General features: G+C 46.2%; 1 protein-coding gene across 1 annotated transcript; it reads left to right on the top strand.

Moving 5' to 3' along the window:
• The first annotated feature begins 23,645 nt into the window (after positions 1 to 23,645).
• Positions 23,646 to 51,846, top strand: LOC147123392 (granzyme K-like). The gene is made up of 5 exons (XM_085972267.1): positions 23,646 to 23,747; positions 39,338 to 39,500; positions 41,813 to 41,957; positions 48,376 to 48,651; positions 51,520 to 51,846. The coding sequence occupies exons 1-5, from the start codon at positions 23,687 to 23,689 to the stop codon at positions 51,700 to 51,702; spliced, it is 828 nt and encodes a 275-aa protein (XP_085828393.1). The 5' UTR covers positions 23,646 to 23,686; the 3' UTR covers positions 51,703 to 51,846.
• The last annotated feature ends 20,243 nt before the right edge of the window (positions 51,847 to 72,089 follow it).

Below are 72,089 nucleotides of genomic sequence, written 5' to 3'. Positions count from 1 at the left end.
AAGTTTGCCTTTACATTTAAAGGGCAACAGTACACCTGGAACTGTTTGCCTCAGGGCTTCCACAACAGCCCCAGCATTTTCCACCAGTGCATGGTGAACAGTTTAAAGGGTTTCAGCCAGCCCAGACAGTTGGTGCAGTATGTGGATGACCTGCTCCTCTTCACCGATTCGAGAGGAGCATGGCCCATTACTGGCCGAACTGCTAGAGCTGCTCAGGCAAAAGGGTTTTAAAGTAAACCCAAAGAAAGCGCAGATCGGCCAGCAGGAGGTGAAATTCCTGGGCCTGACCGTACGAGCTGGGGAAAGGGCCATAGATAAGGCTAGGAGAGAAGCGGTACAGGAGTTACCAGTCCCCAACACAGTCACGGGTGTGAGGTCATTTCTAGGGCTAACCGGGTACTGCAGAGACTTCATTGAAGACTATGCAGCCACAGCAGCCCCTCTGCTCCGACTCCTACACAAGGGAGTGGAGTGGGCTTGGGATGAGGGTGGCCAGGCAGCATTTGTCAGGCTCAAGGAGGATCTGCAGACCGCACCAGCTCTAGGGGCCATAGATGGGGGGAAAGAATTCTTCCTGGAGGTAGCAGCCAGCGGGGATAGCCTGAGTGCTGTGCTGCTCCAAGAGCGGCATGGCCGGCTGAGGCCAGTGGTCTACTCCTCCAGGATACTCACAGAGGTGGAGAGGAGCTACTCCAACTGTGAGCGGCACCTCTTGGCCACACATTGGGCTGTGAAAAGATTGCTGATCTTCACAGGCACGTTTCCCACCACCCTCCTCACCCATCACACACCCACCCAGATGCTCCTGGATGGGAGGATCAAGGATGGGACGGTGAGCAGTGCCAGCATTGCTCGCTGGACCCTGCTCCTCTCACAGATGGACCTTAAAGTGAAGGGTCTCTGCAAGCCAAAGCTCGCAGCCAACCTGGTATATCCTGGAACAGCCCACCGGTGTTCCATAGAAGGGGTTTGGGAAGTGAACATAGGTTTACGGGCCGGGATACATCCCACGGGCCGCGAGATCTATGTGGACGGCTCCAGCACGGTATCTGCTGGTGAGCAACTCATGGGGTGCGGAGTTTATGACCCAGCAGCAAACATTGCCCTGGCAATTAAGCTCCCCAGCACCATGAGCGCCCAGCAGGCTGAACTGTCCGTGGTAGTGTACGTCGTTACACACCCCGAAATCTTCCCCACCCCGTACACGATTTGCTCGGACAGCATGTTTACGTGCAATTCGTGTACGGAGTACCTGGCCATCTGGTCCCGCCGCGGATACACATCCGCCGACAGGCGACCCCTCACAGTGAAACTCCTGCTGGAGAAAATCCTAGCAGCAGTGGGGGAGGAAGGGGAGGTTTTCATCCACAAGGTGAAAGCCTATTCCTCCACAGAACCCCGTAGTCAGGGTAACCAGCAGGCTGACATGCTGGCTAAGGAGGGTGCCCGCACAGGCATTTTCTGGGACCCATATGGATCCAGACCCATAGCAGCAGTCAGGGGTAGGGATGGGGCACAAGGGAGTGCAGGGGTAGCTTTAGCCCCGGACCTCAAGACAGTCCAAACCCAAGACCCCGTCCTTAAGGCAGTCCTCAGTGCAGTGACTGAGAGAAAAAGGGTAGTGGGCCCTTACGGCACAGCAGCCCTCTCCGTGAAAGAAGGCATGCTGTTTAGGGGAGAACAGTGGGTTGTGCCGCAGCAGCACCGGAGGGAATTCCTTCAACTGGCCCATGAGCGTCCAGGAGCGGGGCATCCCGGGCCTGAGACCACCTGGCAATGGGTGGAACAGGCGGGATGGTGGTCAGGACTCAGGAAAGATGTATGCGAGTTCTGCGCCGGCTGTCTGGTGTGCGCTGCTAATAACCCTGACCCCCACAAAAGGAAGGTACCTATGGGACACATCAGGAGGGTAGAAGGACCATGGCAGTCGATACAGGTCGACTACATCGGGCCCCTACCCACCGCCCAGGGAGGCTATAAGTACTGCCTAGTCCTGGTAGATGTGATCACCAAATGGGTAGAAGCCTTCCCCTGCAGAACTGCCACAGCTCTGGGTACAGCCAGGATCCTGGTCCGGGAAGTGTTCTCGCGATGGGGGCTACCACAGTATGTGGAGTCCGACCAAGGGAGTCACTTTACCGGGCAGGTAATGCAGAATACCCTTATGCTGCTCAGCATCGAGAGGAAGTGGCACGTTGCCCACAACCCACAGTCATCAGGGATTGTGGAGAGAATGAATAGGACCTTAAAGGAGAGGTTAAGGAAGGAGACGGTGGACTCGCCTCGAAAATGGGCAGAGGTCCTACCGTTGGTCCTAATGGGGATCCGGGCCAGCCAGTCAAAAAGCACGGGGTACTCCCCATACGAGCTGATGACTGGCAGGGTTATGCGGACCCCCACCCATGTACTAGCCCCGGTGCTCACAGAAGGTCAGCTCAGGGAGGTAAACCGGGACAGGTTCGCCCGAAACCTCTTTGAGCACCTTAAGCAGGTCCACGGGCAGGCGGCTGGGAACATGGGAAGGCAGCATCGGAGTAACCGATTGCTGTTAGAACCCCGAAAACACCACGAGTGGGAGGTAGGAGATCAGGTCATGGTGAGGAACTATGCCCGAGTAGGGAGTCTGGAACCATTATACATGGGGCCCTACAGCATTGTAGACAAGGCCAGCCTCATGGTATACGCCATTAAGATGCCTCGGCGCACCAAATGGTTCCATATTAATCAGTGTAAACTGTTTAAACCCGAGAAGAGAGAGCAGTCAGTTGGGGTAAGGTCTGAGGATAGAGATCCTCAGCCTGCAGCGGGAACAAGTTCACAGACTGCACAGGCAGGCGCTGTGGCTTGTTTAAGGGGAAGGGCCATCCCGCCCACCAATTGGGACACTCCCCCACTCTTCTGGGATCCAGATGAGGATGGACCCGAGGGCAAAGACCCTGCCCCTGACCCAGGTTTAGAGGAGGAGGGACCCGAGGGCGAAGACCCCGCCCCTGACCCAGGTTTAGAAGAGGAGGGACCCGAGGGTGAAGAACCCGCCCCGGACCCAGATTTGGGAAATGGGGGTGGAGACTCTCAGCCTGCAGCACCAGGCTGCGAAGAGTTACCTGCCCCTAGCCCAGGTTCAGGAGAGGTAAAGCCTGAGGAAGAAGATCCCCAGCCAGCGGTAGTGGTAAGCCCACAGACCGCACCAGAGGGGGCAGTGGCTCGGGTTAAAGGCCCACCAGCCAGAAACCCCCCACCCGCCAAAGTTCCTAGAAGGTCCCCATGGATGCCCCAGCCAAGGAAACCATGGTCACCGGCTCCCCAGTTAAAAAGGGCAGCCTCTCAAGTGAGGGATCGGTCTGAGGGCAGAGGTCCCCAGCCAGCAGCCACAGGCTGTGAGGGACCGAAAGTACAGGACAGTGCGGCCACACTGAAGGGAGCAGTGTGCTGCAGCCCGAACAGGAATTAGGCTGGCCGCCCGGAGACGGGCGGCGGATGTTTATAGTTTAGGTAATTTAAGTTTGGGCGTTTAGTGTAATTTTAAACAAGGTAATGGGTAGTTTTAAATAAGTAGTAATCTGTTAAGAGTGTGTGTATTTGAGTCGAGGTCGCGAGACCCGACTATGCTTCACCCAAGCCAGAGAATCTCCTCGGGTCCTGGCTATATGTTCTTGTATCTCTTGAAGAAAGGATTTCAGGATGAAGGGGGATGTAATCCTACTCGCCCTGATAGGACTGAGCATTGGAAAGTGAGGTGACGTGGAGGAATCCCACATCTATGGGTGCTCAGGAGAAAGAGCACCTATAGTTACTGACGGAAGTGGCAAACGGGACGTGGAGGAGCTCATCGTCTACTTCCACGAGGGAAGGTGGCCGGGGTGGCTGGGGTCCAATTCGTCTCAGTACTCCAGCCAGACCGGGTTCACTTACGGGGAGGCCTCCCTCCTGTGCCCCAGGGTACAGGTCATTGCCACAAGGGTCAGCGTCACCGTAGGGAAACGTGTATGTTTAACATGCAAGGAACGGATTCCTTTGGATAGGTGGTGGTGGCTCAGAAAACTGAGCAAAAATATGGGAAACCCCACAGTCAGGTGGGAACGATTGGGGAACAATACCCATCGGACGATTACAGGGACTCACGGGGGATTGAGTGTGTGCTGGGATAAGTGGTGGGAACCGGATCAGGGGATTTATGTCTGTATGTGGGGGTCAGAGAAGGTCTGCCCCACAGGCATATCCATTATTTTCCACCGGCAGTGGCAAGACGCCAGGGAGGGGGTGAAGTGGGATTCCAGCCTGAAGGCGTGCGCGGTCCCATACGCCCCGATCCTAGTGAATGCCACTGAACTTGTAACCCGCCCCCAAAAGCCCCTGCCCATGACCCAAGCAGCAAGGACACACAGGGAGGGGTGCCCCGCCACCACCAAGGGGCCAGGGAATGGGCTGGTACTAGTGCCGATGGATCAGGTGCTATACCGGGGGTACACTACGCGGTAGCCTCCGTGATTTTAAACCTCACCAAGGTACACTTACCGGAGTGGTGCCCCAAAGAGATGGAACAGCTATACCAGGCCCTGTTAAAAGAGATGTTTAGGAAATTTTACGAGTTCGATTTTGCTAATGTAGACAAAACCGAACTGTACACCACACACCATGAGTTTTTGGGTAATACGGGGAGACAAAGAAGGGGAGCATGGAATGATGTTTTTACTGCGTTTAACACAGGGTCCTCTGTCATCAACAGTCTGGATGACATAGAATTGCAGACCCAGATAAACGGTTTAAAAACACAGTTAAAGAAAATCCTAATGGATGAGAGCAAGGTAGTAGGCTCAGAGTTACATGAGGACCAGGCCATGATGGTCCATTTAAAAGAAATTATAGCCGAGCTGGAGAAGCACGCAAAGACCGTAAACGCCCTCATAAGAGAGGACAGAAATGCTTCGGATCAGGCTGCGCAGAACGAAGTGTGCGTGCTGTATGGGGTGTGGTTGCTGGGCGAGGGCCACAGTAATCTGAAGGCCCCTCCTGGATCAGCAACAAGCAACTTGCAGCCCTCCATCCGTTTGAGAATGCATTAAGCCCGTGCCAACTCCAGCTAGCTTCTGAGGCCTACCCAGTCCCAGTGGATTGTGGACGGTCAAACCATACGATCATCAGTATAGTAGTAAGGATGCCAGTCATGAGTAGGACAGCCCGACCCGCACTGGTATACAGGGTAGAGAACATTGGAGTAATTCAAGGGGGTGCAAACATCCGTTTCACAGCGGTCCCACCTTACGTCATAAAGTGGGAGCACGCTATGACAGGTACTGACCTCTCAGGGTGCCGGAGCCGGGGAGCACACATAATCCTGTGTCCCCAGCACTTGAATGCCTATTCAAAACCACAGTGTGGGTTTAGAGCTGCTGGCACAAAACCTATAAATTGTACCATGGAGGCAATGGCATAAGGCCATGTTCCCCCACAGGTAGCATATATAGGAGGTGGGACATATTGTGTCACCACAGGGGTGCCCCACTACCAGCATGGACAGCATAGTTGGTGTCCGGTAAGTGACAGCAGTTTCTGCTTTAAACCCGAGGCAGAAGTTCAAGTGGCCCAGGAACGAATTGTCCCCATTCCTGAACCCTCCACTGTTCACCTCACTGTAAAGGAGAATTTCACCAATCTACAAAAGTATGTAGCGCATTTCGGCTACGAAATCCCCCCTCTCCCAGAACATCTTACCAAAATACTCAAAGCAGTAATAGTCTCCCAGAAACATTTCTACACTCTGGAGCAGAAAACAGTAGAGATAGGGGCCAAGATATTGGATATTGTAGTTCCACCCTGGTGGGACATTTTTGAGAATATAGAGGTCCCTTCGTGGATTAGACTGGCTTCCCACATTCTCGTGGTTTGCCAGCTGGGGATAGTATTGTACCTAGTATGCACTCAGTGCAAGGGAAAAGGCCAAATACTAGGATTCCGAAACCAGAGGACGTGGAAGGAACATTATGTTAAGGTGGAGGGAGATACACCTGCTTGAATTTTTTTTGTATTTCTGATTAAAGATTGTTGTTTTTGTGTTTTGTTGCTTTTAATAAAGATGTTTGATGTGTTGTACCAAGTGGTGCAGGGGTGTTGGACCCCCTCCATGTTTGGATGTGTGTAAATGACTGTAAATATTCCATGTATGCTTATGTACATTGCATTTTTACAGAATGGGAAATGCATGTGTCGTGGGATCGTAGATAGGTAATTGCAGGGGAAGATTGACTGTGGTGAGTCGGAAATTTTGCTCACCTTGTCAGGATGATACTTAAAGCGAGTTTAGTATCAACAGGGGGGAGTGTAGGGTTCTCAAAATTCCCACATTCCCCAAAATTATGGATAAAGGGACCCTGTATGGACAAGTTATTAAAAAGGGTACCCAAAATGGCTTCTGCAACCTCGTGACCATAAGTACAGGATTTTAAAAGCAAGGCCCTGCAAAAGGGAAGGCACTTTTCAAAACCTGAAACGAAACCTAAAATGCATGAATCTGTGAAAGACTTTGTGAAGCCAGACAGCTAGGTAAACACAGAATATGCATTCATTCACCCTGGAACAGATCAAGTAAGGATGGGCCTAATCTGAAGGCCATCAACTCTTCGCATAAATAATCGGTAACAGCTCACAGGTAGCTGCCAAGCCAGGAAAGACGATTAAGTTTCATAAATGACAAACAGCCAGGATATCGAAGCCATTATACAAGGAGACAACCTCCCCAAAAGTCGTTAAAGTAAATGGCTGTAATCATTTTAGATGATCCCTCCAAAAGTTAGACAAAGGACTGACCTGATTTGGTGCGCAGATAAGGGGTGAAGAACCGGGTATAATTGTAGGCCCATCGGTAGTGAGTGGTCTCTTGTCTCTTGCTGCTTGCCTCTTGCTCCGGCCTCCTGCCTCTCGCTCTCGCTTCATGCCTCATGGCGGGCCCTCTTCTCCCTCCCCGCGCCGCCAAACACCAAGGACGCCCATTACTACACCAGGGGTCAAACGCGGGAGGAGAACGAGACCCGAATCGAAAACGCACAGGACACATGGGGCCACAAACAGATGAGACAAGACGAGAAAAATGGTAAAACCGGTAAAGGCAGAGAAGGGCAGTGGAAAGACGCGTTGGGGGACAAACAGCCTAGTTATAAGCTGGCGTTTGACGAATAAGTTGGCGTTCGAAGCATGGACAGTAAAATCAAGACAAACGGCCTAGTTATAAGCTGGCGTTTGATACTTGGACAGTAAAGCCCGATTAAGAATAAACTGGTGTTCGAAGCTTGGGTAGGAAAATCTCATTAATGGTAAAAACCGCCAACCGAACCCCAACCACATTAATACCGTCGGCGACCACCCGAAGAAGAAGACCCATCGCGACTCGACGAAGACTTTAACCGAGGAAAAGGAGGGTGCTTCACACCAACAACTCCATCGCCGCACCCTGTGACCACGTGGCAACAACACACCCCAAAGGACAGCAAGAGTGGACCCCAAACCTCACAACCAGTTAAAAAGTCAACAGGTTTCGAATTGGTGAGCATAAATCCCTGGCCCCTCATAGCTTAATCTAGTTAGGTATTGGGGGTGGGATAAGGATAAGGGGATTTTAATGTGTTTGGTTCCCTCGATGTGCCGTGTGTTCCCCATTCCCAAATAAGTGTCTTAGTTTTATATGCCTGTAATCATCTTAGTAATTCTCAGTATTGTGATCTTGTTTTGCCTTTAATGAAAATTACGGTTTTCTTGCACTGAACCACTTGTCTACTTGTTTTTCTGTATCGCCGCCTGTACCTAAGTCTGGTGTCTAGAACCCAGGGGGTGTGGGAGCGATTCGAACCGCTCAGAGACAGTCAGGGGCAGAGCTGACTAGGCACAGGCCAAAACCCCCTACAGGTCACAAGCAGGGATGTCGTCAGGAGTCCTTGGCTGCAGTGGCGTTAGCCTTTCAAAGATCTCAGTAGATCATGAAACGTTACTGCAAAGCCACACTCAACCTCATCCTGCTGTGTCACTCATCACATCCCCATCACTCTGCCTTCCCTTCCCTACTCCTGCACATCCTTACTCACATCAACTTACCTTGCACCTCCACCCATCCCTCTCTATCTACATTATCACTTCCCCATCTCAGTAATCACTGCTCACACTCATCCTCATCCTAGTGCAAGCATACCAACTAACAACACACAAGGGTGGTCACATGGGTGTTTTATGCAATGTTCATGCAAAGTTTCTGTTAATGTGGTGTCAAACATTGAAACCTTTATTTTCAACACTTTGCCGTCTTGGACAGATCTGTGTGCACCTTTGGAAGTGGCTTAGTGAGTTGCAGTGAATGGTGAGACATAACGGTGCCCCCCACAATGGTGATGAGTGTGAAAGGAATGGCTTGGGCATTGTAGGGATGCTTTATGATGTTGGTGTAGGGTGGTACCAACCTGGTGCATCATTTGGCAGCCAGGGTGTACAGTGTCAAGTGAAGTAAATCTGGCCATGGTGAGGCCATCACTGGCATCCCGGGCAGCAATGTGGTGGGTGCGGATGCTTTCTGTCCTGTGCAGCATCAGTTGATTGCGGGAAGGTTGGTGTTGTTGGTGCTGCTGGTGTGCCTGGTGCTGCTGGTGTTGGGGCTGGTCATGGTGGGATTCTGAGGAAAAAGGTGAGATAGTTTCAAGGGCACCGATGCTGATGTAATAGATGACAGGTGAAGTTGAGATGATAGAAGCGATCTGTCAATGATGAGAGAGATTGTTCCAATGAGGTGACACTGGAAAGAGAGTTTATTCAAAACACTTGCAACCTGCATAAAGCTCAATCTGTCTTCCAAATGCAGTAAGCAACAGCTTCTGAGCTTGGAAAATGAACACTGTGAGATGGGAGCTTTTATAGCACATTTGCAGCTGTCAAGTAATGAGATGATTCCATGGTCATCCAACTCTTGACCTGCTTACCTGAAGTAATCCCCGAGCAGCGTGGATCCCATGGGCAACCTAGTAAAAGGTAAAGGTGAGCTCAAAATACTTTAATGGGCTGTTAACAAGGTCATAATGACCTGAATTGGCTCCCCCACCGCTGTGTGTTGGGCCTGTTCAGTGCTGACAGACCTGACATCTGGTTGGCAGCGGGTTGAGAGCTGGGTCCCGACCTGCTTTCAAAAAAAATTCTCTCACCCAACCCGCCACCAAACAAGCCCGCTGACCCTCTGAAAATCTCCCCCTGTGATAGTTGAAGGGTCTAGAATGAGGGACCATTAATAAAAGATTGAATTCAAGAGATTTAGGACAAAGAGTAAGCAAAACTCTTTACAGAGAGTTGTGAGACTATGGAAATTACTTCCAGGGTTACTGTTTGAAGCAAAAACTATGGGGATGAAATTCAACTCCAGTGGAGGTACAAAATGGACAGTAGCAGATTGGCCGCCTGTTATACACCTCAACCAATTTTCCTTTCCATTGACGTGTATGAGTAGGCAGGGGTTCCATTCCCAGGACATCCAGCTCAATTGCGATGCAAACCTCACCTGTCGCTGCAAAGGGCATCAGAGGGAAAATTCTGCAGGATATCTTCATCAATTGATGAACTGCAGTGGCAGCACCTCAGCCATACCTTCCTCTATGCACCTATCAGATGACACCAAAGCAGATCTGCATGGCCCAGCAGGGCCTGGCCAGGAATCCTCACATATGAAGAAGACCGCACCTACTGATTGGTCTATTTCCTGACTCGCTGCAATGTGTCATCAATAATAAATCATGAGACAAGTGCCTGGTGTATTTCAAATAAACAAATCTATTTATTGCAAACTAAGGAGGTGGAAGGTGGTATGTGTAAGGATAAGGTGGTCAGTTAAGTAGTGTGTGGCAATTGTGATGGGGGAGGTAAAAAAAGAAAGACTTGCATTTATATAGCGCCTTTCACGACCACCGGACGTCTCAAAGTGCTTTACAGCCAGTGAAGTACTTTTGGAGTGTAGTCACTGTTGTAATGTAGGTAAAGTGACATATGTGGGGTTTGAGGATGTTGGAGTGGAGGAAGGGGCTTTTGGGTTGTGCAAGGTAGTTGGTGTGTCTTAGGAGATTTGTTGGCACCCTTACTCAGAGTGTAGTGTGAAGAGTTAGTAGTATGAGTGCTGCTTTAAGGGTGGAGTCTGGTAGTACCCAGGATGGGCAGGGAGAACAGGGAGAGTGCGATGGCATGCTACCTTTGCCTGCCCTTGTAAAGTGTTTTCACTTCTATCTGCAATTTGAGGGAGTTAGGAGCCGGAGCCAGTGCCACTGCCACGTCAGCTCCCTGCAGGCACATCCAGTTCATAGAGACTGAGGGCTCATTTGCAGGAATGGGCTTGGACTGGGAAAAGAGAAAAATCTACCAGATAGATCAGACTATTACAGAACTTAGAAATGCAGGACTTTTGTTGTATGAACTCCATTGATATTACTGACTGACACCTGAAAATGATTGAAAACAAATAACTTAAAAACATTTATGTATATCAACTGCATAAACTACTGAATAAAATAGAATTGAAGTGTTTGCTGGTGGAATTCATCTATACTGTGACAAAACTTATGGAGATAGCAGAATGACTCAAATGTCATAGCTTGCTGTAAACGGCAAACCCTAGGCTAATGACTCATATGAACTCATTTGGTGGTGTGTCCCTATTAATGGAAAGCTGTATGTGGTTTTTCAAGTGGAAGAAAAGAGTGGTTATTGACTTAGTACTTAACAATTGTACGTTCACCAGCTTTGATGCAATGAATTAGTCTCATTGACTATGATTAATGATTATGGTTTCAGTCAATGCCTTGCAGGCTCACTCCTTCCAAAGAGATGCCCTTTAGCCACATATGACTACATAAGAACATAAGAACATTAGAAGTAGGAGCAGAAGTAGGCCATATGGCCCCTCGGGCCTGCTCCGCCATTCAATAGGATCATGGCTGATCCGAATCTAGACTCACTTCCACTTCCCTGCCCTCTCCCCGTAACCCCTAATTCCCTTATCTGCTAGGAAACTGTCTATCTCCATTTTAAATGTATTTAATGTTGCAGCTTCCACAGCTCTCTGGGGTAGCAAATTCCATAGATTTACTATCCTCTGAGTGAAGAAGTTTCTCCTCATCTCAGTTTTGAAAGGGCAGCCCCTTATTCTAAGATTATGCCCCCTAGTTCTAATCTCACCCATCAGTGGAAACATCCTCACCGCATCCACCTGATCAAGCCCCTTCACAATCTTATATGTTTCGATAAGATCGCCTCTCATTCTCCTGAACTCCAACCTATTCAACCTTTCCTTATACGTCAACCCCCTAATCTCCGGAATCAACCGAGTGAACCTTCTCTGAACCGCCTCGAGAGCAAGTATATCTTTTCTTAAATATGGAAACCAAAACTGCACGCAGTATTTCAGGTGTGGCCTCACCAATACCCTGTATAACTGCAGCAAGACTTCCCTGTTTTTATACTCCATCCCCCTTGCAATAAAAGCCAAGATTCCATTGGCCTTCCTGATCACCTGCTGCACCTGCATACTAACTTTTTGTGTTTCATGCACCAGGACCCCCAGATCCCTTTGTACTGTAGCACTTTGCAGTTTCTCTCCATTTAGATAATAACTTGATCTTTGATTTTTTCTGCCAAAGTGCATAACCTCACACTTTCCAACATTATATTGCATCTGCCAAATCTCTGCCCACTCACTTAGCCTGTCTATGTCCTTTTGCAGGTTTTTTATGTCCTCCTCACTCACTGCTTTCCCTCCCATCTTTGTATCGTCGGCAAACTTGGATATGTTGCACTCGGTCCCTTCCTCCAAATCGTTAATATAGATTGTAAAGAGTTGGGGTCCCAGCACTGACCCCTGCGGAACACCACTGGTTACTGATTGCCAGCCCGAGAATGAACCATTTATCCCAACTCTTTGTTTTCTGTTAGATAGCCAATCTTCCACCCATGCCAGTATATTACCCCCAATCCCGTGATTTTTTATCTTGATCAGTAATCTTTTGTGTGGATCCTTGTCAAATGCCTTAGAGAAACATTCACTTTGAAAATGTTTCATTCATTGAAAAAATGAGCATATCTGCTTTTCTGTTGTGGAAAACTTATGCTAAAACTTAACTAATAATGCAATGCAACTATTTAAAATTCTCAAATTCTCAAATCTAGAATGAAATTATCTGCGTACAGTTCTGGTTGCCATATTATAAAAAGGATATAGAGGCACTGGACAGGGTGCAGAGAAGATTTACAAGGATGAAACCAGAAATGCGAGGGTATACCTATCAGGACAGGATGAACAGGCTGGGTCTCTTTTCTCTTGGAAAGAGAAGGCTGAGGGGTGAGCTAATAGAGGTCTTTAAAATTCTGAAAAGTTTTGATAGATTAGATGCAGAGAGAGTGTTTTCATGTGTGGGGAAGAGCAAACTAAAGGTCAATATAAGATAGTCACCAAGAAATCAAATAGGAAATTCAGAAGAAACTTCTTTACCGAGAGTGGTGAGAATGTGGAATTCGTTACCACAGGGAGTGGTTGAAGCGAATAGTATAGATACATTTAAGGGGCGGTTAGATAAGCAAGGAAAAGGGAAGATAGATTATGAAAGTAAATTAGCAAAAAATATAAAAACAGATAGCAAAAGTTTCTATAGTTATATAAAAAGAAAAAGGGTGGCTAAAGTAAATGTTGGTCCCTTAGAGGATGAGACCGGGAAATTAATCGTGGGAAACATGGGGATGGCAAAAATGCTGAACAAATATTTTGTATCAGTCTTTACGGTAGAGGACACTAAGAATGTCCCAACACTGGACAAACAGGGGGCTCAAGGGGGGGAGGAGCTAAATATGATTAAAATCACTAAGGAAGTGGTACTTGGTAAAATAATGGGACTCAAGGCGGATAAATCCCCTGGACCTGATGGCTTACATCCTAGGGTCTTTAGGGAAGTGGTGTTAGGGATTGTGGATGCATTGGTAATAATTTTCCAAAATTCCCTGGACTTAGAAAAGGTCCCGGCAGATTGGAAAACTGCTAATGTAACACCCTTATTTAAAAAGAGTAGTAGGCAGAAGGCTGGAAACTATAGACCTGTTAGCCTAACATCTGTGGTTGGTAAAATGTTAGAGTCCATTATTAAGGAGACAGTAACTGGACATTTGGATAAACATAATTTAATAGGACAAACTCAGCATGGTTTCATGAAGGGGAAGTCATGTTTGACAAATTTGCTTGAGTTCTTTGAGGAAGTAACATACAGGGTGGATAAAGGGGAACCAGTGGATGTAGTGTATTTAGACTTCCAAAAGGCATTTGACAAGGTGCCACACAAAAGATTATTGCTCAAGATAAAAAATCACGGGATTGGGGGTAATATTCTGGCGTGGGTGGAGGATTGGCTCTCTAACAGAAAGCAGAGAGTTGCGATAAATGGTTCGTTCTCAGACTGGCAATCAGTAACTAGTGGTGTTCCGCAGGGGTCAGTGCTGGGTCCCCAACTCTTTATAATCTATATTAACGATTTGGAGGAGGGGACCGAGTGTAACATATCAAAGTTTGCAGATGATACAAAGATGGGAGGGAAAGTAGTGAGTGAGGAGGACATAAAAAACCTGCAAGGGGACATAGACAGGCTAAGTAAGTGGGCAGAGATTTGGCAGATGGAATACAATACTGGAAAGTGTGAGGTTATGCACTTTGGCAGGAAAAATCATAGAGCAAATTATTATCTTAATGGCAAGAAACTGGAAAGTACTGTAGTACAAAGGGATCTGGGGGTCCTGGTGCATGAAACTCAAAAAGTTAGTATGCAGGTGCAGCAAGTGATCAAGAAGGCCAATGGAATGTTGGCTTTTATTGCTAGGGGGATAGAATATAAAAACAGGGAGGTATTGCTGCAGTTGTACAAGGTATTGGTGAGACCGCACCTGGAATACTGCATACAGTTTTGGTGTCCATACATAAGAAAAGACATACTTGCTCTCGAGTCAGTACAAAGAAGGTTCACTCGGTTAATCCCGGGGATGAGGGGGTGGTCATATGAGGAGAGGTTGAGTAGATTGGGACTCTACTCATTGGAGTTCAGAAGAATGAGAGGCGATCTTATTGAAACATATAAAATTGTGAAGGGGCTTGATCGGGTGGATGCGGTGAGGATGTTCCCAATGATGGGTGAAACTAGAACTAGGGGGCATAGTCTTAGAATAAGGGGCTGCTCTTTCAAAACTGAGATGAGGAGGAACTACTTCACTCAGAGGGTGGTAGGTCCATGGAATATGCTGCCCCAAAAAGCTGTAGAAGCTACATCATTACATAAATTTAAAACAGAAATAGATAGTTTCCTAGAGGTAAAGGGAATTAAGGGTTATGGGGAGCGGGCAGGAAATTGGACATGAGTCTAGGTTCGGAATGGTCATGGCCTAAAAGGCCTACCCCTTATCTTTAGACTGTGACCCCTGGTTCTGGACTCCCCGACCATCGGGAACATCCTCCCTGCATCTAGTCTGTCCAATCCTGCCAGAATTTTATAAGTTTCAATGAGATCCCCTCTCATTCTTCTAAACTCCAGCGAGTACAAGCCCAATCGACCCAATCTCTCCTCATACGTTATTCCTGCCATCCCAGGTATCAGCCTGGTGAATCTTCGCTGAACTCCTTCCATGGCAAGAATATCCTTCCTCAGATAAGGCGACCAAAACTGCACACAATGCTCAAGATGTGGAGACATCCTTGTTCCTGTACTCAAACCCTCTCGCTATGAAGGCCAACATACCATTTGCCTTCTTAACCGCCTGCTGCACCTGCATACTTAGCTTCAGCGACTGGTGCACAAGAACACCCAGGTCTCGTTGCACTTCCCCTTCTCCCAATCTATTGCCATTCAGATAATAATCTGCCTTCCTGTTTTTGACACCAAAGTGGATAACCTCACATTTATCCATGTTATATTGCATCTGCCATGCTTCTGCCCAATCACCCAACCTGTCCAAATCATCCTGTAGTTTCTTGGCATCCTCCTCACAGCACACACGTCCACCCAGCTTTGTGTCATCTGCAAATTTGGAGATATTGCATCGAGTTCCCTTGTCTAGATCATTAATATATGTTGTGAATAGCTGTGGTCCAAGGACCGATCCCTGCGGCACCCCACTAGTCACTGCCTGCCACTCGGAAAAAGACCCATTTATTCCAACTCTTTGCTTTCTATCTGCCAACCAGTTCTCTATCCAAGCCAATACCTTGCCCCCAATCCCATGTGCCTTAACTTTACACGCTAATCTCTTATGTGGGACCTTATCGAAAGCCTTCTGAAAGTCCAAATACACCACATCCACTGGTTCTCCCTTATCTATTTTACTAGTAACATCCTCAAAAAATTCCAGTAGATTAGTCAAGCATGATTTACCTTTTGTAAATCCATGTTGACTTTGTCTGATCCTGTCACTGTTTTCCAAGTGATCTGCTATTACATCTTATATAATGGACGCTAGCATTTTCCCCACTACCGATGTCAGGCTTACCGGTCTGTAATTCCTCGTTTTCTCTCTACCACCTTTTTTGAATAGTGGGGTAACATTAGCTACCCTCCAATCCATGGGTACTGTTCCAGATTCCATCGAATGTTGGAAGATGATCAGCAATGCATCTACTATTTCTCGGGCCACTTCCTTAAGTACCCTCGGATGTAGATTATCAGGCCCTGGGGATTTATTGGCCTTCAATCCCATCAATTTCCCTAACACCATTTCCCTACAAATACTGATTTCTTTCAGTTCCTCCCTTTCATCAGACCCTATGTTCTTGACATTTCTGGGAGGTTATTTGTGTCCTCCTTTGTGAAGACAGAACCAAAATTTGTATTTAATTGGTCTGCCATTTCTTTGTTCCCCATTATAAATTCCCCTGATTCTGACTGCAAGGGACCTATGCTTGACTTCCCCAATCTTTTTCTCTTCACATATTTATAAAAGCTTTTACAGTCACCTCCTCCTACCTCCACCTGGACCATGACCCCACAACCAAACATCAAGCCACCATTTCCAAGACTGTCACTGACCTCATCTCCTCTGGATATCTTCCCCCCACGGCCGCCAACCTCATAGTTCCCCAACCCCGCACAGCCCGCTTCTACCTCTTTCCCAAGATCCACAAACAGGACTGCCCCGGTACACCCATCGTTTCAGCCTGTTCTTGCCCCACAGAACTTATCTCTTCCTATCTCGACTCTATTTTTTCTCCCCTTGTCCAGTCTCTTCCCACTTACATCCGCGACTCTTCCAATGCCCTCCGCCACTTTAACAGTTTCCAGTTTCCTGGCCCCAACCGCCTCCTTTTCACCATGGACGTACAATCCCTCTACACCTCCATCCCCCACCAGGATGGCCTGAGGGCGCTCCGCTTCTTCCTTGAACAGAGGCCCAACCAGTCCCCATCCACCACCACCCTCCTCCACCTGGCTGAGCTTGTTCTCACATTGAACAACTTCTCCTTTGACTCCACTCATTTCCTCCAAATCAAAGGTGTTGCTATTGGTACCTGCATGGGTCCTAGCTATGCCTGCCTTTTCGTGGGATATGTGGAACACTCTTTGTTCCAGTCCTACTCGGGTCCCCTCCCTCACCTCTTTTTCCAGTACATTGATGACTGTATCAGTGCCGTTTCCTGCTCTCGCCCAGAACTAGACAATTTCATTCACTTTACTTCCAATTTCCACCCTTCCCTCACCTTCACATGGTCCATCTCCAACTCTTCCCTTCCCTTCCTCGACTTCTCCACCTCCATCTCTGGGGATAGGTTATTGACAAACATTCACTACAAGCCCACTGACTGCCACAGCTACCTGGACTACACTTTCTCCCACCTCGCCTCCTGTAAGGACTCTATTCGATTCTCCCAGTTTCTCCGTCTCCGCCACATCTGCTTTGACGATGCCACCTTCCATTACCAGTGCTTCCGACATGTCTTCCTTTTCCAACAACCGAGGATTCCCCTCTACAGTGGTTGACACGGCCCTCGACTGTGTCCGTTCTATCTCCTGCACTTCTGCCCTCACCCCTGCCCCTCCCCCCCGGAACGACGATAGGGTTCCCCTTGTCCTCACCTCCTTTCACCCCACCAGCCTCCACATTCAACGGATCATCCTCCGCCATTTCCGCCACCTCCAGCGTGATCCCACCACCAAACGCATCTTCCCCTCACCTCCCTTTTCAGCATTCCGTAGGGACCATTCCCTCCGCGACACCTTAGTCCACTCCTCTATCACCCCCAGCACCCCTTCCCCTTCGCCCGGCATCTTCCCGTGCAAGCGCAGGAGATGCAACACATGCCCTTATACCTCCCCCCTTCCCACTGTCCAGGGCCCCAAACACCCCTTCCAGGTGAAACAGCGATTTACTTGTACTTCTTGCAATTTAGTATACTGTATTCACTGCTCACGATATGGTCTCCTCTACATTGGGAAGACCAAACGCAGATTGGGTGACTGCTTTGCGGAACACCTCCATTCAGTCAATAAGGGGGACCCCGAGCTTCTGGTCGCCTGTCACTTTAATTCTCCGCTCCATTCCCACTCAGACCTCACCGTCCTTGGCCTCTTGCGTTGTTCCATGGAAGCTCAGCGTAAGCTCAAGGAACAGCACCTCATCTTTTGATTAGGCACTCTACAGCCCTCTGGACTCAACATAGAGTTCAACAATTTCAGATCATAACCTCGGCCCTTATCATATTTATATTTTTTATCCACACTTTTTTTTTCTTCCCTCCCACATGGCAGCTGTCCTTTATTCTGCAAGCGCAATTCACACTTCATCTAGAGCCATCCTTTGTTTCTTAACCTGTCCCATTACCACCTCCTCTCGCCTTGAATATCTCTTAATGCCTCTTAACCTCTTCCGCCTTCTATCCTATCACAGACCTTCCCTTTTGTTCTTTCATCCCCTCCCCCATTTCCCAGCCCCTAAACTCACTTTTAAACCTGCTCCATTTCCTGCTTTTTTCCAGTTCTGACGAAAGGTCTTCGACCTGAAACATTAACTTTGTTTCTCTCTCCACGGATGCTGCCTGGCCTGCTGAGTTTTTCCAGCGTTTTCTGCAGTATTTAGGATGTTGGCCTGACAAGAGCATGACACAGCTTCAGCATGACAGTCTGAGACTTTACTGGCAATACTGCTCAGCATTCATATTATGATCACTCCACCCCAAGGGGCCTCACACACAAGATTGCTAATTAATCCTTTCTCATTACATAATACCCAGTCTAAGATGGCCTGGTCTCTAGTTGGTTCCTCGCCATATTGGTCCAGGAAACCATCCCGTATACACTCCAAGAATTCCTCCTCCACAGTATTGTTACTAATTTGGTTAGCCCAATCTATATGTAGATTAAAGTCACCCATGATAACTGCTGTGCCCTTATTGCACGCATCTCTAATTTCCCGTTTAATGCCATCCCCAACCTCCGCATTACTGTTTGGGGGTCTGTATACAACTTCCACTAACGTTTTCTGCCCCATGGTATTTCTCAGCTCTACCCATACAGATTCCACATCATCAGAGCTAATATCCTTCCTTACTATTGTGTTAATCTCCTCTTTAACCAGCAATGCTACCCCACCTCCTTTTCCTTTTTGCCTGTCTTTCCTGAATATTGAATACCCCTGAATGTTGAGTTCACAGCCTTGGTCACCCTGGAGCCATGTTTCCGTAATCCCAATCATATCATATCCATTTACATTTATTTGCGCAGCTAATTCATCCACCTTATTACGAATGCTCCTCGCATTAAGACACAAAGCCTTCAGGCTTGTTTTTTTAACACTCTTAGTCCTTTTAGAAATATTATTTACTGTGGCCATGTTTGATTTAAACCCTTGACTTCTCTGCCTGCCACTTTTGCTTTTCTCCTTCCTGTCTTTTGCTTCTATCCTTGTTTCCCATTCCTCTGTCTCCCTGCACAGGTTCCCAACCCCCTGCCATTTTAGTTTAAACCCTCCCCAACAGCACTAGCAAACACTCCCCCTAAGACATCGGTCCTGGTCCTGCCCAGGTGATAACCATCCAGTTTGTACTGGTCCCACCTCCCCCAGAACTGGTTCCAATGTTCCAGGAATTTGAATCCCTTCCCCTTGCACCATTCCTCTAGCCATGTATTCATCTGAAATATCCTTCTATTTCTATTCCGACTAGCACGTGGCACTGGTAGCAATCCTGAGATTACGACCTTTGAGGTCCTATTTTTTAATTTACCTCCTAACTCCCTATATTCAGCTTTTAGGACCTCATCCCAGTTTTTACCTATATAGTTGGTACCTATATGCACCACGACAACTGGCTGCTCACCCTCCCCCTCCAGAATGCTCTGCAGCCGCTCCGAGGCATCCTTGACCCTTGCACCAGGGAGGCAACATACCATCCTGGAGTCTTGTTTGCGGCAGCAGAAATGCCTATCTATTCCCCTTACAATAGAATCCCCTATTACTATAGCTCTCCCACTCTTTTTCCTCCTGTCCTGTGCAGCAGAACCACCCATGGTGCCAGGAAGTTGCCTGCTGCTGTCTTCCCCCGATAAGCCATCCCCCCCAACAATATCCAAAGCGGTATATCTGTTTGAGAGGGGGATGGCCACAGAGGACCCCTGCACTACCTGCCTGCGTCTACTACACTGCCTGCCGGTCACCCATTCCCTTCCTGCCTGTGCAGCCTTTACCTGCAGTGTGACCAACTCCCTAAACGTGCTATCCACATCGTCCTCAGCATCACGAATGCTCCAGTATGTATCCATTCGCAGCTCCAGCGCCGCAATGCAGTCTGTCAGTAGCTGCAGCTGGATACACTTCCCGCACACATGGTCGTCAGAGACACAGGAAGTGTCCCTGATTTCCCACATAGTGCAGGAGGAGCATACCATGGCACCGAGCTGTCCTGCCATGCCTTACCCTTCAATTCATTTAAATTAACTTAAATCAAATCAATACCACCAATTACACTACAATTAAATGATATACACAAGAGCCCTTGGTTACTAGCACTAGAAACTATAACCACAAAAAAATTAAGACCTTCTAAACTTTATAAACTATGAACCTTAACTGTCAAACTATAGAGTAGTATAAACACTCCCTGGCCGTACTCACCCAATCAGCTGCTCCCTCCTGCCCGCGTCACGTTTTGAATCGTGACATGGCTCTGGAATGCTTCCGCCAGTCTGAGATTGGTAAGAAAGCCCACAAGAGTGAGTTTAAATACTCACTGGGTCTCCGGTCTCACTGCTCCCGCCACCAGCCTGTGAAAGAAAGCCACAAAAGTGAGTTTAAATACTCACTGGGTCTCCGGTCTCACTGCTCCCGACACCAGCCTGTGAAAGAAAGCCCACGAAAGTGAGTTTAAATGCTCACTGGGTCTCCGGTCTCACTGCTCCCGACACCAGCCTGTGAAAGGAAGCCCGCGAAAGTGAGTTTAAATGCTCACTGGGTCTCCGGTCTCACTGCTCCTGACACCAGCCTGTGAAAGGAAGCCCGCGAAAGTGAGTTTAAGTGCTCACTGGGTCTCCGGTCTCACTGCTCCCGACACCAGCCTCGCCAGATATTCAAGGCAGCTGTCCTTTATTCTGCCAGCGCAATTCACACTTCATCTAGGGCCATTCTTTGTTTCTTAACCTGTCCCATTACTATCTCCTCTTGCCTTGAATATCTCTTAATGCCTCTTTACTTCTCCTGCCTTCCCTTTTGTTCTTTCATCCCCTCCCCCATTTCCCAGCCCCTAAACTTGCTTTTAAATCTGCTCCATTTCCTGTTTTTTTCCAGTTCTGACAAAAGGTCTTCGACCTGAAACGTTAACTTTGTTTCTCTCTCCACGGATGCTGCCTGGCCTGCTGAGTTTTTCCAGCGTTTTCTGTTGTTATTTCAGATTTCCAGCATCCGCAGTATTTTGCTATTGTATCCTAAATACTGCATTCAGTTCTGATGACCAAACAACAAGGGAAAGTCTAAGCCCTGGAAGGGGTGCAGAGAAGACCTAAGCCTAATCCCGAGTGTCACAGGACTGAATCAGGAGAAACCTTTAGTAAACCACGGACCCTTCAACCTTAAAGGGAGGCAAGTAAGAAGGGGACCTGAAAGGCATATAAGATACTAAGTGGAATAGATGAACTCCATCCAGAAAACTATTTTAAATTAAACTACCACAGTAGCACATTGTGATATGGATAAAATCTAGTACAATTCAGGACGGATGTCAAGAAGAACTTCTGCACATATAGTGACGAATACCTGGGTAGGGTGGTGAGATCATTCAACAGGATGCTGTGATAGTGAGGATGTAGCTATCAGTGGAAGGATGGGCTGGATGGGTCAAATGGCTTCACTCACCTGTACTTTCTGTTTTTTGTGATCAGATTTAAACAATATTTTGCGCTCTTTTACAATAATAAAAAAGCTTCAGTACCTCGATATTATGGCCTTGCCTACTCCGAAAACCAAGCACCGCTAAGTGCTGATCAAAAAATGTCCATACATTGCAGGCTTATCACTCCTCAACTTTTCTGTATCTGTTTTGTAAGCCTATGTCAGATATTATAAACACTGTAACAATTGTTTGAAATTATCTTCTGAAAATGATTTATCCAAAAATATACCAAGTGCATGGATGTTGGACTTGAGCCTGTTTGATTATTCAGTTAGATACTGGCTGATCTGTACCTCAACTCCGTTTGATCTATAGCCCTTGATACCCTTACCGAACAAAAATATATCGATCTCAGTCTTGAAAATTTCAATTAACCCAGCCTCTTGGGGGGCGAGGGTTCAAGGACTCCACTACTTTCTGTGAAAAAATGCTTCATGAACTCCTAAATAGTTAACTCTAATTTTCAGATTATGCCTCCTTGTTCTGAATTCCCCCAACAGAGGAAATGGTTTTTCTGTATCTACCCTGTTGAGTCTCTTTATCATTTTATCCACCCTGATTAGATCAACACTCAACCTTCTAAACTCACCTCATTGAAGTTGTCACCTCTTCACATGTGAGCCTAAGAAAGCAAGAACTTGCATTTATATAGCCCCTTTCACAACTTCAGGACATTCCAAAATGCTTCATAATATTGACCATGACACCAGGAGAACTCTGCTGCTCTTCTTTGAAAAGTGCCATTGGACCTTTTATGTCCACCTGAGAGGGCAGACATAGCCTCAGTTTAATGTCTCATACAAAGGACAACACCGCCAACAGTGTGGCACTCACGTAGCATTGCACTGGAGTGTCAGCTTAGAATAAGGCAGCCACTGAGCCCAGGTTGACATATAAGGAAGTTATGATGAACCTTTATAAAACACTGGTTCGGCCACAACTGGAGTATTGTGTCCAATTCTGGGCATCGCACTTTAGGAAGGATGCGAAGACCTTAGAGAGGGTGCAGAAAATATTTAAGAATGGCTCCAGGGATGAGGGACTTCAGTTACGTGGATAGACTGGAGAAGCTGGGGTTGTTCTCCTTAGAGCAGAGAAGGTTGAGAGGAGATTTGATAGAGGTGTCCAAAATCATGAGGGGTCTGGACAGAGTACATACAGAGAAACTGTTCCCATTGGCGGAAGGGTCGAGAACCAGCGGAAACAGATTTAAGGTGATTGGCAGAAGAGACAAAGACAACATGAGGAAAAACTTTTTTATGCAGCGAGTGGTTAGGATCTGGAATGCACTGCCTGAAAGGGTGATAGAGGCAGATTCAATCGTGGCTTTCAAAAGGGAATTGGATAAGTACTTGAAGGAAAACATTTGCAGGGCTACGGGGAAAGAGCAGAGGATTGGGACTAGCTGAAGTGCTCTTGCAGAGAGCCGGCATGGGCTCGACGGGCCAAATGACCTCCTTCTGTGCTGTAATCATTCTATGATTCTATGATTCTACATGAGCCTAGGTGAATATTCAATAGTGTGAGGCATCAGAGCTGAGCCTGATTCTGTCCTCATCTGACATCCACACATGTACAATTTCCAGGAGGAGTTGCTGGATAGGAATCAGAAACAGGAACCATAGAGAGATTCTATCTCCTTATCATTATTCATTGGCCCTGAGTCCAACTGTAGCACCCCTCCTTCTATTCAGCTAACGCACCATAGACCACAGCACAACTTGGCACCTTCTTAGTCATGGATTTTGTCATTTTTTCTCTGATCAGTTTCTTAACACCTCTTCTTCCTCCTACCTCAATGTACGCACATAAACAAAAGTTTGATGCAATAATGTAGAAGAATATCACTTAAAATAATCCTATATATGCCTGTTTAGTGATATCCTTTCTGTTAGGGCTGTCTCTATTTGAAAGTAAACCACATTAAAATGGCACATTCCGTTAATATTTTCTCAGATTTAGTCAGTTCTCATTTATGACATTATTTAGTTTGCACATGATATGGGTTTCTAATAAATATGGCAAATGTGTCATCAGAATATTTCATTGAAAAGTTCAAGCTATATATCAAATGACAGATTCCAAGATTTTTTTTTAAACCTCAGTGAAACCCCAGTTTCCTCTCACTGACGCCTTAATATTTGTTACGGTACTCTGGTCAGCTTTGGGCGTGGTCATTTGGCTTCCCTTAAATAGGATGACATCAAAGTGAACAAACCACATCCCTTTGAGCTCATTATAAATTAATTGAGAACTTTGATTGCAATCACAAGAGAAGCTACAATGAAATCATTGCAACACACACTGTTCATTTCTTTGATTGCTGTTTCCCTAACTCCAGCCTGTAAGTAACAAAATAAGGAACTTTTATACTTAGTATGTTTATATTAGGATTTATTGTAATAATATTTAAATGCTAATAAGTATAGCTTAAGTATTTTTTACAATAATTCACCTAAATTTTCAATGTCTGATGCATTAATATGTTAATATTATCCCTTTCTTTAATTATTACAAAAGACATCTACTTCCCTGCATTTTGATGTATTTTTAGTTCTTAACTTTTTAGGGAGTACAAAAATATTTTTGACTAAAGTAACAAAGCTAAGAGTATTTTGTAGAGAGAAGAAATATGTTTTGCTACCAAACTTTCTGGTAAATCTGCTTGGTAGTATAACATAGGATAATATAGGATATACAGCACAGAAACAGGCCATTCGGCCCAACCAGTCCATGCCGACGTTTATGCTCCACACGAGTCTCTTCCCGTCTTTCCTCATCTAACTCTATCAGCATAACCCTCTATTCCCTTCTCCCTCATATGCTTAGCTAGCCTCTCCTTAAATGCATCTATACTAGTTGCCTCAACTACTTCCTGTGGTAGCGAGTTCCGCATTCCCACCACTCTCGGGGTAAAGACGTTCCTTCTGAATTCCCTATTTGATTTCTTGGTGACTATCTTATATTGATGGCCTCTAGTTTTGCTCTTCCCCACAAGTGGAAACACTCTCTTTGTATCTACTCTATCAAAACCTTTCATAATTTTAAAGACCTCTATTAGGTCACCACCCCCGCCACCCCCCACCCCCTCCCCACCACCCCCCACTTCAGACTTTTTTTTCCAGGAGAAAAGAGACCCAGCCTGTTCATCCTTTCCTGATACGTATACCCTCGCATTTCTGGTATCATCCTTGTAAATCTTCTCTGCACCCTCTCCAGTGCCTCTATATCTTTTTTATAATATGGCAACCAGAATAGCACACAGTACTCCAAGTGTGGTCTAACCAAGGTTCAATACAAGTTTAGCATAACTTCACTACTTTTCAATTCTATCCCTTTAGAAATAACCCCTAGTGCTTGGTTTGCTTTTTTTATGGCTTTGTTAACCTGTATCGCTACTTTTCGTGATTTTGTGTATTTGTACTCCGAGATCCCTTTGCTCCTTTACCCCACCCAGAGTCGCACCCTCCAAGTAATAAGTGACCTCCCTATTCTTCCTACCAAAATGTAATACCTCACATTCATCTGTGTTGAATTTCATTTGCCAATTATATGCCCATTCTACAAGTTTATTAATGTGCTCCTTAAGGGGTCAAAAACCAGGGGGCACAGTTTTAAAGTAATTGGTGGAAGGTTTAGAGGGGATTTGAGGAGAAATTTCTTCACCCAGAGGGTTGTGGGGGTCTGGAACTCACTGTCTGAAAGGGTGGTAGAGGCAGGAACCCAAACAACATTTAAAATGTACTTGGATGTGCACTTGGGATGCTCTAACCTGCAGGGCTAAGGACCAAGAGCTGGGAAGTGGGATTAGTCTGGATAGCTCTTTGTTGGCCAGCGTGGACACGATGGGCCAAAATGGCCTCCTTCCGTGCTGTAACGTTCTATGATTCTATGATTCTCCTGTCATTTGTTGCAGTCCTCCTCAGCATTGACTATCCCCCCAATTTGGTGTCATCCACAAATTTAGAAATTGTGTTTTTGATTCCAAAGTCCAAATCGTTAATGTAAATTGTGAACAACAGTGGTCCCAGCACTGATCCTTGTAGAACACCAGTACCCAACTTCTGCCACTGTAAATTTTAGTCTTTTACCCCCACGCTCTGCTTTCTGTCTTGAAGCCAGCTAGCTATCCATTCTGCTACTTGTCCCCTGACTCCACATTCTCTAACCTTATTCATCAGTCTATTATGTGGTACCTTATCGTAGGCCTCTTGAAAATCTAGATAAATTATATCTATGACATTATCGTTGTATACTCTCTCTGTTAACTCTTCAAAAAATTCAATGAGGTTAGTCATACAAGACTTGCCCTTTTGAAATCCATGCTGACTATTCATTATTATATTTTTGGTTTCTAGATGTTCTATTTTCTCCTTTAGTAGGGATTCCATTATTTTTCCTACCACCGATGTTAAGTTGACTGGTCTATAATTCCCTGGACATGTTCTATCTACCTTCTTAAATATAGGTATTATGTTAGCTTTCCATCAGTCCTCTGGCACTACACCTTTTTCTAACGAATTATTAATGTCTCTGCTATCTCTTCCTTAGATTCTTTTAAAATGCATGGTGTTATCCATCCAGACCAGGGTTTTTTCCTAGTTTGATTAGTTTATTTAATATATCTCCTCTTTTTATTTTAAATGCAGTTATTTCATTACTAATCTCATCATCCAATGTCATGTCCACCTGTTCTATCTCCCTGGCAAATACTGAAGCAAAGTCATTTTTTAATATTTCTGCCATCTCTCTATTGCTGCCTGTGGTATTATTCTGTCCATCCCTTGGCGGCCCTATTCCCATCCCGACCTTCCTTTTCTATTTATGTGCCTATAAAATATTTTACTGTTTTGTTTTATGTTCCTTGATAATTTAATTTCATTGTTCCTCTTTGCCTTCCTAATTTTTTTTTGACTTCTCTCCTAATCTCTTTGTATTCTCCCTTATCATGCTCTCCCCAGCTGTCCATGTACTTAATGTATGCCTCTTTCCTTACCCTCAATTTTTCCCTTATGGCTTTATTCATCCATGGTGTCCCATTAGTGTTTAGTTTGTTCTGCTTTTTTTTAGCGGAATATATTTTTCCTGAACTCTGTTGAACACCGTTTCAAATGTTTCCCGTTGCTGCCAATATTGCTGTCCATTTTATTTTCCTAAGTTCTATTCTCAGCCCCTCAAAATCAGCTTTTCTCCAATCTTTTACCCTGGTCTTCATCATACTTATGTCTTTCTCAATTATTATCTTAAAGCGTATTATATTATGGTCGCAATTGCCTCGATGTTCCCCTACTTTTACTTCTGTTATCTGCTCTGGTTCATTCCCCATTACTAGATCCAGTAGCGAATCCTCCCTTGTTGGGTTTTTTACATATTGGGTTAAAAAGAAGTCCTGTACACATTGTACAAACTCCATTCGCTTATCCCCTTTACCTACCTATTCTGTCCAATTAATATCAGGGTAGTTGAAATCCCCCATGATTATTATTCTATGTTTTTTACTCATTTCCCTAATTTGTTTGCATATTTCTTCCTCCACCTCCCTTCCGCTAATAGGTGGTCTGTAGACTACCCCATTAGTGTGATTAATTCTTTATTATCTTTTATCTCTATCCACATGGATTCTATTTTTGTCTTGCTGATAGCTGCGTCAATTTTTTTCTACCGTTATTATGTTATCCCTAATATGTACAGCTGCTCCACCTTCCCTTTTTCCTCTCTATCTTTTCTAAATATGTTATACCCTGCAATGTTTAATTCCCAATCCTGATTTTTCTGTAGCCATGTCTCAGTAATCCCTATTATGTCTGGTTCCTTGCAACGCGTGATTGCCTCCAGCTCCCCTGTTTTATTACGGACACTGTCGCATTGCTGTACAGACAGTTTAACTCATTTTTAATAGCAGTTCCTTTCACTTTATTTTTAACCATCTTTTTACAGTCCTGTTCTATACCTCTATTCATTCCCTGGCCATCAATGTCCTCCCTTACATTATTCTTTCCTATGCTCGCCTTTCCTGTTCTGTTTATATTTAGTCTGGTTTCATTTCTTGTAAACCCCTCCCTCCATCTTACTAATTTAAAGCCTTTTGTAGTGTCCGTGTGTAGATAAAGACACTGAAGACAGGAGTTGGTTCATAGGTATTTACTAAGCAAGTCTGGTGGGGGTTTCTAAAGGATATACACAACACACAGGCTTATATAGCCCAAGTTGCAATTACCGGCATTCGCACACCTGGGGCTCTTAAAGGCACATACACCATAATTGCTCTTAAAGGCACATACACCACACCTTTGCCACCTCCCTATTTACCCGTTCTGCTAGGACATGGGTCCCATCACGGTTCAGGTGGAGCCCGTCCCATCGGTACAGCTCCTTCCTGTCCCAGAACTGGTGCCAGTGTCCCATGAAAAGGAACCCCTCTTTCTCACACCACACCTTTCACCACGTGTTAATTCTCCTGATCTGACTGCTCCTATGCCAATTTGCACATGTCTCGGGCAATAATCCATAATTTATTACCCTCGAGGTTCTGCTTTTTCATTTAGCTCCTAACTCCTGATAGTCCTTCAGCAGGACTTCCTCCCTGTTCCTACCTATGTTGTTTGTTCTGACATGGACCACGACAACTGGATTTACCCCCTCCCTTTCCGAATTCCTCTCCAGCCGCTTTGAGATATCTCTTAACCTGGCAACACACCCTTCGGGATTCTTGTTCTTGGCTGCAGAGGACGCTATCTATCCCCCTAATTATAGAATCCCCTATCACCACCACATTTCTATACTGCTCTTCCTTCCCTTGGACAGCCTTCTGAATCATGGTGCCTTGGTCTGCATTGTGGCTGTCCTCCCTGCAGACTTTCTCCTGGTTGTCACCAGTAGCGAGTACATTGTAATAAGTACCTGTTGGACAGGACCAGTGTCTGTGGAACCTCATTCTCAACCTCTCCTAAGTCCCCATTACCTGTCTCCCTAGCAGTCACACCCTCCCTTTCCTGAACCTGTGCTTTCCTTTGGGGTGTGACTGTATTCTGGATAAAACTGTCCAGAAATTCCTCCCCCTCCCTTATGTTTCAGAGTGTCTCCAACTCACACTCCAGCTCAATGACTCTGAGCCAGAGTGACTGAAGGCAGAGATATTTCCTGCAGTAGTGGGAATCCGGGACAGTCTCGCTGTCCACAAACTCCCACATACTACAGTCCCGACACATAGAAGAATGAGAGGCGATCTTATTGAAACATATAAGATTGTGAAGGGGCTTGATCGGGTGGATGCGGTGAGGATGTTCCCAATGATGGGTGAAACTAGAACTAGGGGGCATAATCTTAGAATAAGGGGCTGCTCTTTCAAAACTCTAGAATTCTTTACATAAGAACATAAGAAATAGGAGCAGGAGTAGGCCAATCAGCCCCTTGAGCCTGCTCCACCATTCAATAAGATCATGGCTGATCTGATCCTAACCTCAAATCTTCTATCACTCTCCATCCCACCCGAACCCATGTGATCTCCTGGGAGAGGCGAAAAACCAGATAAAAAACCCAATGGCCAATTTGGGAGAAAAAATCTGGGAAATTCCTCTCCGGCCCATCTAGGCGATCGAAACTCGTCCAGGAGATCACTCTGTCCCTATATTTTCTACAGTACTTACCTTCTGTAAAGGCGATCTCCACCCCAGCCAGGAACAGGAATAGAACCATCTCCTGAAATCTAACACAGAATTAGAACACAAGAAGTAGGAGCAGAACCAGGCTACACGGCCCCTGGGCCCGCTCCACTACCCACAGGGCCATGACCATTCCGAACCTAGACTCATGTCCAATTTCCTGCCCGCTCCCCGTAACCCTTAATTCCATTTACTTCTAGGAAACTATCTATTTCTGTTTTAAATGTATTTAATGATGTAGCTGCCACAGCTTTCTGGGGCAGCAAATTCCACAAACCTACCACCCTCTGAGTGAAGAAGTTTCTCCTCATCTCAGTTTTGAAAGAGCAGCCCCTTATTCTAAGATTATGCCCCCTAGTTCTAGTTTCACCCATCATTGGGAACATCCTCACCGCATCCACCCGATCAAGCCCCTTCACAATCTTATATGTTTCAATAAGATCGCCTCTCATTCTTCTGAACTCCAATGAGTAGAGTCCCAATCTACTCAACCTCTCCTCATATGACCACCCCCTCATCCCCGGGATTAACCAAGTGAACCTTCTTTGTACTGACTCGAGAGCAAGTATGTCTTTTCTTAAGTATGGACACCAAAACTGTATGCAGTATTCCAGGTGCGGTCTCACCAATACCTTGTACAACTGCAGCAATACCTCCCTGTTTTTATATTCTATGCCCCTAGCAATAAAAGCCAACATTCCATTGGCCTTCTTGATCACTTGCTGCACCTGCATACTAACTTTTGAGCTTCGTGCACCAGGACCCCCAGATCCCTTTGTACTACAGTACTTTCCAGTTTCTTGCCATTAAGATAATAACTTGCTCTATGATTTTTCCTGCCAAAGTGCATAACCTCACACTTTCCAGTAATGTATTCCATCTGCCAAATCTCTGCCCACTTACTTAGCCTGTCTATGTCCCTTTGCAGGTTTTTTATGTCCTCCTCACTCACTACTTTCCCTCCCATCTTTGTATCATCTGCAAACTTTGATATGTTACACTCGGTCCCCTCCTCCAAATCGTTAATATAGATTGTAAAGAGTTGGGGACCCAGCACTGACCCCTGCGGAACACCACTAGTTACTACGTGCTAGTCAGAGTAGAAATAGAAGGATACTTCAGATGAATACGTGGCTAGAGGAATGGTGCCAGGGGGAGGGATTCAAGTTCCTGGGACATTGGAACCAGTTCTGGGGGAGGTGGGACCAGTTCAAACCGGACGGTTTGCACCTGGGCAGGGCTGGAACCAATGTCCTAGGGGGAGTATTTGCTAGTGCTGTGGGGGAGGGTTTAAACTAAAATGGCAGGGGGTTGGGAACCTGAGTAGGGAGACAGAGGAAAGGGAAACAAGGGTAAAAGCAAAAGATAGAAAGGAGAAAAACAAAAGTGGCAGTCAGAGAAATCAACGGTTTAAATCAAACATGGCCACAGTAAATAATAATTCTAATAGGACTAAGAGCGTTAAAAAAACAAGCCTGAAGGCTTTGTGTCTTAATGCGAGGAGCATTTGTAATAAGGTGGATGAATTGGCTGCGCAAATAGAAGTAAACAAGTACGATTTGGTTGGGATTACGGAAACATGGCTCAAGGAAGGCCAGGACTGGGAACTCAACATCCTGGGGTATTCGATATTCAGGAAAGATAGGCAAAAAGGAAAGGGAGGTGGGGTAGCATTACTGGTTAAAGAAGGGAATAACACAATTGTAATGAAGGATATTAGCTCTGATGAGGTGGAATCTGTATGGGTAGAATTGAGAAATACTAAGGGGAAAAAAACGTTAGTGGGAGTGGTTTATAGACCTCCAAACAGTAAGGCGGAGGTTGGGGATGGCATTAAAAGAGAAATTAAAGAAGTGTGCAATAAGGGCACAGCAGTCATCATGGGTGACTTTAATCTACATATAGATTGGGCCAACCAAATGAGTAACAATACTGTGGAGGAGGAATTCCTGGAGTGTTTACGGGATGGTTTCCTGGACCAATATGTTGAGGAACCAACCAGAGATCAGGCCATCTTAGACTGGGTATTATGTAACGAGAAAGGATTAATTAGCAATCTTGTTGTACGAGGCCGCTTGGGTCGGAGCGATCATAATATGATCGAAATCTTCATTAAGATGGAGAATGAAGTAGTTGACTCGGAGACTAGGGTCCTCAATTTAAATAAAGGAAACTACGATGGTCTGCGGAGAGAGTTGGGTAGGATTGATTGGGGAATGGCACTCAAAGGGTTGATGGTGGATAGGCAATGGCAAACATTCAAAGACCGAATGGATGAACTACAGAATTTGTTCATCCCAGTTTGGCATAAAAATAAAACAAAAAAGGTGACACAACCGTGGCTAACAAGGGAAATTAGGGATAGCATAAGATCCAAGGAGACGACATATAAATTGGCCAGAAAAAGCAATAATCCTGAGGATTGGGAGCAGTTTAGGATTCAACAAAGGAGGACAAAGGGATTAATTAAGAAAGGGAAAATAGAATATGACAGTAAGCTTGCAGAGAACATAAAAACTGACTGTAAAAGCTTTTATAGATATGTGAAGAGTAAAAGATTGGTGAAGTCAAGCGTAGGTCCCTTGCAGTCAGAATCGGGGGAATTTATAATGGGGAACAAAGAAATGGCACACCAACTAAACACATATTTTGGTTCTGTCTTCACAAAGGAGGACACAAATAACCTCCCAGAGATGCCGGGGAACATAGGGTCTGATGAAAGGGTGGAACTGAAAGAAATCAGTATTTGTAGGGAAATGGTGTTAGGAAAATTGATGGGACTGAAGGCCGATAAATCCCCAGGGCCTGATAATCTACATCCCAGGGTACTTAAGGAAGTGGCCCTAGAAATAGTAGATGCATTGCTGGTCATCTTCCAGAACTCGATAGACTCTGGAGCGGTACCCATGGATTGGCGGGTAGCTAATGTTACCCCACTATTCAAAAAATGTGGTAGAGAAAAGGTGGGGAATTATAGACCGGTAAGCTTGACATCGGTAGTGGGGAAAATGCTAGAGTCCATTATAAAAAATGTAATAGCAGAGCACTTGGAAAGCAGTGACTGGATCGGACAAAGTCAACATGGATTTACAAAAGGTAAATCATGCTTGACTAATCTACTGGAATTTTTTGAGGATGTAACTGGTAAAATAGATAAGGGAGAACCAGTGGATGTGGTGTATTTGGACTTTCAGAAGGCTTTCGATAAGGTCCCGCATAAGAGATTAGCGTGCAAAATTAAAGCACATGGGATTGGGGGCAAGGTATTGACTTGGATAGAGAACTGGTTGGCGGACAGAAAGCAAAGAGTTGGAATAAACTGGTCGTTTTCCGAGTGGCAGGCAGTGACTAGTGGGGTACCGCAAGGATCGGTCCTAGGACCCCAGCTGTTCACAATATATATTAATGATCTGGACGAGGGAATTGGATGTAATATCTCCAAATTTGCAGACGACACAAAGCTGGGTGGGAAGGTATGCTGTGAGGAGGATGTTGTGAAACTCCAGCATGATTTGGACAGGTTGGGTGATTGGGCAGAAACATGGCAAATGCACTATAATGTGGATAAATGTGAGGTTATCCACTTTGGTGGCAAAAACAGGAAGGCAGATTATTATTTGAATGGCAATAGATTGGGAGAAGGGGAAGTGCAAAGAGACCTGGGTGTTCTTGTACACCAGTCGCTGAAGGTAAGCATGCAGGTGCAGCAGGCGGTTAAGAAGGCAAATGGTATGTTGGCCTTCGTAGCAAGAGGGTTCGAGTACAAGAACAAGGATGTCTTGCTGCAGTTGTACAGGGCCTTGGTGAGACCACACCTTGAGTATTGTGTACAGTTTTGGTCGCCTTACCTGAGGAAGGACGTACTTGCCATGGAAGGAGTGCAACAAAGATTCACCAGGCTGATACCTTGGATGGCAGGAATGACGTATGAGGAGAGATTGTGTCGATTGGGATTATACTCACTGGAGTTTAGAAGATTGAGAGGGGATCTCATCGAAACCTATAAAATTCTCAGGCCTGGACAGACTAGATGCAGGAAGGATGTTTCTGATGGCCGGGGAGTCCAGAACCAGGGGTCATAGTCTAAGGGTAAGGGGTAAGCCATTTAGGACTGAAATGAGGAGGAATTTCTTCACCCAGAGAGTGGTGAACCTGTGGAATTCTCTGCCACAGAGGGCGGTGGAGGCCAGTTCATTAAGTATATTCAAGAAAGAGTTGGATATATTTCTTAAGGCTAAAGGGATCAAGGGATATGGGGAGAAGGCAGGGACCGGGTACTGAATTTGGATGATCAGCCATGATCTCATTGAATGGCGGAGCAGGCTCGAAGGGCCGAATGGCCTACTCCTGCTCCTATCTTCTATGTTTCTATGATTACCAGTCTGAGAATGAACCATTTATCCCAACTCTCTGCTTTCTGTTAGAGAGCCAATCCTCCACCCACGCCAGAATATTACCCCCAATCCCGTGATTTTTTATCTTAAGCAATAATCTTTTGTGTGGCACCTTGTCAAATGCCTTTTGGAAGTCTAAATACACTCTGTCCACTGGTTCCCCTTTATCCACCCTGTATGTTACTTCCTCAAAGAACTCAAGCAAATTTGTCAAACATGACTTCCCCTTCATGAAACCATGCTGAGTTTGTCCTATTAAATTATGTTTATCCAAATGTCCCGTTACTGTCTCCTTAATAATGGACTCTAACATTTTACCAACCACAGATGTTAGGCTAACAGGTCTATAGTTTCCAGCCTTCTGCTGACTACCCTTTTTAAATAAGGGTGTTACATTAGCAGTTTTCCAATCTGCCGGGACCTTTGCTGAGTCCATGGAGTTTTGGAAAATTATTACCAATGCATCCACTATCCCGACCGCCACTTCCCTCAAGACCCTAGGATGTAAGCCATCAGGTCCAGGGGATTTATCCACCTTGAGTCCCATTATTTTACCAAGTACCACTTCCTTAGTGATTTTAATCATATTTAGCTCCTCCCCCCTAGAGCCCCCTGTTTGTCCAGTGTTGGGATATTCTTAGTGTCCTCTACCGTAAAGACTGATACAAAATATTTGTTCAGCGTTTTTGCCATCTCCATGTTTCCCACCATTAATTTCCCGGTCTCATCCTCTAAGGGACCAACATTTACTTTAGCCACCCTTTTTCTTTTTATATAACTATAGAAACTTTTGCTATCTGTTTTTATATTTTTTGCTAATTTACTTTCATAATCTATCTTCCCTTTCTTAATCAATCTTTTAGTTATTTTTTGCTGTCTTTTAAAGACTTCCCAATCTTCTATCCTCCCACTAGATTTGGCTACCTTATATGCCCTTGTTTTTAGTCAGATACTATCCTTAATTACTTTACTTAGCCACGGATGGCTATCTTTTCTTTTACACTCTTTTTTCCTCAGTGGAATATATTTGTTTTGGAAGTTGTAAAATAACTCCTTAAATGTACACCACTGATCATGTACCATCTTACCCTTTAATCTATTTTCCCAGTCCACTCTAATCCATTCCGCTCTCATACCTTCATAGTCTCCTTTATTCAAGCTCAGCATGCTTGTTTGAGATCCAACCTTCTCACCCTCTAATTGAATATGGAATTCAACCACTTTATGGTCACTCATTCCAAGGGGATCCTTTAATAGGACATTTTTAATTAATCCTGTCTCATTACACAGGACCAAATCTAAGTTTGCTTGCCCCCTGGTCGGTTCAGTTACATACTGCTCAAGAAACCCATCCCTAATACACTCAATGAACTCATCCTCAAGGCTGCTCTGCCCAATTTGATTTGTCCAGTTAATATGATAGTTAAAATCCCCCATAATTATAGCTGTTCCCTTATTACAAGCCTCAACTATTTCCTGATTAATACTCCATCCAACAGAGTTGCAACTGTTCGGAGGCCTATAGACTACGCCCACTAGTGTTTTTTTCCCCTTGTTATTCCTTATCTCCACCCAAACTGTTTCACTATCCTGCTCCTTTGACCCAATATCATTTCTCTGTATTATAGTGATTCCTTCCTTTATTAACATAGCCACCCGACCTGCCCTCCCTTCCTGCCTGTCCTTCCTGATTGTTAAATAACCTGGTATGTTTAATTCCCAGTCATGGTCACCCTGCAGCCATGTTTCTGTAATGGCCACAAGATCATACCCATATGTAGTTATTTGTGCCGTTAACTCATTCATTTTGTTACGAATGCTACGTGCATTCAGATAAAGAACTTTCAAATATGTTTTGTGACACTCAGTTGCTGTTTTTTCCCCTTTTACTACTTTACCTTTTACTCCATACCTTCTGTCCCTTCCTGACATGTTCTGTTTTTTAATTCCCCCACTGCTACCTAAGTCTATGACCTTCTCCGTTGTCATTTCTATTATTTGCTCTCTAGAAACCTCCCCCCCACTAATTAGTTTAAAGCCCTCTCTATAGCCCTAGTTATATGATTCGCCAGGACTCTAGTCCCAGCACTGGCCAAGTGGAGTCTGTCCCAATGGAACAGCTCCCTCCTGTCCCAGTACTAGTGCCAGTGTCCCAAGAAGCAAAACCCATTTCTCCCACACCAGTCTTTGAGCCACGCATTTAACTCTTTAATTTTATTTATCCTAGCCAAATTCGCTCGTGGCTCAAGTAATAACCCAGAGATTATTACCCTTGAGGTTCTGTTTTTTAATTTGACCCCTAGCTGCTCATACTCCTTTCACAGAACCTTCTTCCTTGTCCTATCTACGTCGTTTGTACCAACATGGACCACGACAAATGGATCCTCCCCCTCCCACTCCAAGTTTCTTTCCAGCCCAGAAGAGATGTCCTTAACCCTGGCACCGGGCAGGCAACACAGCCTTCGGGACTCCCGCTCTTGACTGCAGAGAACCCTATCTATCCCCCTAATGATACTATCCCCTACCACTACAACATTTCTTTTTACTCCCTCCACTTGAATGGCCCCCTGTACCACAGTGCTGTGGCCAGGTTGCTCATCCTCCCTGCAGTCCCCGCTCCCGCCCTCACAGGGAGTAAGAACCTCGATCCTGTTTGACAAGAGCAAGGGCTGCGTCTCCTTCAACACTACCTCCTGGATCCCTGTACCTGCCTCACTCGTAGTCACACCGTCCTGTCCCTGACCATGGACTACATCAGCATTAATTAATTTCATAGGTGTGACCACCTCCTGAAACATAGAGTCCAGGAACTTCTCCCCCTCCCTGATGTGTTGCAGTGTCTGAAGCTCAGTCTCAAGCTCTTTAACATGGAGCTTGAGTTCCTCAAGCAGCAAACACTTATCGCAAATGTAATCACCGTGAGCTCCAATGGGGTCCACCAGCTCCCACATTTCGCAACAGTGACACATCACCTGTTCACCCATATCTATGTAATTAATTAAATTTTTTATTATTAGTTATGAAGACCCTCTGCCCCGATATAGATGATAATATTACACCACTATTTAATAGGACTTACCAACTTAAAGGTAAAGAAGAGAAGGAAGAGGACCTACCAACCAGCTGATCACCAACCTCCCTCGTGAATGCTGTCTGGGGGACCTGTCCGGTTGAATTGTCTCGCTGCTCCGCTTCCGCAGTGTTGGATTAGCCTGAGAGTGGGAAGCAAAACAGAGCAAAAAGCACCCCCTCACCGCCCACTTGCCCGAACTCTCCCACTTACCAAACTCTACTTACACTCAATGCGACCGCACTCAGCGCCACCGCACTAAGCCCGCCCCTTTTTATACCCAGATTCTACTTCCGGTTTAAACTCCCCAACAGCTTAATTTACACTAAAAAATTAAACTTACTTCAAATAATTAACTTTTTTACTCACTTAAATTCAGTAAATGCACTTAAAAGACTTTTCCTGCCACTTATCAAACTCTGCTTAAACTCAATGCGACTTGCACTCAGCCTACCGCACTAAGCCCGCCCCTTTTTATACCCGGATTCTACTTCCGGTTTAAACTCCCCAACAGCTTAATTTACTCTAAAAAATTTAACTCACTTCAAATAATTAACTTTTTTACTCTCTAAAATTCAGTAAATGCACTTAAAAGACTTTTTCTGCCACTTACCAAACTCTGCTTAAACTCAATGCTTATTGATAACCTGAATTGATTTAATTAGTTAAAGTTTTTACTCAAACGATTATTTATAGTTATATTAATTAATTAGTTTATCTGGTTAAGTTATTAATGTAATAAAGTAATAGCTATAGTTCCCCACCTCTTAGTTTAAATCACTGCACTAGCTTAGAGAAAAAATAAACACTGTAATACTCACCAATATTCAACAGCAGAAGTAAGTTGTGTTGCCTGTTGGTCTAGTGAGTATGGACACCAGATTTCATTCTCATGGGGTTAATTTTAACTTTGGGCGAAGATGTAAAACAAATGATATCAAATTAGCCACCCGTTATATACCTCATCTAATTATACTTTCCATTGAATATCATCGGGACCCGACTGCAATTTTAGTCTGAGGCCTAAGCCACTTTCTGCCAAGCCAAACCTGCCAGAAAGTGAATCGTGGGCCAGAAAAGGCCCAGGCAGATAAGTAATTTTTTAGGTTTTCTTGTGGGCCAGGAGGAGCAGGAGTACCCTGGGGGTGCCCACCTCCCCCACCGTGACCACCCCCCACCCCCGCCTTCCCCTGCACCACTTACGTGACTTCCAGGGACCATTCCCGTGGGTCATCAGTGAGTGAGCGACCATTGGCCGCCCTTCCGCATCTTCTCACAGCTGGCTTTATGGCTGCATAAACAGGAACCGAGAAGCAGTGTTGGAAAGAGAACTGCAAAGGGGAACATTGGGACAACTAAGACTCAGTGACTGGCTGGTTCCACCAGAACCCACAGCCTGACCCATTTTCCCTGCCCATTCTTCACACTGAATGTCATGAGCTTACATCTCGTTTAGAACTGTAACTAACTCACGGTGACCTCTGAGCACTGGGAATGAACGTATTTGAAAATTCTTGATGGATTTACTTTCTTTTTACTCATTCACAGGATGTGGGCATTGCTGGCAGGGCCAGCAGTTATTGCCCATCCCTAATTGCCCTTGAGGTGGTGAGCTGCCTTCTTGAACCGCTGCAGTCCGTGTGGTGAAGGTACTTCCACAGTGCTGTTATTTCCAAGTCAGGATAGTGTGTGACTTGGAGGTGATGGTGTTCCCATGCGGCTGCTGCTCTTGTCATTCTAAGTGGTCTAGGTCGCGGGTTTGGGAGATGCTGTCGAAGAAGCCTTGGCAAGTTGCTGCAGTGCAGTTTGTAGATGGTACACACTGCAGCCACAGTACGCCGGTGGTGGAGGTAGTAAAGGTTTAAGGTGGTGGCTGGAGTGCCGATCAAGCATACTGCTTTGTCCTGGATGGTGTCGAACTTCTTGAATGTTGTTGGAGCTGCACTCATCCAGGCAAGTGGAGAGTATTCCATCACACTCCTGACTTGTGCCTTGTAGTTGGTGGAAAGTCTTTGTGGAGTCAGGAGGTGAGTCACTCACCACAGAATACCCAGCCGCTGACCTGTTCTTGTAGCCACAGTATTTGCGTGGCTTGTGCAGTTAAGTTTCTAGTCAATGGTGACACCCCCCCAGGATGTTGATGGCGGGGGGTTTGGCAATGGTAATGCCATTGAATGTCAAGGGGAGGTGGTTAGACCCTCTCTTGTTGGGGATGGCCATTGCCTGCCACTTATGTGGCATGTATGTTACTTGCCACTTATCAGCCCAAGCCTGAATGTTGTCCCTTCTTGCTGCATGCGGGCACGGACTGTTTCATTATCTGAGGAGTTGTGAATGGAACTGAACACTGTGCAATCATCAGCGAACATCCCCACTTCTGACCTTATGATGAAGGAAGGTCATTGATGCAGCAGTTGAAGATGGTTGGGCCTAGGACACTGTTCTGAGGAACTCCTGCAGCAATGTCCAGAGGCTGTGATGATTGACCTCCAACAATCACAACCATCTTCCTTTGTGCCAGGTATGATTCCAGCCAGTAGAGAGTTTTCCCCCTGATTCCCATTGACTTCAATATTACTAGGGCTCCTTTGTGCCACACTTGGTCAAATGCTGCCTTGATGTCAAGGGCAGTCACTCTCACCTCACTTTCATTAGAATGCTTTATGTACATTAAAAGTTATATAAAATCATATTAAATTTAAACATATGATTACTCCTACATTCATCTATGTAAAGATCTATAATAACTCAGTGCTCGTTTCAACTTATGAAATGGCCTTTCAATACCTTTTATATATTTTTATTACAGATCATGGGGTGGAAATTATCAGAGGCCGTGAGGTTAAACCCCATTCAAAACCTTATATGGCATCAATTCAAGCTTTTAACAATAGGAGGAAGAGCTATGAACATCAATGCGGAGGGGCTTTGATCAAAAGTAAATGGATACTGACTGCAGCACACTGTAAAATGTAAGCTATAGTGTGCAGATGTATAAATGAAGTATTATTATGATTATTAACTCAAATTTATAAAGCGCTTAGCTCACACACCTAGCCTGCATGAAATAATTACTTTCAAACACTGTAGCCACAACATTATTATCCTGCAGAGCACCATGTTATTGGTGTATATTTCAGTTAGCATGATCCTTGATATGATAAAAAATATCTAAATCTAATTATTTACTTTCATAGATGGCCTAGTTGTTAGATGGCAAAAAAATCATATAGTTCTGTAGTTGTGAACATGACTTTATTTGATCAGCCAGGTGTCTGATACCTATGCAAGACCCAAGGCTTCAGAATCCCAAACATATGTAGGAGTATTGCTGGAGTTTTACCAGCTAAAACTGTGCCTTCTACAGTATTTTTGAGCCTCCCACTGCTTGTCCAGCTAGAACTACCCTGACTGTTAAACCATTGGCTTGTCGGATTATATGGAGACAAGTAGAAAGCATCGCTGCCCCTAATAATAGGCCTACCTCAGCGGGTCCAATCAATGAGTCCACCCATGTTCTCACATGCCAACATTTTTTGGAGCAGAATTGTTTTAATAACATCTTGAGCAATTTGCAGGATGAACAAAATGACCATAGAGGATTCTTGGTGTTAATAACTTGTGTGAGTAATGGCCTGGTGTTACCAGCATCAGCTCCAAAGTCATCAGTATCAAACTAAAGAACATCCATAAGTATTCTATGAGGCTGACTTTCTGAGTATGTCCTATTGGTGGGGAGCCTTACCACAGACTGCAGATATCAGGAAATCTCAAGTAAGGCTCTCTGACAGTAGCATGTAGTTAGAAATTTGGCCAAGGCAGAACTGCACATAAGAGGGCCAAACTTCTGCTGCCCTTCAGGTGGGAGTACACTGAGAGAGCCAGAAATTAGCTTGGGACCTGAATATATTGGGTTTTCCTTTAGGGATTCTGCGGGGCCTTATATTGGGTAGAACCTCTGTCTGCCTCTTGCAGGAGGGGGTTGAACATCTGTCTGCCTCTTGCAGGAGGGGGTTGAACATCTGTCTGCCTCTTGCAGGAGGGGGTTGTACATCTCTCTGCCTCTTGCAGGAGGGGGCTGAATATCTGTCTGCCTCTTTCAGGAGGGGGCTGAATATCTGTCTGCCTCTTGCAGGAGGGGGCTGAATATCTGTCTGCCTCTTGCAGGAGGGGGTTGACCAGGAGACTAGGATCCCCAATACTGGGAGTCCCTGCTACCCATCAGTGTTAACATCATCAACAGCAGCACACCTGGCCATCCGCCAAATGCCATGTTTGTCCCATCTGAGGGTTCAGGTCACAGAAGAAAAAAGGACATTTGTTAAAATTATTTAAATGCAACCCCTTTAGAAAGGGCGATGATTGGGGCACTGGTGCTATCTTTTGGGGTGGGGAGTGGTCTTGGCTCTCCCTCTCCCCCAAGTAACCCCCTAGTTGGCCATTCTTCTGCAGTAAATAGTTTCTGGAGCATGGCGGCCATTTACATGTGCCCTGTTGGTGTGGGAGAGCACAGAAATTTAAAAACTTCCATCTTCCCTCGCAAACCTTTGGTGAGTCGCTGGCAGAGATCCTGAGCAAGCACATCTGGCTCTTAGGCTGGGATGTACTCTCCCCCACCTATGTTTGATCCCACTTCGATTTTCTAGAGTGAAAACTTTGCTAACTGTTTTCATTTTATATTCATTCTCGAGTTAAAATTCACACCTCCATCTGCCTGCACTTTTTTTTTAAATAACAAAACCAATGTACGTATACTAGAGATCAAAAGGAAAAAAATGTGATTACTGAAAATCTGAAGTAAAAACAGAAACTTCTAGAAATGCACAGCAGGTCAGTCAGCATCCGATGAAGGAATCCACTGAAATGGCAACTTTTCACGTACTGACCGACCTATTATTTATTTCCAGCATTTTGTGTGTTTAATAATGTGATAACCTGCTGTATGTTTGTATGAAATGCAGAGGCTTTGCATACATGAGGGAGAAGGGAATAGAGGGATATGGGAACAGGGTGGGAGGAGGTAGAGTGGGAGTAACCTCGTGTGCAATATAAACACCAACATAAAACAGTTGGACTGAGTGTCATTTTTCTGCGCCGTAGATTCAATTTTTGATGTAATGATGAAAACAACAGTGAATAGTAAGGGAGTGGGATAATTTTGTTCAGCCTGATATTCTTACACTGTTTGAGATTCTGATTGTTCTTTTTCTGATGAATTTCTGAAAATTGTCTTTTTTTTTAATGGAAGCAAAGAATAATTTTCTATCTTTCTGATGAAATGCAGAGGCTCTGGAAAGATCCAAGTAGTTCTTGGAGCACATTCTCTTTCACAGGATGAGAAGAGCCAACAAAAACTTCAGGTCAAGGAGCAGATCCCCCATGAAGAGTTTAGCAAAAAAACAAAAGAAAATGACATCATGCTGATAGAAGTATGAATTTTATTTATTTTATTATGGCTTGCTTGTGGTGTTTAAAATCTTTAATTTAGAAAGACAGAAGTGTTTCATTTCTCAGAAAAATAACAGCTTAATCTGTTCAATCTCTTTGAGTAAAGCTTAAGGGAATAATTTACAGTGAAGTCCGCCAATATTTTTGTTAGTTAATGCACTACCAAAGATTGAGACTCAGACTCACAGAAGATTACAGTTCTTGGAGTGCCCATTCTTCAATTGTAGCACTCTGACTGCTGCCCCAGCTGAGGTTAGCTTTCTCTTCCTAAACCATTGGGGAAGCTGAAGGTTAAAATTTAAGGTTAAAAATTTCATCTCATTTAATTTCCCGAAGGAAAGCTCTGCATAAACATTTTCTGATCTTCAAAATGATCAAGCAATATTCTAAAATATTTTTTCCTTCCTCCCACCTCCGTTACACCCCCAAAAAAAATTCCCACTCCCAGAGGACTAGCATGTTCTGTATAGTACTAGATCATCTCAACAATAATTATCCCTATAATATCCAATTCCATTCCCAACACTTCATGTAGCTCCCAGCAGGCAGCTTGAGATCAGCATCAGCTGCACCCCAGCAGAGATATGAGGGGTAATTTTAACCTAACTCACCCTGAGGGGATTGGGTCAGCCACCCGCTTTACACCCGGCTTAATTTTACTCTCCATTGACGTCATTGGAGAATGAAATCGGGCAGGGGCAAAATGGACGACCAATCTGAACTGTCAGTTTCCCGCCAGGCGGGTTGGTTTAAAATGATCCCCATGATATGAGTTACCGGACAATTAGATCATACCACACAATATGGTGCTGGGGGGGGGAAGCTAAATAGAAGCCAAAGCATAAACATAGAGGGATTATAAATACAGTTTAAAGTAAATGTATGTAATAATGACGATGCTATGTAACTCTTCGGTAATTCCTTTAACATTCTGACTGCAATGTCTTTCTTTACAATTGACACTCAAACCACACTCTTTCTTATTTATGGTTGTGTTGACAGCAAGGGCGTCATTACTTTTGTCAAAAAAATACTGAAAGCTGTTTCTGTGGTTTCCAAATACTTTGTAGTTCTATCAATCACTCATGTGTACTTTCATCTCTGATATGATCTAATTTCTTTTAAGAAAAGCAATTTCTCTGCCAAAGCTAAGCTCATCTTATCAAGGTTTACTTGTAAAATTAACAGAATCAGTGAGTAAAGTGTTAGATAGCAAAAGGGGAAAGAACCTTAACAGTAAAGTCTCTTGTGTCCATCCTGTGCATCGTGTCCATCATCCACACCATGATTGTCATGACTGACTGTCAATTTTTTCTTGGTCATTGGTTAAGTCTCTGTTTTTTTCATTTCAAATTGGGAATTTTTACTTCATAGAAACATAGAAGATAGGAGCAGGAGCAGGCCATTTGGCCCCTCCAGCCTGTTCCGCCATTTAATGAGATCATGGCTGATCATCAAAATTCAGTACCCTGTCCCTGCTTTCTCCCCATATCCCTTGATCCCTTTAGCCTTAAGAAATATATCTAACTCCTTCTTGAATATATTTAATGAGTTGGCCTCAACTGCCTTCTGTGGTAGAGAATTCCACAGGTTCACCACTCTCTGGGTGAAGAAATTCCTCCTCATCTCAGTCCTAAATGGCTTACCCCTTATCCTTAGACTGTGACCCCTGGTTCTGGACCCCCCGACCATCGGGAACATCCTTCCTGCATCTAGTCTGTCCAGTCCTGTCAGAATTTTATAAGTTTCAATGAGATCCCCTCTCATTCTTCTAAACTCTAGCGAATATAAGCCTAATCGACCCAATCTCTCTTCATACGTCATTCCTGCCATCCCAGGTATCAGTCTGGTGAATCTTCGCTGCACTCCCTCCATGGCAAGAACATCCTTCCTCAGATAAGGTGACCAAAACTGCACACTATACTCAAGGTGTGGTCTCACCAAGGCCCTGTACAACTGCAGCAAGACATCCTTGCTCCTGTACTCGAATCCTCTCGCTATGAAGGCCAACATACCATTTGCCTTCTTAACCGCCTGCTAAACCTGCATGTTTACCTTCAGCGACTGGTGCACAAGGACACCCAGGTCTCGTTGCACTTCCCCTTTTCCCAACCTATTGCCGTTCAGATAATAATCTGTCTTCCTGTTTTTGACACCAACGTGAGTAACCTCACATTTATCCACATTATACTGCATCTGCCATGCATCTGCCCAATCACCCAACCTGTCCAAATCACACTGGAGTTTCTCTGCATCCTCCTCACAGCACACACGCCCACCCAGCTTTGTGTCAACGGCAAACTTGGAGATATTACATCTAGTTCCCTCCTCTAGATCATTAATATATATTGTGAATAGCTGGGGTCCCAGCACCAATCCCTGTGGTACCCCACTAGTCACTGCCTGCCACTCGGAAAAAGACCCGTTTATTCCAACTCTTTGCTTCCTGTCTGCCAACCAGTTCTCTATCCAAGTCAGTACCTTACCTCCAATCCCATGTGCTTTAACTTTGCATGCTAATCTCTTATGCGGGACCTTATCGAAAGCCTTCTGAAAGTCCAAATACACCACATCCACTGGTTCTCCCTTATCTATCCTACCAGTTACATCCTCAAAAAATTCCAGTAGATTAGTCAAGCATGATTTACCTTTTGTAAATCCATGTTGACTTTGTCCAATCCTGTCATTGTTTTCCAAGTGCTCTGCTATTACATCCTTTACAATGGACTCTAGCATTTTCCCCACTACCAATGGCAGGCTTACCGGTCTATAATTCCCCATTTTCTCTCTACCACCTTTTTTAAAAATGGGGTTACATTAGCTACCCTCCAATCCATGGGAACTATTCCAGAGTCTATAGAATTCCTTTGTTTACCAATCTTATTGCTCAAAATCTTTAAATCAACTTAACTATGCTCCTAATCACATTCTACCAAAGGTTTCTACAATAACATGACATCTATGACAGATTTGCAATGAATGTTCCTAACTACTGTGGCCTTCTGCCTTGTTCCCACCCTGAGCTAAATTTCTCTCCCATTGCTCATTCCAAGATCATACTGGTCAACCCCTTCCCTGCCAACCACATATAAATTCTGGAAGGGCAAAAATCCAAGTTACCTATTCCATTTCCCTGCTTTCCACCCTGTTACCGCCACTCCGCTGGACTGCTTGGTGACAGTAATGGTACCAATGCTCGCAAATGGAGGGAGAGGGCCTACTAGAGGGGCTCCTATGCCTCTTTAAGGTTCTTGCTGCCATTTTGAGTGTGGTAGTGGTATCCCCACTGCCCGATGTTCTTCGGCTGCAGTGGTGAGCTCCGTCTTGGCAGCAGGACTCCTGCCATGCAGGGGCAAAGGAGAGAGGATGCCTCGAGGGGGGAAAGAGAAAAGGACAGATTGAGGTTCTTTCAGAACCAATCGAGGGATGATAGAAAGAAAGTCGCATCTTTCTGGGGTTGGGGGAAAAGGAAGAGGCAAATAGAGAGAAAGCTTGCTTGGGAAGGAGAGAAAGAGAGAGAACAATGCTGTTGAGTAGGGATGAGAATAGAGAGAGAGAAGAATACCCTGTTACTGAGAGAGGATTGTTGGGGGGAGAGACAATGTTGAAACATAGAAGAGAGCAAGATGGAAGAAGAAGAGAAGAGTTACTCTTGCTCTGCTGCAATGATTGTTATCAGGATTCTTAGCAGGATTGTAGAAATACTTAGAAGTTACAACACAGAAACAGTGTTTTCCCACCATGGCCCTGAATTTCCTCATACTTTTCAGTGCAACAACAGCGTAAGTATGGCATTATATCGATTTTCAGTGCAAAAGATTGAGAAAACCAGTGCGTAAGTGACTTATGGCACTTTTTATTGCCCGAGTTTCCTCGATCTTTTACAGCGATTCTGCAAATTCTCCATCAAAACCCTCTGATGCTCATTAATATAGCACCGCCCCTATGCAAAAGACCAGAGAACGTGAGTTTCCTGTATTTACACCAGTTCTAAACAAACTGTAAATTTATGCCCTAAAATATTTCTGGTGTTTTATAGGACTCTTTAAGTGATTTTTTGAAAATTTCTCCTGCGACCTGCATTTTTATAGCGTAGGAATATTACATTAAAATTTGAAAAGCTTCCACGATTACATTTTCTGAAACTTTCTGTGCCTAATGTGCATACATGATGGTTTGATGGCTTCAAACTTTAATTTTCATACATAAAGAGGGATTTAGAGAAGGAATATGGCGTAAATTCAGTGCTATCCTTGGGCCCTAATTGTTTATACTAATTTCTGCTTGTTTACGACAGTTCTTACAATCCGGCATTCGCTAATGAAATTAGCAGGAAATTTCAGCTTAAGTACCAGTCAGCAAGAGCAGCATAAAATTCAGCGTAAAATTTGGCATAATTTGCCGGTTACGCCGCTGGAGGAAATTCCAGGCCCATGCAAGCATATAATCCTAATCACATTTATCCACCCTGTCCCCATACTCCCTCATCCCCTTTTTCTACATCTTCCTATCCAATCTAATCTTGAATGTTGGCTAAGTTTCTGCTTCAACTACTAAACCTGAAAGTGAATTCCACAGCCTCACAACTCTCTGTGTAAAGAAGTTTAATCTGCCTTCTCTTCTAAATCTCTTACATTTAGTCTCCATCTGGGCCTCTCAACATTGGAAAGAGTCTGCTTCTATCTACCCTGTCTGATCCTTTCACAATTCTAAACACTTCTATCATATCGTCCCCTAATCTGTTCTAAAATAAAAGCCCCAATTTTTCAAGTCTTTCTTTGTATTTCTCTTTCCTCATACCAGGCAGCATCCCAGTGACTGTTACTTTGAACTCTTGCACTGGATTGTTGTATTACACATGTTTCCTTTACATGTTGTACCCTCTCTAAAGCCTCAATATCCTTCCTAAAGTGTGGAGCCCAATATTGCACACAGTTGTCTAATTGAAGTCTTATTAAGGTTTTATATAGGCTCATTATTACCTCTTGGCTTTTATTTTCTATGGGCGAAAAATTGAGTCGCGCCCACTTATGGGCGCTAACTTTGCCGGGTCATGACTTTTAACGCCCCGGAAAAATTAGCGCCCCTGTGACCGAAACTGAGTGGTAGCGCCCCAAGAGGGAAGCGCGGTGCTACTGGAAGCACCCCACCTCCCTCTTGGGGCGTTGCGAGGGAATATCGCAGTGCTACGTACCACAGCGCCACGCGCTGCAGCACGTCACGTCGCGGTATTGCAGGCCTTCCTCCCCTTCTTAAAGGGGAGGAGCCTTGCACAGCACGACCCGGGGCTCAGCTGGGCCCCCGGGGATCGGGAGTGCTGGCAAAAGAGTCCGGCACTCAAGAGAAGTGCAGCCGGCACTCCGCGGGGGGGCGTGTAAGGAAGCCGGGACGGCAGCAGAGGCAGGTGTTGGCAGGCGGCCAGCAACAGAAATGGCCGCCCGGCACCTTGCCTTTAAATAGCGCTGCCCCAGCCACAGGTAGGCCCCCCCGACCCCGTCAGACATAGCATCTGGCGGTAAGCCAGGTTGCGCTACCAAAGATCGTGGCTGGGGTGCAATCGGGGCGCTGCGCATGGCGATGATGTCATTGCCGGCGGCGCAGCGCCGCTGTGCACTAACGGTTAGCACTGCCGCTAACCTGCTGCTGAATTTCACGGGAGGCATTGGCAGCGCCACGCCTGGGCACGAGTTGCTTTGCACCCCATTAGCGCCCTCTTAGGGTACTAACAGGAGGCACAAAGCAACCGAATTTTTCCCCCTATACCTCTTGCACTAAAACCTAAATGCTCTTCTATAGCACTGAGCCTACTTCCAGTCAAAGTATAATTCCTGCAATTATTTTTTTAAACCAAAATGTATCACTTGACACTTAATTGACATTGAATTCCATCGGCCACTTTTTACCCAATTCCTGCATCCCCTCTTTGGTCTTCTAGAAAGAATTAGAAAGCAGCACATACTCCAAACCACTATACGCAATCCCAAAGGAGAGTCAATGGTAGATATTAAAATTCTTACATATGGAGGTCCCCCAATGGATAAAAGAATAAATGCACCACCCATACAGATCAGGAAAACCCCAAGTTCAAATTAAATACTGACAGCTGAGGCAGTGGTTGGAGTCCTACAAATGGCCTCAGCAGCCTTGGGCTGCAAATAGAAAAAAATTCAACTGCTCCAGATTGCCACCTGGTGAGCCATGCTGTGCAGATGTTGGATGAGGATAGAGTTGGGCTGTGTTGTGATACTTCCCATAACAACACTCAGAGGGGAGAAATTTGGGGGAACAGGTTTCATACAAGTAGAAAATTACATTCCTCCTTTGGAATAAAGCACTCGTACAAGATATTCTTCATCTTTTGAAAAGCAGAAATATTAATTCATTCTTATTGTACCACAGCTGGCCAGTAAAGCAAAAATCAACAAATATGTGAAACTCCTCCAGCTACCTAAAGATAAGGGTGCGGATGTGAAACCCGGAACTTCCTGCACAGTGGCAGGATGGGGAGTAACAACTGAAAATTCAAAAAGTTTCTCTGACACACTTCAAGAAGTGAAGATAAGCATAATAGATCGCAAAACATGCAACAGTAAGGATTATTACAACGGTAACCCTAAAGTAACTGAGAACATGATCTGTGCTGGTGACCGCAAAGGCAGAAAAGATTCATGCCAGGTGAGTGTACTGTGTTAGCTGGTATCAGTAAAAGTAACCATGAAGCTATCAGATTGTCTATCAAAACCCAACCGATTCACTAATATCTTTTTCGTAAGGAAACCTGTTGTCCTTACCCAGTCTTGCCTATATGTGACTCCAATCTTACATCATCATGGTTGACTCTTAACTGCCCTCCAAAGTGGCCTAGGAACCCACTCAGTTGTATCAAAAAAGTGCTTCAAGAAGATGGCCCAACATCACCACCTTCTCAGGGCAGCAAGGCATGGGCAATAAATGCTGGCCTTGCAAGCAATTCCCACATCGCGAGAATAAATTAAAAAATTATAAACAGATACATAGTGGATGGTCCACAGTCTTACAAACGTAGAGTCATGGAGGAACCATCCTCCCTATAGTTCTTGTAATTTTTTTAAACTTTGTATCTATGCCCTGTATCAAGTTGACTTCTGATCACTATCATACTGTGACTCTCCAAGTTTTGGGTACCAATAAATTCTGGCTACTGGTAATAGTGTTGGATTCCAAGCAGTGTAAGGGAGGCCCTGTGACCCAGAATGCTTGTGAATTCATTCAGTCATTTATTTAAAGCATGCAAGAGATAAACAACAAAAAATCCTTTCATAATTAAGGTTAATTCTTAAGGTTTTGCTGGGGGTGGGGGGGAATGTTTGTGATCATATAGCAGAACTCAGATGATAGTCTGTTTTACATGGCCCCAGATCAGCTCTCAAGTGAAGATTAAGTGATACCTCCCACTGAAGAGCATTATAGCAAGCCTTGCAGGGAAGAACGCCTGAAATGCTTTCAGAAGGCACTCGACAAAGTTGGTTGGTTAAGAAGATAGAAGCCCATGGAATTAAGGGGAAAGTGGCAGTATGGATACAGAATTGGTTCAGTGAAAGGAAGCAAAGAGTGGTGGTGGATGGATGTTTTTCAGACTGCGGTGTGCTTTTTAGTGTTGTTCCCCAAGGGTTAGATTTGGGTCCTTTATTCTTTTTTATTTTTATAAACAACTTAGACTCGGGTGTAGTGACCAGCATTATAAAGTTTGCAGATGATGCAAAACTTGGCAATGTAGTAGATAGTGATGAGGATAGTTATAGACTTCAGGATGACATAGACAGGATGGTGAAATGGGCAGAAACACAGCAGATGGAGTTCAATGCATAGGAGTGTGAAGCTGTGCACTAATATGGAAAGACAGTATACTGTAAATGGCACGATTTTGAAAAGTGACGATGAGCAGAGAGACCTTGGTGTCCATATACACAAATCCTTAAAGGTGGCAGGGTAAGTTAATAAGGTGGTGTAAAAAGCATATGGGTTACTTGGGTTTATAAATAGAGGCATAGTATATAAAAGTGAAGAGATCATGCTAAAACTTTATAAATCACTGGTTAGGCCTTAGCTGGAGAATTGTGGGCTCCACACTTCAGGAAAGGTGTAAAGGCCTTAGAAAGGGTACAAAGGAGATTTACCAGGAAGTTACCAGGGATGAGGGACTTCAGTTATGAGGAGAGGTTGGAAAGGTTAGGACTGTTCTCCTTGGAACAGAGAAGGTTAAGAGGTGAACTAATAGAGGTTTTCAAGATGATGTGGGGTTTTGATAGAGTAGATAGAGAAAGGCTGTTCTCTCTGGCGAGTGGATCAATAACCAGCGGTCATAGATTTAAAATCATTGGCAAAATATCTAGATGAGAAATGATTTCACTCAGAGAGTTGTCTGGATCTGGAACGCTTTACCTGAAAAGGTGGTGGAAGCTGATTCCATAAATAATTTAAAACGGGAGTTGGACAGGTACTTGAGGATGAGGAACTTACAGGATTACGGACAAAAAGCAGGAATGTGGGACTAAGCACAACTGCTCTTTCAAAGGCATGATGGGCCAAATGGCATCCTTCTGTGCTGTGTGTTTCTATGAAATGGCAAGTGTCATGAGCCTGCTCCAGTCATGACCAATGTTTCCTCTAAGCTGTGCACGTGAGCGGCCCCGCAGCAATCGGGAAGGTACTGCGCAGGCCAATCATAAGCTGTTCCCTATAAGATACTGCACAGCAGCAAATTTAAAGGTACCATACACAAAAAAAATTAGAAAGAACATTGGTCATGACTTTTATTTTTAACATGTAATGCATTTATTTATGACTACATTTATGACAGGGAAAATGCCCTTTACTGAATCTGATTGCATACACCTGTTTGAAATCGCTCAGTGAGACTGCCAATTTGTTCCAAAGTACAAGCTTGCCACCTTCTCAGGCCAACTAGGGATGGACAATAAATGTGGCTTTGCCATCTGGTGCCCAAACCCAGTGAGCAAATTTTAAAAATGACAATATGTGCTGGCAGAGGCTCCTGGTACTCTGGGAAGTCCTAGTGCAAGGTCACATGGGTGTGGAAGCAAACCACAGATAATGGGGAGAGATCGGAGGGGTTCAGGATGGCCCAGATCAGAGAGGAAGCCTTGTACTGAAGTGCGATTTTGTACGTAAAAGCCTTTTTCCTGAACCTAGAAGTCCTCTTCTGGTGGCGAAAAGATGGTTTATATTTAACGACTTTAGCAAAGGGTGGAATGGACTGCTAAGGGAGGTGATAAGGTTGTATCAAGAGTGGTTTGGATAAGTACCTGATGATATATTTGATAGAGTGATATGAGAGGTATCATGGGATATGATATTTCCTAGATCGGCCAGATTGACTGTGATGGTATTTTCCAATCGTGTAGATTCCAACATTTTTGTGAGTCTAACACATACATAAATACTGAGCACAGCTCAATATGCCATGAATATATTGCAATCCAAACAGGCACAAATTTAGCTAATTCTACTTAATTATAGTCTTTTTAATTTTTCTTCTTCCAGGGTGATTCAGGCGGTCCTTTAATATGCAAGAATAAGTACAAAGGGATTGTGTCATATGGCCATGGATGTGCAGATCCCAAAAAGCCTGGGGTTTATACTTTCCTATCAAAGAAATACCTTACCTGGATGGAGAAAGTAATTGGCATGGAAGCTTACAATATGACCGCCGAAGGGTTGGACTGAGTATTTCGAGTCCTGCTGCCGCTCATGCTTTACTTGTAATGATTTGTTGTTGAATTATTTTGCTCAGAGAAGGTCCAGCATGCTTTTGTCCATACCTTTCGTACATTGTACAACATTCTACTGCAAAATGTAATAAAAACTTGAAATGTGAAATTCTCAATGTGAAATGTGTCACACTTCATAACTGAATCCTTAGTCAGGATTATGAATTGTGAAAGTGGGCCGAACTGCTCGTGTAAGTAAGTGAGATTTTACACTGAAATTTTAGTAACAAGGCAGACTTGCTTTGTATTATATACAGGCCTGCCTAAGATAGAGGCTATTAGATTCCACATTAAAATGTCATGTAAACCACTGAACTTTAGAATTGAAGCTGTCCCTTTTAGCACCAGCAGTTTAATTACCCTTTTTGGGGTTAATAATCCTCTGATAAATATACAAGGGTTTGGAAACATAGAGATCTTAAGAGGTGTGAGATAGTATGGCTGCTCCCAGTCCATCAATTCTCGCATCTTCACAGGAATATAGGGGATGTGTAACATCTTCCTGATAGCTAAGTGCAATCTTAGGGTTGCCAATCCTCCTCGATTACCCGGGAGTCTCCCGGAATGGAGCAAGCAGCTCAAGAGATCTTCACGCTTTAAATTTCCCATCACAACAGTAGAGAAGTTATGCTAAACTTTTATAAAGCGCTGGTTAGGCCACAACTAGAGTATTGCGTCCAGTTCTGGTCACCACACTTTAGGAAGGATGTGAAGGCCCTTGAGAGGGTGCGGAGGAGATTTACCAGAATGGTTCCGGGGATGGGGGATCTTAGCTACAAGGACAGATTGGAGAAGCTGGATTTGTTTTAATTAGAGCAAAGGAGGTTGAGGGGTGATTTGATAGAGGTGTACAAAATTATGACAGGTTTGGATAGGCTAGATAGGAAAAGGCTGTTCCCTCTAGTTGATGGTACAAGGACTAGGGGACACAGATTTAAGGTTTTGGACAAGAGATACAGGGGGGACATGAGGAAAAACAGTTTTACGCAGCAAGTGGTGATGACCTGGAATTTGCTGCCGACGGAAGTGGTGGCAGCGGAGACACTCAATGTTTTCAAGGGGAGACTGGATAGACACTTGAGGGAAATAAACTTGCAGGGCTACGGGGATAGAGCGGGGGAATGGGACTGACTGGATTGCTCTACAGAGAGCAGGCACGGACTCGATGGGCCGAATGGGCTCCTTCTGTGCCGTATGACTCTATGGCTCTATGACTCTATCCAGTCTTTCCTCATAGCTAAAATTCCCCAGCCCAGGCAACATCCTTGTAAATCCCCTCTGCACCCCCTCTAGTGTAATCACATCCTTCCTGTAATGTGGTGACCAGAACTGCACGCAATATTCTAGCTGTGGCATAACTATTGTTTTATACAGTTCAAGCATAACGTCCTTGCTCTTATATTCTATGCCTCAGCTAATAAAGGCAAGTATTCCGTATGCCTTCTTAACCATCTTATCTACCTGTCCTGCTACCTTCAGGGATCTGTGGACATGCACTCCAAGGTCCCTCTGATCTTCTGCACTTCTCAATGTCCTACCATTTATACTGTATTTCCTTGCCTTGTTAGCCCTCCCCAAATGCATTACCTCACACTTCTCCAGATTGAATTCCATTTGCCACTGTTCTGCCCACCTGACCAGTCCATTATCTTCCTGCAGTCTGCAGCTTTCTTCTTTGTTATCAACCACACGGCCAATTTTTGTATCATCTGCAAACTTCTTAATCACATTTCCTACATTCAAGTCCAAATCATTGCAAGGACCCAGTACTGAGCCCTGCGGAACCCCACTGGAAACAGCCTTCCAGTCACAAAAACACCCTTCGACCATTACCCTTTGCTTCCTGCCTCTGAGCCAATTTTTCATCCAACTTGCCACTTTGTCTTGGATCCTATGGGCTTTTCATGACCATTTTGCCATGTGGGACCTTATCAAAAGCCTTGCTAAAATCCATATAGATTACATCAAATGCACTACCCTCATTGACCCTCCTTGTTGCCTCCTCAAAAAATTCAATCAAGTTAGTCAGACACGACCTTCCCTTAACAAATCCATGCTGACTGTCCCTGATTAATCAGTGTCTTTCTAATTTATCCTGTCCCTCAGAATTTTTCCCAATAATTTTCCCACCACCGAGGTTAGGCTGACTGGCCTGTAATTACTCGGTCTATCCCTTTCTCCATTTTTAAACAAAGGTACCACGTTAGCAGTCATCCAGGCTTCTGGCACCACACCTGTAGCCAGAGAGGATTGGAAAATGATGGTCAGAGCCTCTGCTATTTCCTCTCTTACTTCTCTTAACAATCACCTTCCCACCCCCACCACCATAAAGAGCTGGGAACAATCGGGAAGTGATGCACTATCAACAACACCAAAGACTACGAGTTGAACTTATACGAAGTAGGCTTTTATTGACTAAGAACTGGAGCATGCCTCTGCTAGTGGATCCATCCTAAGAGCTCCCGGGGGAAGGGTGGTGAGTCACCTTTATACCCGGGCTTAGGGGTGGAGCCAGGGGCGGAGGCATGCCCGGACCTGTACAGAGTTAACAGTGGTTTACCACACAGACATGTACAGAGTTAGCAGTGGTTTACCACATTCACCCCTCGTTTAAAAAAGAGTCCGGCGGGGTGAAGTGTTTCAAAAGTTCATATACGAAAGTCTCTCCGGGGGTCTTGTCTGCCGTAATGATCTTCGTGGTGCCGGTTGCGGCGGTTCTTTGCCCGCGGCCGCTTCTCGCGTGGGACGGAGCACTGGCGTGTCGTCCTCTCGGGGTAGGGATGGCACCGGCATGTCGTCAGTTCGTGGTAGACACCCCGGTGGTGCGTCGTGGGTAGTGGTGGTGGGTGGAGGTAGTGGGTGGTGATCGATGGTGTTTCGGGTGGTACCTGAGGGTGCGAGGTCTCGAATTGAGACTGTGTCCTCCCGCCCGTCAGGATACGCCACGTAGGCGTACTGTGGGTTGGCGTGGAGGAGGTGAATCTTTTCGACCAGGGGGTCCGTCTTATGGCTCCTCACATGTTTCCTGAGCAGGACGGGTCCCGGAGACGTCAGCCATGGCGGTAGTGATGTCCCCGAGGTGGATTTCCTGGGGAAGACGAACATCTTCTCGTGAGGGGTGGCGTTTGTGGCAGTACAGAGCAGTGATCGTATGGAGTGGAGCGCATCGGGGAGGACATCTTGCCAGCGGGAGATTGGGAGGCCCTTGGATTTTAGGGTGAGCATGGCGGTCTTCCACACCATTGCGTTCTCCCTCTCTACCTGTCCGTTACCCCGGGGGTTGTAGCTGGTAGTCCTGCTCGTGGCTATGCCCTTCTCGAGCAGGTACTGGCGCAGCTCGTCGCTCATGAACGAAGAGCCCCTGTCGCTGTGGATGTAATTGGGGAAGCCAAATATGGCGAACAGGTCGTTGAGGCACCTGATGACTGTGGCGCTGGTCATGTCCGGGCAGGGGATGGCGAAGGGGAAACTGGAGTACTCGTCAATAATATTGAGGAAGTACGTGTTGCGGTCAGAGGAGGGAAGGGGCCCCTTGAAATCGACGCTGAGACATTCGAAGGGGCAGGTGGCTTTAATCAGGTGTGCCCTGTCTGGCCTATAAAAATGCGGTTTGCATTCGGCGCAGACCTGGCAGTTCCTGGTCATGGTCCTGACCTCCTCGATGGAGTAAGGCAGGTTGCGAGCTTTAATAAAATGGAAGAACCTGGTGACCCCCGGGTGGCAGAGATCATTGTGGAGGGTCCGTAGCCTATCGACTTGTGCGTTGGCACATGTCCCACGGGATAGGGCATCTGGGGACCCATTAAGTTTCCCGGGCCGGTATAAGATATCGTAGTTGTGGGTGGATAACTCGATCCTCCACCGCAATATCTTATCATTTTTGATTTTCCCCCTTTGTCTGTTGTTAAACATAAATGCTACTGACCGTTGGTCAGTGAGCAGGGTGAAACGTTTACCGGCCAGGTAATGCCTCCAGTGCCGTACAGCCTCCACTATCGCCTGGGCCTCCTTCTCGACTGAGGAGTGTCGAATTTCGGGGCCCTGGAGGGTCCGTGAAAAGAAGGCCACGGGTCTCCCCGCCTGGTTAAGGGTTGCGGCTAGGGCAAAGTCGGATGCATCGCTCTCCACTTGGAAAGGGATGGACTCATCCACTGCATGCATTGTGGCCTTCGCAATGTCCTCTTTTATGAGGGTGAAGGCCGCACGGGCCTCTGCCGTCGGGGGGAAGAAGGTTGACTTGATGAGGGGCCGGGCTTTGTCCGCATAGTTGGGCACCCACTGGGCGTAGTAAGAGAAGAACCCTAGGCATCTCTTCAGGGCTTTTAGGCAGTGGGGGAGGGGTAGTTCCAGGAGGGGGCGCATTCGGTCGGGGTCGGGGCCGATGACTCCGTTTTCCACCACGCAGCCAAGAATAGCGAGGCGCGTGGTGCGGAACATACATTAGTTAGCAGTGGTTTACCACAGGAAGCACGGAGACTTAGGGCGTGATCTTGCCAGCCCTGTGGAGGCGGGTATGGAGGCGGGATTGCCGGGAAAATGGCAGAATCTGGGGGCGGGTGCCCATCCCGCCCCCAACCCACCTCCATACCATCTTCTCAGGAGGCGGGTACCCGACCCGCGCCGGGTCCCATCTCCTCGAGGCAGGAAGGGGATTACAGCCACAGGTAGTTAACAGGCAGTTAAGAGGATTATCCCCATTTTTCCAACGGAGGCGTGGGCTTCCCAACATTGGGAAACCCCGCCAGTGTCACCGAGGCGAGCAGTGGGTCTGCGGGGGTCGGAGGGGTGCAAAAGTGTGCTGTGAAGGTAAGTGATGGGTGCAAGTGTGGAGAGGTAAGTATGTGAGATGAGTGTAAAGTGATAGAAAATGTTAACTTACCTTTGTTTCTTCCTGCAGGCTTCAACAGTTGGGGGTGTGGAGAGTCTTGCATCTCACCAGCAGAGATGACAGATGGCTGCTACATTCTCCGATGCAACAACCATCTAATTTCAGCTAAAGAAAGAGATTTGATGAGTCTTGAATACAAGGCTTCATCAAACAACATCTTCTTCTTCTTAGGCAGTACCTCGGAACCGAGGATGACTTGCTTCCAAATTAAACATTAGTTTGCAGGTGACTGATGAGTCCAATGTGGGACCTACAGTCTCTGTCACAGGTGGGGCAGATGGTGGTTGAAGGGGCGGGTGGGTGGGGTGCTTGGGTTGACGTGCGCTCCTTGCGCTGCCTGCGCTTGGCTTCCGCTTGCTCCCGGCAAAGAGACTCGAGGTGTTCGGCGCCTTCCCGGATGCTTCTCCTCCACTTTGTGCGGTCTTGGGCCAGGGATTCCCAGGTGTCGGTGGGGATGTTACACTTTTTCAAGGAGCCTTTGAGGGTGTCCTTGAAGCATTTCCTCTGCCCACCTGGGGCTCTCTTGCCGTGCCGGAGCTCCGAGTAGAGCGTTTTTTTTGGGAGTCTCATATCTGGCATGCGGACAATGTGACCCGTCCATCGGAGCTGATTGAGCGTGGTCAAAGCTTTGATGCTGGGGATGTTGGCCTGAGCAAGAACACTGACGTTGGTGTGCCTATCCTGCCAATGGATTTGCAGGATCTTGTGGAGGCAGCGTTGGTGGTACCTCTCCAGTGCTTTGAGATGAAATGTCATACGCTGACGTTCTCTGTAACCGGCTTCCCCTTAATTGGTCTGCTAAGCCGGCTAGGCAGGCTTAACAAGGTCAATCAAGGGAAAATAGCGTGGGTTGGCCACAAGTCGATGGAGGAGGGACAACGACCCAACAAGCAGCAGTCCCACCTCCAACGCACCCCCATTGGCAAAATCATCCCCTTAAGAGTTGGGAGGGGGCTTGGGAGTCAGGAGCAGAGAGGGCGACTGGGAAATGGAGATTGGAAGGAAGGGGGGAGTCAGGTAAAGAGGGTGACTGAGGAGTCAGGATTGGGAGCCGGGAGAGAGGGTGACTGGGAAATGGGGTTGGAGGGATGGGGTGGCCGGGGAGAGAGGGTGATTGAGGAATCAGGATTGGGAGGCGGGGAGAGAGGGTGACTGGGAAATGGGGTGGCCATGGGGACAATTATTTTCTGCAGAGCCACAGCAGGAGCATGATGAGTGGGAGTGGCGTCAATTGAAGAGAAGACAATAAAGGGGTGAGTGAAACCTAGGGACTTTACTGTGGGTAAACAGTGAAAGATTGCTTTCTAAATAGTGCAAGCTAGGAACTGTGGAGGAGCAGAGAGATTTAAAGGCCCAGGTACAGAAATCACTAAAAACTCATGGGCGAATGGGGAACAAGGGTTGGAGACCGAGGATTCTCACTGATGGACTCAGAAGTGCCAATTGTTATATGACAAACCTATGTCATGTGTCCAGGGTTTGTTCATTTAATTTACTCAACCAGTTGTCTGTGGTGGCCAGTCACCGAACACTGTAATTCATAATTTAATAATTTGATTAGGGAGTCAGTCTGTAAACTCAAGTCAGTTCACATCAATTACTCTACTTCAGTTCAGACCCAAAATGGAGAGAGTCAATATTTCAAAATAACACAGATAGGTGTAAATATATTGAATAAAAGTTAAGACAGAGCTTTAGGGACACTCAGTAGTTTACAAGTTATCCTCTTTCTGGCACTGCAATTTCTCAGACTTCATTCTTCTATATTAATAGCATAATCTCCAGTGAATTATACAAACACTACTCAAAGACAAATTCCCATTAGTCCAGCTCTAGTTTTTTTGTGAAGCAAACAGTCCTTCATTTCTTGGTACCTCGGCTAAAATATTCACAATCTCAACAGCTAAGGATAGTAAGATTATTCATTTAATATTAAATGTGGAGGTTGGTGGCAGTCTGATGCGATCTTTGTAACTTTATAAAAGAAATGAATAACATCTAGTGTGATATGCCAAAGATACATAATAGAAATTCAGGGGCACACTGCCCTTGACTATCAGCGCAGACATGTAAAATTACCCCATATAGCCCCTGATTTTAACGCAGGGTGGGTGGGAAACACCGCCGGAGTGTTCAGCTTGATGTTCAGGTTAATTTTCACTCCTGGGCTTCATTTAAATAAAGGTGAACTGTCTCTCGCCCAAAGCTGGTGGGAATTACATCAACGTAGGGGGCAGGAGCAGGGTGGGAGTCGGACTCCGCTGGGGACTCGCAGAAATGGTGCCCGCCAAAGTAAGTCAGGAGAATGTTGGGGGCTGGAGGATCCAGGAAAGGGTAAATTCAAAAGCAGTTAGAGAAATGTCAAGGCTGTAGACCAGCGTAGTGATCTGGGTAAAAATAAGCAGAGTGGATCAGGAAGGGACAGAGAGGTTACTAAAGGTAATTGGGCACCAGTGACTAAAGTGACTTCAGGGAAAATAGAAAAAAGTTAAACCTAAAGGTACTGTATCTGAATGCGTGAAGCATTCACAACAAAATAGATGAATTAATAGCACAGATAGAAATAAATGGATTTGATTTAATAGCCATTACAAAGACATGGGGGGCGATTTTGCCAGTCCTGGGGAGGCGGGTTTGGAGGCGGGGCTGCCGGGAAAATGGCAGAAACTGGGAGCGGGTACCGAACCCGCCCCCAACCCGCCTCCATGCCATCTTCCCAGGAGGCGGGTCCCCGACTCGCGTTGGGACCCCATCTCCTCGAGGCGGGAAGGGGATTACAGCCACTTAACTGCCTGTTAACAGGTAGTTAACATGCAGTTAAGAGGCTTATCCCCATTTTACCAACACAAGTGTGGGTTCCCGACATCGGGAAACCCCGCCAGGGTCAGCGAGGCGAGCAGTGGGTCTGCAGGGGTCAGAGGGTTCGAAAAGTGCGCTGTGGAGGTGAGTGATGGGTGCAAGTGTGGAGAGGTAAGTATGGAAGGTGAGTGAAAAGTGTTAGAAAAAGTTTCCTTACCTTTGTTTCTTTCTGCAGACTTCAACCGTTGGGGATCTGGAGGCTCCTCATCTCCACGGCAGAGATGACAGAATGGCTGCAGCATTCTCTGATGCAACAGTAGAAAAGCAATGGCAAACATATACAAAAAATTCATAATTCGCAATAAATATACATTCCCTTAAGGACTAAAAACACCACAGGAAAAATGGTCCACCCGTGGCTAACAAGAGAAATTAAAGATAGTATTAGATTAAAAGAAAAGGCCTATAATGTTGCCAAAAAGAGAAAGAGTAGCAAGCCTGAGGATTGGGAGGATTTTAGAATTCAGCAAAGGAGGACCAAAAAATTGATAAAGAAACGGAAAATAGAATATGAGAGTAAACTAGCAAGAGACATAAAAACATAATGTAAAAGCTTCTATAGGAATGTAAAAAGGAAAAGATTAGTGAAAATAAACGTGGGTCCCTTATAGGCTGAGACAGGTGAAATTATAATAGTGAATAAGGAAATGGCAGAGGAATTAAACAAATACTTTGCCTGCAATTTCACCTACCTCAGCGGGTCCGGTGCGGCCATGGTCGGTGATGGGGTGTGACCCCGCTGCTAGCTCCAGCCCATTGTCCAAAGTGATCTTACGCTGATTGGGTTTGTTAAGCCTGTCCAACGTGTTTCCCAGCCAATTGAAGGAAGCGGGTCTGATGACGTCACTTGATGACACGTTATCAGCCGGTTTCCTTAAAGGGACCATGTCCAAATTTATTTTGACAGTTGTGCTGTCAGATTTCTACAGCATTGAGGTGCTGCAAACACTGACATGCACTGCACAGAGGAGCATGGCTGCACCCAGGCTCTCCCATATGCTTATGGAGGGAATCACAGCATGCACGGAGTCCTCTTCCTTCCAATTGGCAGAAGAGAACTCACCAGGACACAAATGCAGCCTGGTTGCACATTGCACAGGAGGTCACAAGCAGGACTGTCGTTAGGAGCACAAGGCTGCAGTGGTGCAAACCTTTCAATAATCTCAGTAGATCACGAAACTTTACTGCAAAGCCACACTCAACCTCACCCTGCTGTGCCACTCATCACATCCCCATCACACTGCCTTCCCTAACCTACTCCTGCACATCCTTACTCACACCAACTTATCTTGCACCTCCACTCATCCCTCTCCATCTACATTATCCCGTCCCCATCTCACTAGCCACCCCTCACACTCACCCTCATCCTAGTCCAATCATACCAACTAACAACAAACAAGGATAGGCACTTGGGTGTTGTAGCCAATGTTCATGTGAAGTTTCTGTTAATGTGCTGTCAAACATTGAAATTTTTATTTTCAACACTTTGTATTCTTGGACAGATTTGTGTGCACCTTTGGAAGTGGCTTAGTGAGTTGCAGTGAATAGTGAGACATAATGGTACCCCCGCAATGGTGATAACTGTAAAAGGAATGGCTTGAACATTGTAGGGAAGGCAGCAATGTGGTCGGGTGCTGATGTCCTGTGTCCTGTGCAGCATCAGTTGATTGCGGAGAAGGTTGTTGTTGTTGTTGGTGCTGCTGGTGTGCCTGGTGCTGCTGGTGTTGGGGCTGATCGTGGTGGGATTCTAAGGACCAAGGTAAAATAGTTTCAAGGGCACCGAGGCTGATGTAATAGATGGCAGGTGAACTTGAGATGACAGAAGCGATCTGTCAATGTTGAGAGAGGTTGTTCCAATGAGGTGACGCTGGATACAGAGTTTGCTCCAAACACTTGCAACCTGCATAAAGCTCAATCTGTCTTCCAAATGCAGTAAACAACAGCTTCTAACCTTGGAAAGTGAACACCTATGAAATGGGAGTTTTTACAGACCATTTGCGGCTGTCAAGTTAAGAAATCATCCCATGCTGACACAACTCCTGACCTCCTTGCCTGACATGATCTCCGAGCAGTGGGGAAACTGAAGGCGAACTCTCAAAATCTGAAGGTGAGCTTAAAATAGTTTTTAAGTACCTATTAACAACCTCTTAATAATCTAAATTGCCTCCTCTGCCGTTTGGTCTCGAGTCTGTTCAGCAATAACAGACCCGACATCTTGGAAGCTAGTGTGGAGGCAGGTTGACAGCGCTTTCCCTACCCACTGTCAAAATAAAAACATTTCCCACCCAATCCACCACCTAATGCGCCCACTGAACCCCCAAAAAATTCCTCCCTTTGTGTCTGTCTTCACGGAAGAAGATGCAAAAAAATTCCAGAAATAGTGGAGAATCAAGGGTGTAATGAAAATGAGGAACTGAAAGAAATTAGTATTAGTAAGAAAATAATACTGGAGAAATTAATGGGACTGAAACATAGAAACATAGAAAAATAGGAGCAGGAGTAGGCCATTTGGTCCATCGAGCCTGCTCCGCCGTTCAATGTGATCACGGCTGATCCTCTATCTCAATAAGCCAATAAATCCCCGGACCTGATGGCCTGCATCCTAGGGTTTTAAAAGAGGAGGCTGTATAGATAATGGATGCATTGTTTGTCACCTTCCAAAATTCCATAGATTCTAGAATGGTTCCCGCGGATTGGAAGGTAGCGAATGTAACCTCACTATTTAAGAACGGAGGGAGAGAGAAAACAGGGAACTATAGACCAGTTAGCCTGACATCAGTAGCAGGGAAAATGCTTGAATCATTTATTAAGGACATGGTAACAGGGCACTTCGAAAGTAATAATAGGATTGGGCAGAGTCAACACGGATTTAAGAAGGGAAATCGTGTTTGACAAATCTGTTAGAGTTTTTTGAGGTTGTAACTAGCAGAATAGATAAGAGGGAACCAGTGGATGTGGTGTATTTGGATTTTCAGAAGGCATTAGATAAGGGGCCACACAAGAGGTTATTAAACCAAATTAGGGTTCATGGGACTGGGGATTATATACTACTATGGATTGAGGATTGGTTAACGGACAGAAAACAGAGAGTAGGAATAAACAGGTCAGTTTCGGGTTGACAGTCTGTAACTAGTGGGGTACCGCAAGGATCAATGCTTTGGGCCTCAGCTATTCACAATCTATATCAATGATTTGGATGAGGGGACCAAATGTAATATATCCAGTTTGCTGATGATACAATGTAAGGAGGATGCAAAGAGGCTGCAAGCAGATATAGACAGGTTAAACGAGTGGGCAAGAGCATGGCAAATGGAATATAATGTGGAGAAATGTGAAGTTATCCACTTTGGTAGGAAAAATAGAAAAACAGAGTATTTTTTAAATGGTGAGAGATTGGGAAATGTTGGTGTTCAGAGGGACCTGGGTGTCCTTGTACACAAATCGCTGAAAGTTAACATACAGGTACAGCAAGCAATTAGGAAAGCAAATGATATGTTGGCCTTTATTACAAAAGGATTTGAGTATGAGAGTAAAGACTTCTTACTGCAATTATATAGGGCCCTGGTGAGACCACACCTGCAGTATTGTGTACAATTTTGGGGGGAAAAATTGGGTAGCGCCCATTTTGGGGCACTAACCCCACCGAGGTGTTAATTTTAGTGCCTCTTCCCCGTAAATTCAGTAGTAGCGCCCCAAGAAGGAGGTAGAGCGCCGATGGAAGCGTGCCACCTCCTTCTTAGGGTGCTAGTACTCAATGTCGCGGCGCTACGTGCCGCCGCATCATTGCAGGCTTCCTCCCCGATTAAAGCCCTGCCGGACCACCGGGCAGCGAGGTGCTGTGGAAACAGCCCGGCACTCGAGAGGAGTGCCAGGCTGAGCGATCACAGCCAGCACCCCGCATACAAATGTTAAAGGTGGGCAGGTGCTGGCAGTCGGCCAAAATAAAAATGACCGCCCGACACCTGCCCTTTAATTAGCGCCACTGCATGCTACCACCACTACAAAACCGCCCCCTGATCCTGTCAGTCCCATCGGCCAGCGATAGGCCAGGGGCCACGAGGGAAGTTTGCGGCCGTGGCGCAAACAGGGCGCGGCGCACAACGATGACATCATCATAGCTGGCGCAGCAGAATGGGACGCTAGCGCCACCACTAACTCACCACTGAATTTCGCAGGAGGTATTAGTGGAACCATGCCCTAGGGTATTTGCACCCCGTTAGGGCTCCCCAGGGGCACTAACGAGAGGCGCAAAGCAACCCAATTTCTCCCTCTTGGTCTCCTTACCTAAGGAAGGATATACTTGCCTTAGAGGGAGTGTAACGAAAGTCCACCAGACTGATTCCTGGGATGGGGGTGTTGTCTTATAAGGAGAGATTGAGTAGACTAGGCCTATATTCCCCAGGGTTTTGAAGAATGAGAGGTGATCTCATTGAAACATACAAAATTCTTACAGGGCTTGACAGGGTAGATGCAGAGAGGATGTTTCCCCTGGCTGGGGAGTCTAGAACCAGGGGTCGCTGTCTCAGAATAAGGGGTCGGCCATTTAGGACTGAGATGAGGAGAAATTTCTTCACTCAGAGGGTGGTGAATCTTTGGAATTCTCTACCCCAGAGGGCTGTGGAGGCTCAGTCGTCGAGTATATTCAACACAGAGATCGATAGATTTTTGAATATTAAGGGAATCAAGGGATATGGGGATAGTGCAGGAAAGTGAAGATGAGGTAGAAGATCAGCCATAATCTTATTGAATGGCGGAGCAGGCTCGCAGGGCTGAATGGCCTACTCCTGCTCATATTTCTTATGTTATGTACTTATGATGGGGTTGGAGGGGGTGCGAGGCCAATCAGGATTGGAGAGTGGGGGAATAGGCCCGGACAGAGGATGCCCAAAGTTTCCATGTTGGACCAGGAGGAGCACTCCAGCTCCTCCTGAGCCACAAGGAAACTTATCAAAATTTTATAGAATTAAAACTTACCTGGACCTCTTCTGGCCCAATGCCGCTTGCCAACAGCTCTTTTGGACAGCTCGGTCACTTAGCATGAACCTTGTATTTCAGATGTAAAAATTATGTTAAGGTCCATATTACATTATTGGACCCCTGTCTGCATGCAGAGGGTGGTCTTCTTGCTCCCGAAAATCGAAAGCGTGCGGGGGTGGCAATACTGTGAGAATGTAGTGCCCGCCATTTTAACACCCCACCCGCACCATTCCTGCTGGCTGGTCAGGCTCAAAACTGGGGCTATGTCTCCTCTGCTTGCTACGGTACACAAAATGGAGTCAACCAGAGCCTTACCCTTAGGCAAGGAAGCAGGTGTAATGTGTGACTTTTTATGTAGATGAGAGGCTTCAGTTATGTGCAGAGATTGGAGAAGCTGGAATTGTTCTCCTTAGAGCAGAGAAGGTAAATGGGAGACCTAATAGAGGTATTCAAAATTATGAGGGTATTGATAGAGGAAGTAGGGAGAAGCTGCTTCCTCTGGCAAGTGGGTCATAGAGTCATAGATTTATACAGCACAGAAAGAGGCCCTTCGGCCCATCGTGTCTGTCCCGGCCATCAAGTCCTAACTATTCTAATCCCATTTTTCAGCACTTGGTCCGTAGCCTTGTATGCTATGGCGTTTCAAGTGCTCATCTAAATGCTTCTTGAATGTTGTGAGGGTTCCTGCCTCTACCACTCTTTCAGGCAGTGAGTTCCAGATTCCAACCATCCTCTGGGTGAAAAAGATTTTCCTCAAATCCCCTCTAAACCTCCTGCCCCTTACCTTGAAACTATGCCCCTTGGTTATTGACCTCTCTACTAAGGGGAAATGTTCCTTCCTATCTACCCTATCTATGTCCCTCATAATTTTGTACACCTCAATCAGATCCCCCTTCAGCCTACTCTACTCTAAGGAAAACAACCCCAGCCTGTCCAGTCCCTCATCATAGCTGAAGCGCTCCAGCCCAGGTAACATCCTGGTGAATCTCCTCTGCACCCTCTCCAATGCAATCACATCCTTCCTATAGTGTGGTGACCAGAACTGCACACAGTATTCCAGCTGTGGTCTAACTAGCGTTTTGTACAGCTCCATCATAACCTCCCTGTGATGCGCTATCAATCACTCAAAAGACTGAGGTTAAGCGAGTAACTAACAGGCTTTTATTAACAAGAGAATGAAGGTGTGCCTCGAGTGGTCGACCAGTCCAGAATACAGAGGGACTGTGGAGCAGTCACCTTTATACCTGGACTCGTGGGAGGAGTCAGCCGAGGCATGCACAGACATGTACACAGTGGAATACAAAGAGTGGTTTACCACATTCACCCCTTGTTTAAAAATGAGTCCGGCGGGGTGAAGTGTATTAAAAGTTTGTGTATTGGAGTCTCTCCGGAGGTCTTGTCTGCCGCTGTGATCGACGTGGCGACGGCAGGGGTAGTGAAGCTTCCGGCGTCGAGTCCCGCGTAGGCTGGGGCACTGGTGTGTAGTCCTCGTGGGTGTCGAGCGGGTCGCGGGGCCCAGGCGTGCCGTCTGCTGGGGTTGGATATTGGATCATGGGGGGGTGGTGGTAGTGGGTAGTGGGTTACTGGGGCCCCCGAGGGTGCGAGGTCTCGTATGGAGACTGTGTCCTCCCGCCCGTCCGGGTACGCAATGTAAGCATACTGGGGGTTGGCGTGGAGGAGGTCGACCCTCTCGACCAGGGGGTCTGTTTTATGGGTCCTCACGTGTCTTCTCAGTAGGACCGGCCCTGGGGACGACAGCCATGGCGGTAGCGATGTCCCCAATGTGGACTTCCTTGGGAAGACAAACATTTTCTCATGAGGGGTGGCGTTAGTGGCAGTGCAGAGCAGTGACTGAATAGAGTGGAGTGCATCGGGGAGCACATCCTGCCAGCGGGAGGTCGGAAGGCCCCTAGACTTTAAGGCTAGCAGGGCGGCCTTCCAAACTGCCGCATTCTCTCTTTCCACCTGTCCGTTCCCCCGGGGGTTGTAACTGGTGGTCCTGCTTGTGGCAATACCCCTAGCGAGCAGGTACTGGCGGAGTTCGTCGCTCATAAACGATGAGCCCCGGTCGCTATGGATATAGCTGGGGAAACCGAACAGGGTGAAGAGGTCGTTCAGACATTTAATGACCGTGGCACTGGTCATGTCTGGGCAGGGGATGGCGAACGGGAAATGGGAGTACTCATCAATAATGTTGAGGAAGTACACATTGCGGTCGGAGGAGGGGAGAGGCCCTTTAAAATCAACGCTCAGGCGCTCGAAGGGGCAAGTGGCTTTTATCAGGTGAGCCCTGTCTGGTCTATAAAAGTGCGGTTTGCACTCAACGCAGACTTGGCAGTTCCTGGTCATGGTCCTGACCTCCTCAATGGAGTAAGGCAGGTTGCGGGCCTTGATGAAGTGGAAGAACCTGGTGACCCCCGGGTGGCAGAGGTCATTGTGGAGGGCCCGCAGTCTATCGATCTGCATGCTGGCGCAGGTGCCACGCGATAGAGCATCCGGGGGTTCATTGAGCTTCCCGGGCCGGTACAAGATCTCGTAATTGTAGGTGGAAAGTTCGATTCTCCACCTCAAGATCTTGTTGTTTTTGATTTTGCCCCTCTGCTTGTTGTTAAACATAAAAGCAACTGAACGCTGGTCAGTGAGCAGGGTAAATCGTTTTCCGGCCAGGTAGTGCCTCCAATGACGCACAGCCTCCACAATAGCCTGGGCCTCCTTCTCAACAGCGGAGTGTCTGGTCTCCGGGCCCTGGAGGGTTCATGAAAAGAAGGCCATGGGTCTCCCCGCCTGATTAAGGGTAGCGGCCAGGGCAAAGTCGGACGCGTCGCTTTCCACCTGGAAGGGGATGGATTCGTCCACTGCGTGCATGGTGGCTTTGGCAATGTCTTCCTTGATACGGTGGAAGGCTAAGCGGGCCTCTGCCGTCAAGGGAAAAGAGGTGGACTTGATCAGCGGACGGGCCTTGTCCGCAGAGTAGGGGACCCACTGGGCGTAATAGGAGAAAAACCCTAGGCACCTCTTCAGGGCCTTGAGGCAGTGGGGCAGTGGGAGTTCCATAAGGGGACGCATCCGGTCGGGGTCGTGACCGATGACTCCGTGTTCCACAACACAGCCAAGGATGGCGAGGCGGGTTGTGTGGAATATGCACTTCTCCTTGTTATACGTCAGGTTCAGGAGTTGGGCGGTGCAGAGGAATTTTTCGAGGTTTGCGTCATGGTCCTGCAAGTCATGGCCGCAGATGGTCACATTGTCCAGATATGGGAAAGTGGCCTGCAACGCATTTTGATCGACCATCCGGTCCATCTCCCTTTGGAAGACGGAGACCCCGTTGGTGACGCCAAAGGGAACCCTAAGGAAGTGATAGAGGCGGCCGTTTGCCTCAAAGGCAGTATACTGGCAGTCCTCAGGGCGGATAGGGAGCTGGTGGTACGCTGATTTCAGGTCAATGGTCGAGAAGACGCGGTACTGCGCGATCTGGTTGACCATATCAGCTATGCGGGGGAGTGGGTAAGCGTCCAGCAGGGTGTAGCGATTTATTGTCTGGCTGTAGTCGATGACCAGGCGCTGCTTCTCGCCGGTCTTAACAACCACAACCTGGGCTCACCAGGGGCTGGTGCTGCCCTCAATAATCCCCTCCTTCAGGAGCCGCTCCACTTCGGTTTTAATGAAAACCCTGTCACCGGCACTGTATCGCCTGCTCTTTGTAGCGATGGGCTTACAGTCGGGGGTGAGGTTAGCAAACAGTGGGGGGGGGTGACTCTGAGTGTGGAGAGGTTGCACCTGGTGCGCGGCGGGCAATTTTGAAGCTGCTGGCTGCGGACTGTGAGTGGGGGGAGGGGTCCACCGTACGCCATCGTAACACTTTTAAGGTGGCACTGAAAATCTAACCCCAGTAGAACGGCAGCGCAGAGGTGGGGCAGGACCAGAAGTTTAAAATTATCGTACACAGTCCCGTCTACTAAGAGTGTCACCACGCAGTAGCCGCCAATGTCCGCCGACTGGGACTCGGAGGCCATAGAAATCCGCTGGTGCACAGGCAGGACTGGGAGAGAGCAACGCCGCACCGTGTTGGGGTGGATGAAGCTCTCCGTGCTCCCAGAGTCAAAAAGGCAGATTGTTTCGTGACCATTTACCTTAATGTCCATTGTGGACCGGGCCAGTTGGTGCGGTCTCGCTTGGTCCAGCGTAACGGAGGCCAGCGTAGGGGTCGGTGTGTCTTTGCGGGTATCAGATGAGGCGGTGTTGGGGGCCTGCTGCGTCCCGGCTGGCGTCCAAGATGGCAGCGTCCATGATCCCCATGTGGCTGGAGGCGTCCAAAATGGCTGCTGTTCCGGTGGTTCGCACATGGCTGGGGAGGCCCAAGATGGTGGCCTGCACGGCCCACACGCGGTGCTGCTGGGGTTCGGGGTGGCTTTGGCCCTGCAGACGCTGGCATAGTGTCCCTTCTTCCCGTAGCCTGAGCAGATCGCATTTTTCGCCGGGCAGCGCGCTCTGGGGTGTTTGGCCTGGCCACAGAAGTAGCATTTCTGGCCTTGGGACACTGCTCCGGTAGTTGGGCCATTGCTGGGATGTGGCTGGGGTGGCACGGCGCTATGAGACGGTCCTACCGTGTCCCAGGCTGTCGTTCCCCGCGGCGTCCACGGTGCAGAGGAGTAGGCATCCATGCCCCGGTAGGCTGCGTCCAATGATAGTGCGAGTTCAGAGGCCTTGTTGAGGTCAAGGTCACTCTGCTCCAGCAGTCGCTGTCGGGTGTAATTGGACCTGTGGCCCGCTACAAAAGCGTCCCGGATAAGTTCCTCTGTGTACACGGCGGCCTTTACATCCTTACAACCACAGGCCCGGCCAAGCACAGACAGTGCCTGAAGGTATTCCTCGGTCGATTCCCCAGGTTGTTGTTTACGACTCCCCAGGAGGCGCCTGGCGTACACCTCGTTCACTGGGCGCGTGTACTGGTCCTTGAGGAGCTTGATAGCAGCCGTGTATGAGGTCGCGTCCTGGATGACCGAGTACGCTCGGTGGTTCACTTTGGAGGTCAGGACATCCAGTTTGTCCTCATCCGATTTGACCGTTGCAGCGGAGGCGATCAGGAATTTTTCAAAGCACCTAAGCCAGTGAGCAAACTTGGTGGATGCGTCCGCCTCCCGATGGTCTAAGTCTAGGCATGCTGGTGTGAGGACCTTCTCCATTATAAAAAAATCTTGTTAATAAAATTGATGCGCTATCAATCACTTAGAAGACTGAGGTTAAGCGAGTAACTAACAGGCTTTTATTAACAAGAGAATGAAGGTGTGCCTCGAGTGGTTGACCAGTCCAGAATACAGAGGGACTGTGGAGCAGTCACCTTTATACCTGGACTCGTGGGAGGAGTCAGCCGAGGCATGTACAGACATGTACACAGTGGAATACAAACAGTGGTTTACCACACCCTGCTCCTGTATTCTATGCCTCGGCTAATGAAGGCAAGTATCCCATATGCTTTTTTAACCACTTTATCTACCTGTCCTGCTGCCTTCAGGTGTCTAAGTACGTGCACACCAAGGTCCCTCTGATCCTCTGTCCTTCCTAGGATCCTACCATTCATTGTGTATTCTCTTGCCTTCTTTGTTCTCCCAAAATGCATCACCTCACACGTTTCAGGGTTAAATTCCATTTGCCACTGTTCTGCCCATCTAACCATCCCATCTATATCGTCCTGTAGCCTGAGGTTTCCCTCCTCGCTACTTACAACTCCACCAATTTTCGTGTCATCTGCGAACTTACTGATCATACCTCCTACATTCATATCTAAATCATTAATGTACAATACAAACAGCAAAGGACCCAGCACCGATCCCTGCGGTACACCACTAGACACAGGCTTCCAGTCACAAAAACAACCTTTGACCATCACCCTCTGCCTCCTGTCACTAAGCCAATTTTGGACCAATGTGCCAAATTGCCCTGGATCCCATGGGCTCTTACCTTCTTAACCAGTCTCCCATGCGGGACTTTGTCAAAAGCCTTACTGAAGTCCATGTAGACTACATCAACTGCACTACCCTCATCCACACACCTAGTCACCCCCTTGAAAAATTCAATCAAATTGGTTAGACATGATCTCCCCCTGACAAAGCCATGCTGGCTATCCCTAATTAATCCTTGCCTCTCCAAGTGGAGATTAATTCTGTCCCTCAGAATGTTTTCCAATAATTTCCCTACCACTGATGTTAGGCTTACTGGCCTGTAAATCCCTGGTTTATCCCTACTACCTTTCTTGAATAATGATACTACGTTAGCTGTCCTCCAGTCCTCTGGCACCTCCCCTGTGGCCAGAGGGGTTCTAAAAATTTGTGTCAGAGCCCCTGCAATCTCCTCCCTTGCCTCACACAGCAGCCTGAGATACATCTCGTCTGGGCCTGGGGATTTATCCACTTTTAAGCCCGCTAAAACCGTTAGTACCTCCTCCCTCTCAATACTAATTTGTTCAAGTATATCACAATCCCCCTGCCTGATTTCCATGCCTACATCGTCCTTCTCCATAGTGAACACAGATGCAAAATATTCATTTAAAACCTCACCCTCATCTTCTGGCTCTACGCACAGATTGCCACTTTGGTCCTTAATGGGCCCTACCCTTTCGCTGGTTATCCTCTTGCCCTTAATATATTTATAAAACACCTTGGGATTTTCCTTTATTTTGCCCGCCAGTGCTTTTTCATGTCCCCTCTTCGCTCTCCTAATTTCTTTTTTAAGTACCCAACTGCACTTTCTATAATCCTCTAGGGCTTCCACTGTTTTTAGTCCTTTGTATCTGTCAAAAGCCTCCCTTTTTTTCCTAATCCATTCTTGTATATCCCTTGACATCCAGGGTTCCCTGGGCTTATTGGTCCCACCCTTGACCTTTACGGGAACATGTTGGCGTTGTACTCTCTCTATTTCCTTTCTGAAAGACTCCCACTGCTCTGATGTGGATTTTCCTACAAGTAAGTTATCCCAATCCACTTTGGCCAGATCCTGCCTTATCATATTAAAATTGGCCTTCCCTCAATTTAGAAACTTTATTTCCGGTCCATCTTTATCCTTTTCCATGACTACCTTAAATCTCACCAAATTATGGTCACTGTCACCAAAATGCTCTCCTACTGACACTTCTACCACTTGCCCGGCTACATTCCCCAGAATTAGGTCTAGTACAGCCCCCTCTCTTGTAGGACATTCTACATGCTGGCTCAAAAAGCTCTCCTGAATGCACTTTAATAATTCCACACCCTCTAAGCCTTTCACACTCTGACTATCCCAGTTAATATTGGGGAAGTTAAAATCCCCTACTATTATTATCTTATTATTTCTACACTTCTCAGAGATTTGCCTACATGTCTGTTCCTCTATCTTCCCCCTGACTGTTTGGGGGCCTATAGTACACTCGCAGCAAAGTGCTTGCCCCCTTTTTGTTTTTAAGTTCTACCCATATGGCCTCATTAGAGGAACCTGCTAAGATGTCATCCCTCCTTACAGCAGTAATTGACTCCTTGATTAATATTGCGACACTCCCTCCTCTTTTACCCCCCCACCCCTCTGTCTCACCTGAAGACTCTATACCCCGGAATATTGAGCTGCCAGTCCTCAACCATGTCTCTGTGATA

Source organism: Somniosus microcephalus, chromosome 2 (genome assembly GCF_052327205.1).
Source record: "Somniosus microcephalus isolate GS21.2 chromosome 2, FLI_Smic_1.0, whole genome shotgun sequence".
NCBI classification, from domain to species: Eukaryota; Metazoa; Chordata; class Chondrichthyes; order Squaliformes; family Somniosidae; genus Somniosus; species Somniosus microcephalus.
The sequence above is the reverse complement of the archived record's forward strand: the minus strand, read 5'-3'. Positions and strand labels throughout refer to the sequence as shown.

Coding starts and splice junctions, on each gene's coding strand:
- LOC147123392 (XM_085972267.1), top strand. CDS start 23,687: ATGAAATCATTGCAACACACACTGTTCATTTCTTTGATTGCTGTTTCC. Junction 23,748..39,337: donor TGTTTCCCTAACTCCAGCCT/GTAAGTAACAAA, acceptor TTTTTATTACAG/ATCATGGGGTGGAAATTATC. Junction 48,652..51,519: donor GCAGAAAAGATTCATGCCAG/GTGAGTGTACTG, acceptor TTCTTCTTCCAG/GGTGATTCAGGCGGTCCTTT.